We start from the raw sequence: 72,089 nt of genomic DNA, 5'->3' as shown, positions 1-72,089 counted from the left end.
AACTCGTACACATTCTATCCAACTGCTAGATGTTCTTCACTAACTACATACATGTTATCATACAACTACATGTAATCAAAATTAGAGCGGCCTCTACAGTTCAAAACAATAAACTTTTTACAATGGTCAAACTTCAAATAAATTAGCCTTCATCGCTCAGTAGAAAAAAAAGTACACTGTTGGTTAAGTCGAAACAATTGTATCCTGAAGTGATTGTTACTGGTTACTCTGAATGGTTATACTTTCTTTCCATATCCGATAATTGTTCGCAAATCACTGACATAAATCAATATTTTCATCGACGTGAAACACTCTACTCTTGGCGTTGGAAGTAGAAAGCAAGTTGTTAAGTGCACTAAATTTAACGCTGCAATAACGGAAATTGATTCAGAAAATCAATATATGGTTATCAATATATAAACATAAAATCGTACTTGTTTAAATCGCGTTTATGTATAAATGAATGTAAAGAATTTGTGGCGTTTGAAAGCTGTATTATGCCCAATCTACCATTGTGAACGAATCTTTAGTTTCTTGACTGTGTTGGAGTGGTCTAAATGTTGAGTTATTTTCATAATCATGTTGGTAAGATTAAATTACGTTGTCGGATGGCTTGTTGAATTTGTGGTATGTTGCTTGGCTTTGGGGTACCTTCTGGGAATCGCACATGTGATATTTTAACTGCTCAACAATATTTACACAAGTCACTGCATGTCGTTTTCACCACTTTATAATATAACACACATCAAGAGTTGCACGTTCCGAGGCCTAATTATACATCAACGTTGAGTGGTGAACCGTACTGAACCGATCCGTCGTCCACTCTCTCGTTGATCGTCTATTCTGTCCTGTTTCCACTGTACTCTTATTTAACTAACAGTCCCAACTCGTAAAGTTACATTGTGGGATGTATCGTATTACCTTGAGATCACTTCGCTCTCTTGTGTAATCAAGGAAATGGAGTGTGCCCGCAGCAACTGAGCTAAATATATTTTGGGCAGCAATCATCTCGGTGATTGCTCGTATATAGCCAACGAGAATACTTTCATATAATTTTAGGTGTATCCCAGACTGGGGACAGCCATGATGATTTTGGGTCTTAATTTGTGTTACGTGTGTACATCTTTCTTGACACATTGGAATTCAACAAATTATCATCTTGATACACCTCTGGGGATATATGTGACTAATAATCTGATGCTCAACATGACCGGGTAGATAAACTACACATTGTGATTCAGTCTATCCTTCGTCGTTCAAAATTTGTGTATAAGTTCGTATCAGTTGTGTACATAGCGGCCGACAACACTGCTCGGCTCAGATAATTAACAGCTGTGCTATTATGAGAACGATTTGAGTTATGCTGCTGTGGTAAATCACATTTACACATTAACCGTCTATGCTATGCTATGCAAATATGGAATTGCTTCGTGTAGCAACCAACGTTGAGCTATTACGCTTTTATTTTCATTGGAAATGGATCTACGAAAGTGTCTTGTTGAAAGAAGATTTTGTTATCGAATGTTGGTGATAGACGATGTTATTGTATCTGCACAATAACAGCAAAAGCTGCATTACAATAAAAAAGAACATCAGTGTTAATACGCGTTTTTTTATTACCATAATCAATCAACAAATTTGCCGACCTGCTAAGTTCAAAACACTTTCAGCTGTCGTACACACAATCCATTGGGAGACCATATTAAGCCACACAATCACAATCTACAGTAGAAAAAGAACATGTGCTTGATTAAAACATAGTAAATTCATATTTAAATTGGCATCCATAATAACGACTTCATAATTATTATTGTTTAAAAAAAACTCTAAATTGCATTGGACATTTCTGAAAATCTTCACAACGTTCTTGTATGAACACTGCTTTTTTATATTGTTACATACCAATAGCTAATTGGCAGACAAATCCCTTCTTTTCGGTACAGTACTCATCATCATAGGAACCCCTCATCTGTGGTCTGTACCTAAATTAAATGGTATATATAAATTTGAAAAGGACATTAGTATGTGGCTAGTAGCCATTCTATATAAATAGTATGAGTTATGGCTTTGTGACGAATAGTTCTGGTACGTCAGACATCATGTAGCATATACGCATGTTATATAGCGAGGCAAATTAAAATATAAGATATGCACTAAAAAAAATATTTGAATATCATAAGGAAAAGATGATGAAAAGTGAATTTTATGAAATAATTATCAAAATAATACATAGGATAACACAATAATGCAGCGTTATTTATCTTGAAATTTATTATGTGAGCATTAATATTTAGAACATCACTTATCTTACCACATCTGAACGCAGTTTTGTCCGTTCGGGTCTTGAGTGTCGTTATCATTAGGCTGGGCTTCTGCCCACTTCTCGAAATAAGAACACATTTCAAAGTGCCATGAAAAGAATTCTGGATGTGTTTTGTGCCTTGGATCATGCGGTAGTTCTCTCATATCTTTGAATCCAATCCAGAAACCCCAGTTGCACGTATCGCCTTTCCACTCAGTAGGGATAGACTGTTTTACGCCAATAAAAGTAGCTTCTTTGTCCATGGTAGCAAGTCCAACTCCACCAGGAAGTCCCTGGCAATAATTATTTGCATCACTCCAAGTCATACCTTCGTTGGTATCAGGATTTTTACAATAGACTTGGTACTCGTAACAGGTACATTGTTGGGAGGTATCTAAAAGTATGTAAACAATATACAACATTTGAAGCGGTATACAAACAGACATACATCAAAACAATGTCTTGCAAACTCTTCTGCTTGAAAAAATGCACATGATCACCGTGTGACGAAAGAAATATAAATATATGTATATTGTATTCACATGAATATTTCAATTAAATTCAGAAAACATTCAACTTACAATATTCGGCATATGACATGCCAAACAATACAAGGAGAGTCAGTACAAACAGCATTTTGGTACCAGTGAGACGTTCAATTGCCTGATGAATGAAACAAATGAACGTCAATCAGTTATGTGGGCGTTTTGTTTAAGATATCATCGTGCAAAATCACATCACAATACAGATTTTCCCATTACACACTCATTAGCTATTATTAGCAATGATAATCATAGTTTTACCAGTCTGTGAGTTACCGAGACATGAAGCTGATCATTCCAGATAGGCATATTATTTTGACAGAACTATACGTACGTATTATTGCAGCTTTAATATATTATTTAGTAAACAAGTACTTAATTGATTTGATTTCATTGCACTGAAGATATATTTATTTTGAAGTGTTGTATGATATACACGTTTATTGGTACTTACTCCGATTCAGTTCTCAGTTCAACAAGTGCACGTCTTCTATAAGCAATTCCAAAGCTGATGGAGAAATTAGATGGTACTTTATAGACCAAGAATAAGGCCGCAAAACAACTCAAAAAGGCAATGTTATATTATGACGTCATGCATGTGTACAATGTACATGTCTGTCAAATATGTCATTAGTCACAAGCTGAAAATACATGTGTATTTCATTTACAGTGTTCTTGGTTTAAATTACGATTTTCCGGAAGGAATCTCAAATTTTAATTGACTTAAAAACCTTTAGAATACTCTTTCGAACCAACAGCTTAGCTAGGTATCATACTGAACCTTGCCTACTGGAAGACATATTTCAATAAGGAAATTAGCTGAATTTGAAATTATCAACAATTTAACTTCAAGTAACATATCATAGAATTAATTAGTTTCATTTATTAACCGAGTAAACGATTGATATGAAAAAATAATCATCCCTCGCCATCAAGGGACACAATAATGCCGGGTAATCAACTTCATGTGTTAAATGATATCTGAGTTCAACGAAACTATTTAAATAAATATATCAAAATAACAACTCTTGCGATTATTGTAATTTTACACAAATATATACATATTGAGAAGTTGGTATATTTTATGATGGCCAATCATACCTGTTAGATAGCATTAAATAATAGAAATTAAGACTACATTGCGTTATCATGTAGAATTACTAAATATTCATATTTCAAATATTTGATTTTTGATTGCATGCAAGATTGCGAACAATAAAGAGCTGGGATTTTTTCCCCTGTAAAGCTGACCACATATTATGTGATTGTGTTTGAATGTGAGATGTCAAACCATTGTAATATAATGACATAAGAACCATTTTGAAAAGACACCGAAAAATTTGCAGGCTAACTCGAAGATGAGGTTTTTGACCGTCGCCATTCGTAAAACACTTTGGGTGTCAATCAAAACCTAAAATTACGTTCCATATCTGTTAACTTGCACTACAGCGTCCTCCTACAACATACTACAAAATTCTACATGTATAATATTTGATGTGACCAAGATTATACAGAACGTTCGGGCATATGAGTCAATCTTGTTCAAACTGGATTTTTACATTTTCTAAAAATGTTATTGTACATACAAGTTTCATTGAATTTTTTAACCAGTAATCTTGAATCCTTTATCGAGAGTCATAACCACGTCCATTATTTCTTTCAATCAATGCCATAGCTTGAAGGGTGCCATTCTTTTCGCTTTCCTAAAATTGTGCAGATTTCCAAACTATGTAATTACTTCAAATGATTGAAAGCCTATTAATAGTTTGAGTACTTGAAAAAAAACATGTACAAACGTATGATTTACTGACTTGTCAATCTATTTCTAAATAAGATATATTTTTCGGAAAATATTTATCATACACTTGATATTGACAGAATAATTGTACTTCCGTAGTCATAATTAAGAACGTGGACGTACACGATGCACGTCATCAACTGCCTTTCATGAAAGGTCAGCTTATATATTCTAGTGTGCAATGGTTAACAATAGTTAAATACAGAATTTAATAGAAAACTTGCTATTGATTATATCGAAACAATTGTATAAAGTTATTGTTACTGGTTACTCTGGATGGTTATAATTTGGTAACTGACTTTGATCGAAATCACTATTTCATTGTGTTTCATTTGCATTTGATTAAAAGAGCTTTAATAAATTAGCACTAACAGTTCAAAAGCCTGATGAATACATTTTTTATACGAAGCCATGCACAAAACACATTCTACCTATCCTGAATTGTAATTTAAATTGTATTTCATGTCATTTATTGTTGTGTATTTTTACTCATTCGGTAATGACAAAATAATTAGACTGTCATTAGAACAATTTATATTTGACAACGTGAATGTACACGGGACACGTCATCAACTGCAAAGCATGTCAACAGTGGTCTAAATGGCTTGGCACAAAAACATTATGGAAAAACCGTATTAAAATGGCTAATGGAAACCCTGATATTGAACATTAAATGGAGGTTCAAGCTCTGTTGGGACAGTATTGACTCAGTTTCGGTTACATAAAAAATAACCTGTGCACAGATGACATTATACATATTGACCTTTAATTGACGTAAAGCGTCCATAGTATAGATTACACATTGAATCATCCATTGCCTTGACGACTGTGAGTATTATACGATTGCAGTCTAACAAACAGGCATACACGCCTGTAACCCTTGAGTTGAAATGTAGGATTTCACCAAATTAAAAACTTCATCTTGACTTATTACTGAAATACTTTTTTGGGATGTATTTGATTAATGCCTTATACCCTGCATGATCGGATAAAATAAGCAAACATGGTAAATCACTGTGGCTTTGTTCTAATGTTATTTGTATATATAACTATATTCAACACTTAAAAGCGACTGCAATTTGATGCGTCTATATAACATTTGTATCTAGTGCCTACTTCCGCCTGTACAGGATGTAACCTGAAAGCCTGGGACATACTGATTCTTATGATTGACATCATTTCAACACACCTCATCAGTTGTCTAAAATGTATTGTGGCACTGAAGTAAATGGAAATGAAGGCTTTGAATCATAATGCAAAATATTGGTTGTTTGAAGAATACGCGTTAACATTACCCCCCCCCCCCACTGATTTCTGAGCAATTGGTTGTTGCGCTATGAATCCACTTTTGTCTATCATTGAGCCAGAACATGAACACTTGAGCTGGTATAGTATTTTTTATTCAGGAATGAATGTTATCAACTGTTTTCAGGATGAATTGATACATGCAGATATGCATCTTTGAGCTCGAGTAACGCCAGGTAATCCTTGAAATATATTCGGCGGTACCTCCCCGTCTTTCTTGTCTAGCACAAGCATGGTGGGGTAAAACAAAGGAGATTTGAACACCGCTGTGGTTCACATGCTCTTGTTCAGTGAACGTTCTTTCAATATAAATGGAATTCATTATACAAGAATCACACTCCACCCACAGGAAGGTAATGCGCAATATTGGCTGTCGAAACATGGAAGCCCGCAAAAAAGGGCACCTGACGATTGGCATATACTTTAACTACCCTGATGTGCGATTTATGAGCCACAAACAGGAACATTGTTCGATAAATCAGAGTAGGTATCACCCATTTCAGTCATCATATCCAGCGTGTAGGACAGCGCCATCAACGAGATACGTCAATAGATTTCCCGATTTGTGCATCTGACAATTTATGTAATCTCATGCTGACTTCTAAGGTCCAATAATCGCTCTTTTTTAGAAAAAGGTATCTCCGTCAACACACTGAATAACATGGTTTGGGTTTGTTCCCAAATATGTGCAGTATCCAACAATGTGGCAGCTTTGTTTGGGGTACTGATTGGTGCCATATCGCGGAATCCACTTCCCACTCTCTTTACCCAAGAAGGCCTTGACAACTGTCGTTGACCATGTAAGTGAACCCATTCTTTGCGCTACAACAGTGGTGGTAAAATAACGTACAGTGACATCAGGCTCTGTCTATGGGTCATGAACATTTTGAGAACCGCCTCAGTGGCCTCACAAATCTGCTCATCCAAAGAAAGCCAAATTGTAACAGCTTGATTTTCGCTGCAATCAATAAATTCCGATATATTGCTGCCCCAGCGTCCAGCTGTAACTAATGCAAAGGTGGAACCCAAAATATATTTGACTATTCTAATAACTTCACTCAATCCTGTGATTCCAGAAACCTCTCATGGCTCCCAAAATAGTTGCTGCATTCACATTTATCCACTTGCTCCCTGACGAGATCTACCTAAGGTCAATTCATTACCTGATTACTCTCGAAATTTCCGTTACAAATAGCATGGCTATCCATGCAGTGATCAATTTACTGGGGGCAATAAAATAACATGTAAAGTTCAAACAAACGTGTCACTCGAATCGTTAGCAATGTAGGTAGAACACTGGCGACATTCACACATATTACAGAGTCCTAATTTTACTTTAATCTAATTAAGAATGACGGACACTAAATACCATTAATAAATACACAAATCTGTGTTTACGATGGGGAAATTCAAAATGTTTGTGAAACAATATGATCCGAACATGCGAAGGAAATGTGAAAACTATTATTGTTTTCACAGTAGCTTGTTATACTTGTGACACAAGTACATCATGCCAATCACCAAACACTTGGACCTAGACAATTCACAAAACAGTTTCCATAACTATATAGAACATTTACATTAAGAGCACAATAATGAAGAAGGCACTGTCGAACCTTGACGCATATTTAGAGACGATCAGTTTTTATTCCGGATATTCCCCCAAAACAAACGGAATAAACTAATCAATGCCACTGTCAGAATATCGAGTACAAAAAACACCGTCTCAGAGGAAAATTACTTACAAATCGCGGCATGTGTTACTGAATGTGGACAAAAATTGTCAATAACATGAACACACACAAAAATTGAGAAAAGATAACTCCGGTAAAATGCCCAACTATGTGTAAAATCAACGCAACATTGAAAAGCATTCTGCTTCAGTATTAGAAAGGGTAGAAGCAGAGTGTTAATTTGCATAAGCAAAATACCTTAATGTGCAGGCAAAATGTTATAACAAATGGGCACGCAATCGAACAAGTGATAGCTAAGATAACTGAAAAAATAATGACACCAAAACCATCTTGGTACTATTGCTTAAAGGGTACAATCGAGTGTCAATTAATTTAAAACACCTATTGGACATTACAAACAGGCAAAATACAGTAACTATATCTACGGGTGACAATGTAAAGATGTGTTTTAGAACTCTAGTACATACAATACACCATAAACTCACCTGTTAAACTTCTTAGTATCAGCAAACTGAACAAACTTCACAATGTGTCGGTGTTTTATAATCAACTTTAATTACATGCAATCAAAATTCTAATTGAAGTGAGCATGTGTTTGGAACATTAGCTTAATTATCTTTAGTCAACTTTGACGTTGTTTCTGTTGTGCTCATGTGTCAAATTCAATAGTTTAATTACACATATAAATTACATTAATTTGTACACACACATTATATGACTTATCATAATTATATATCAGCAGTAACTCAGAATCCAGATGAATTCATTTTTTAAAACATACACCTAATTCAACTGTATACACTATTTTAATTTGTTCAGGTGGTCTCAAATGAATATGTACACAAAATATGACCATTGTACACAATTGACTTGTAGTATTCGATAGAAAGTTTAATTGGTTTTCTTCTTTTTTTGTTTAATTTGGCATCGAGCATACACATGTACACGCATTCCATATATCGAAGATACCAACATTGCCATCTGGTCAGTCATAATTTTTACGGGATCTTATTCCCCGTGATCAAAGTGAGTAAACCACAGTCAGTGGGTTTGGTTTCCCAGTTGTGTTCGTGACATAGTCTTCAAAGCAATGATTTTTCTGTTTTTCATTTTTGGCCTACCGATCATGGACTGGGACAACGATCACTATATTCACGATGAACGAGTATGTTTAGTACAATTAAATGACACCATATTTCGACCGAATTTCTACCAAAATAATAGTTTATATGGCTGACAAACGTCATCAGTTTAACGTGTTATTTATTTCTCATATTATAGGGGTTATATGTACTAACATCTATTACAAAAGTTGTGGTTTAAACCCGGCTTGTCCAACTATTTCTATACTTAATATTGTATCGCAAACTCGAATACAATAGATAAACAATTTTACACTCAAATATGGCATTAATGTGTAAGTTAAAATTCCGTTCAGTTTTATATCTTCCCGTTTCTTTGAGTGGCCCACTGCATTTACAGATATTGGTGATTACTCTAAAGTATTGGGGGTAATGGCCCTCGCTTTACGTCTTCTTACATGGGTTCTACGCCAGGTATGTGCAAATAATCAAAGTGGTCCGCACACTTACAAAAAACGCAGCGAGAATAAAGCAAGTCTGACACTTATACGACTTTTAGGCAAAATTTTGTCGTAGCAAGTTGTGCCATTTTGGGGCACGAACTGGGAGGCTTCAGCACTGTTAACAACTAGTTCACGTATAGTTCACGACGAGTTCACGACGAGTTCGCGAATGCTTTCCCATCAGTCTCCACATTGACACAAACTGGCACAACGAGTTCACGCATAGTTTGCGCATAGTTTTGTCGTGACCAACATTTTGAACTTCAAAAAATTCCCCTCCCGACATGGCGCGCTGTCACGACGTGTTTACGCACATTTCAGGCCAGTTTACGACTAGATTGCGCACTGGCTCGAGTCGAGTCGTGTCAATGCGTGCCACAGAATCGTGTCAGATTAGCTTTAGAGTGACTTGTTTGCTTGTTTACGACACGAACTGGTCTCGAATATACAATATATTGCTGCTTGACATCTGGTCCGCTTCAGTGTGATTATGCATTCCTCTCAGTTCCAGTACGCATAAGTTTGTGGAACCGCGTGTTTTGTTTTTTTTGTATACGCTAGGTGTTTCAATTTCAGTACAGTACATTTACTTGATCGATTGAAATGTTATTTGTAGAATTCGTTTCGAAAATACCGCCAAACAAAAAAAAATTACTTGCGCAACCATCTAAGCAGCATATGCAAAGTTGACGCACTTGCAAGTGTGTTGAATTGGCTGATCGCATCCTTACTCTGCCACGCCTTAGATACTTGACTTTTAATATAGAAAGTTTGTGACTTTTTGTAAGAGAGAGAGAGAGAAGGGTGAATAAGGCTGGACTATCTGTGATGAACTAATGTATATTCCTTTGGGTCGAGTCTGGTATCTCCACGTTTAAGTGTTAGCGAGACGAATTTCCCCGATCCCCGAAAATAAACTCCAGTTCATGACACTGATGTTACGAAGTTGACAAGATGAAAACACTAGAAAACCTCAAAAAGGATGAATATAGAATAGGATCATCAGTGCGAACTGAACAACATCGTAAACAGCACAGCAAAAGAAACTGAATCAAGTATATCCTTTATAAGCACAAGAAAAACACTTTCAACTGACGCATGGTAATGACCGAACCAACGCAGTTGAAAGAAGCTATGCTACGCAGAAACCATGAAAAGAACAATAATAATTTATTAGACTAGTATATTATACTGAAAAAAAACGCTCGCTTATTAAAGGTAGTGACCACCGTGAATCACACTTACATACGTCTAACGAATGCTCTCCATATGAAAACACATTTTTTTTGAAATCCTAGCACTTTAGAGCAAGAGCGATCGTGGAATGTTCACCAGCTGCATGTACACCGATTTCAGGTGTCCGCATGCAATTTGAGTTAACGACGCTTTGTTATGTTTTCTACACGTCAACGGCGTTCACACACTAACTGAGTCCGCCAATGTGGACTAAGTTATATTGTGTTAGTCGGAAATATCAGCTCGCGATAGCGAAATCCATACGGTTAAACTATTTACAAATATTTTTACACATGAAAAACATACATTAAACATAAATGGTGACAGAAAGAAAAATGTAAAACAACAACTCAACATAAATTTGCAAAGCTGAGTAATTTGAATCGATATTATATGTGATTGATATTTTTACAAATCGGTCAATTCAGAGGATAAATGTGAGCACGTTTGTTAATTTTTACTAGTGTTTTGTGTGCATAGTATTACAAATATAGAATACCTGGTTATGTATAATCTTACACAAACACACAAACAAAAATATTTTTTTTACAAAATCGACATAAGCGTCCATCTTACAAATACCAGAATGCAAAAAAAAACGGCAAAGTACTTTTAAACAAATTGTGCACGAATACGTTAATTGAAGCAATATCCACATTCATAATTATTCTTTAGTAGAACCCATGTGTTTGAAACATTAGCGTTACCTTCGTTAGTGATATTTGACGCAGTTTTAATTGTTCTCACACAAAAAATCAATACGTTATTCTAATTAATACATTGTAAGTTCAAATATACACGGCTAATACATTTCATACAATAATTATATGTCAGCTGCAAGGTAAAAGAAACTCCATATGTATCCATTTACCATAACACGCATTCTATTCAACTGAATATTAAATTGAAACCGTAATTAGAATAATAAAGTTGTAAAAAAAAAGATCCAATGGAAAGGCGAATGTTGGAAACAAGCGTCCCCATCATTCATTCTAATTTGCAATTTTACTATTATTTTCGCCACTTACTTATATTAATAAAGTGTCCTAGCACACTATATCGCAGCACTATTCGCAAATCATCTCTGTCGCACAGATCGCTAAAGGAAAGAAAAATAAAAACTTAATAAATACCGGAAAATATAGACTAAGCAAATCAAGTAACACGCTTAATTAATAACGAAGACTAACCTGTTGCTGTATATTTAATTATAAAGAAAATCGAACCACAGACGCACAATTGGGACATTTCTAACAACAGGTGTAGTAAACATTGCTTACTACCCACTTCTTATTCCTTTGTAAAAAAAATGACCGACTCGCACTGACGCCATTGTTAAATAATAAATTCAACAGAATTTACCAAACATTTGCTAAAAATATTAAATATTGATTGAAAAAATGTAGCATTATGGTCCAAATAAACTTATCAATGCCTGAATTACTTGGGCAAAGGAAACATACCGCAACGTATACTCCGATTATAGAATAACTGATAGTTTAAAGGACGAATACGAGAAAAGCTAACGCTAGTTGAAGGTCTTTCACGTTGTATCATCGCGGGTTAATAAGCTGTTGTGGTTAAAAACGAGATACGTAACACTCGTACAATGTTGACAACACAAACCCGTGATGGGGCTACAAAAAAATAGATTTTTCTAATGTCAATTATCTATCAAACTAAGGCTTCTTCATAGTTTATGTTCTGTGATACATTTATGTTATTTGTGGTCTGTCCATACTAAGGGACAAGTTGATCACGTTCGTGCTGCATATAATAATACACTCAGAATATTACTTGATTCATTTTTAAATAGTGTGTGTTGGCCTTCTAATTAAAGAATTATAATAATAACAGTAAGTCTTTTTTTTCCATTTCCAGAGGCGGCGACACGAAATTTTGCACGTGAGAGGGGGGGGGGTCTGCTCACCGACTTTGTGCCAAAAGCGCAATCTAACTAGGGGGTCCGGGGCATGCCCCCCCTTAAAAATATTGACCCTCCGAACCGCTATTTCCTGTATTTTGAGGAGAAAATTTTGCAGACACAAATGGGTTTAAACTTGACTTGATCATTTTTACATTTGTTTTCAGAATGGAGTTCTACATATTGGCAGCCTTTTTATATATACAACAAATATAACGAATGACGTAATTTATATTATAATAATTTTGAATAAAAATAAAAAAAAAACAGCAAAAATATGGAACTAAAATATATGTCAAAAATATTCAATGTATATTAAATGCTGTCGGTACACAATTTTGCAATCATGCAATATGAGCCTAAATGCAGGTTGAATTCAATGACAGTATAACAGCCTACAAGAACCTACTTAGAATGGAATTGATTTCTGACCACTTGGCAGATATATACAGTGCATGCAAAAATACAATAGACAACGCTACACGATAACACAACTTAATTAAACCTCTCATAGAAGCGCGTGTAAATTACAAGACATAAATAGCCAAATTCATGCATACCAAGTTTTTGACAATTGTCTCTCTTGGACTAACAATGAATACATCGCTTGTCTATCAACCAGAAAAAAATAGATCTGAAGTAGAATAAAGTCGATGAAGATTAGCAGCAGCCATTGAGGACATTGAGTTTATTATGAATCGCTAAATGACCCCTCATCACTGCCAGATTATTGAGAAAAAAAACGCTGAACAACCAAAACAATAAAGCATATCATCGGAGTACCTTCAACACAGAAAGGACAGATATACCTAGAAGATGCTGCAATATAAATACGGCATTTATGAGATGGCAATGCGCAACGCATTCATTAGTGTGGTGTTTTACTAACCAATGACCAGTTCTCCTTTCTGATTACGAGATGACGAAGCGCAAATGAAGGCGCCAAACATACACTATGTATTCGATGGAGCGGCATACAACAACGATGGCCCAACAAATAGTCGTGCACGCAGCTTATCGTCACATGTTGCGCAATGTAGCTCGACGACTGATATTCCATTCTCCAACCCGACAATATTATTCATTAGACTACTTTTACATACTCTACTGCAGCTGTATGTACCTTTTTTTTCATCTCGTACATATTCTACCCAACTGCTAGATGTTCTTCGTCAACTGCATGTCATAAAAATACTGATCATAATTAGAGCGGCCTCTACAGTTCAAAACAAAACACTTTTTACAATGGTCAAACGCCAAATAAATTAGCCTTCACCGCTCAGTACAAAAAGAGCACACAGTTATTCTTGCCCTTTTTAAATGTAATTTAAGGTAGAGTTGCAGGTTCGTGGGCACTTGGGGGTAATTTTTTTTTTTTTTTTGCTTTTTATTATTCAATCAGTCTTGGCTATAGACTGTTAAAAATGTGTTGAATTGTGAATAGTGGAACATACTCATCAGACGATTTTAAAATATAGATAACAAATGTAAACATGCTCTCTTTTGAATGCTTACCAAGATTTAGCAAGGCTGTACATAAATAATAAAAAAGAAACATGGTGAAAAAAGAAATGACGGGATCTCCATATTATGCACTATATTTAACTTTTTACAAAACGATAATACATTTAAAGTTAGAACTGTTACAGCCATTTTAATTATGAGCATTAGGACATTTCTTACTGAGTGAATGGTTATGCAAATTAGCAATTTATCTCAGCTTCTTTTTAGTGCACATCCTAGAACTTTAAAAAAAATAGCTCCTAGACGATTTGACCTTTTGTTTTGAAATTTTCACAAATGATTGACAATGTGTTTATCTTTAAAACGCCGTCGGGGCATTGTTTTGGGTTGAAAAGTGTTACAACAATCGTACAAACAATTAGTCTGGGTGTTAAATTATGCATAAACTTGAAGTAGTGAAATTTTGAGCTGCTGCCCTGCAAAACTTACAACTGGTAGACAGTTTTCAAGACGGCTCTTTATTCATAGTAAACAGATGTACCCGTAAACCAATTTTGACAGGAAACAGAAGCATGGTTTAGAAGCTATTTTTTTTTAAATCACTATTGACCAAAAAGCACATTTTTGTGCATATTTCAAACTACAGTGTCCATAAAAAAACACTAACAAAACATTAAAATTCATACAATAAGCTTTCCGAAAATATATAGTTTTGTGGACAAGGGAGGTCATCTTGGTTTCCTAAATAACTAATTAAAATACCTACCAGGTAAACTGCATCTCTACCTTAAAGAAATATAATGCTTTTATAGGTACATTTTTGTAACTCTTAACTATATATTGCATTACTTATTTTATTGTATATACTATTTTTATAATAATGCTGTATATGATTGTATGTTACAATAGCGGAGTTGGACCACCTTGTATTAAATGAATACAAAATAAAACATATAGTGTCTACATTCCATTTTCTAATGCCTTCCGCCTTATTTCACCTTTATCTTCGATTTTCGCAAATTTTCTTGTCATTTGGACGTGAAATACGGAATTATGTATGTAATATTTTCTTTGTCATAAATGCTGTCACAATTTGACCATGTTATTAAAATCATAATAATGATTTACTAGTAGTGGCAAGTTCGTCAGTATAATTCATGGGAGCGAGTTGGAATACACAAAACATTTACATAAATTATTGTGGGGTTAAAGGTAAGTATCGATTTATTTGTACGGCACACGATCTTTTTTTGCATGTTTTTATTTCTTTCACTGTATGGCTACTGTGACACTGTTGCAATGTGTCCGACTTTAAAGTGTGGTGGTCGTCGCGCAGCGCGTGTTCGAATTTTATGTAAATAAAAAATGTATTTTACACGCGTTGTATACGTCGCTATGAGTCCCATATCAAACAGGACGCGGCACGACGGCCACCACCCTTTAAAATAGCCGTTGAAGAAATTTGGCAATCGGAAAATTATCAGATATCTAAAAACCCTCGTAGATCCAAAGTATGCTCCGTGAAATATATACATAATAAACAAACAGAGATCCCTAAAATCAATTCCAATATTATTTAATATACCACATGTAAAGAATTAACATATGTAACTACTTTTATTGAAATCCCTGAAATAATTTTCATTATAATACATCTCGCCTGGAACGAGGTGAAATTATTTTGACCATATAACAGCGAATATAGATCAGAAATCAATTCGCATATTCAAACCAAAGAACAATAAAATTACAATTGTTTACACAGAACCTCATATTGGCCGTCCCACCAAAAATATGTGAGCCACACAGTAAGTTGCCTTTTAAAAACAAGTCATTGGACTATTGTGATGCTGCATAATACATCAGACAGCTGTCAATAGTCTTCATTTGAATACCGAACAGTAATAGCGTCACCTGCGTCAAAAACAAAACAGAAATAAAGAACGTATATCATCTATAGAGGGTTTAAATCACAGTCGGAATGTCCTATTTATTTGAGAAAAGTATGATTTGTTTACCCAGTGGATGAGCATATGGGCTTGCATGTTGACTCCTGCATACTTATAAGACGACTTTAAAATGAAACGTCTTTTGAAGAATGGAATAGATTCCAGGTGTGTTCACGTGATCGGGCCAAGTCTTGGTCTACTCGTTTACTTTTGCATGGGATTTTGCTGGCTCGATTCGATTGGCTGCGGTAACATGTTGTCATATGAACGAAATAAAAATTCAGAAAATTTACGAAGCCGTTTCAGCATACCTCCATCAAAAAAAAAATATGTGTGTTTACTACTCATTCAGTCAGTCGCAAATGCATTTCTGTGTGAAAGAAAACACGTATTCAACCTCATAAAGTTACTTTTTGGTATATTGACGATTATACTTATATTGTTTTGCTTAAACCATATGTCCATGTAGCAAGAAGCATTTCAACATAATTAGTTGAAAAAGAAAACCACCATTCAGTAAACATATCGACAATTTGGTGGACAAAACAGTTTCCCATACACCGTTCATAATACTTTTTAGTAAATTAAATATTCGATTGAATGAATTAATATGACTTGCCATTTAAAGTGAAAAGCTATTCTTGCCTCCATCCGTAATACTATTGGCATTCGGGAAGTAATTATTTGTTTTTAATTACTTACTTACTTTAATTAATTACTAACATGCATATTAACATCATTGTAATCACTGTACATTAAGTTTTTTAAATGCCGAAAGTAACTATTGTAATTGTATACGTTTCCGGCAAAATATGGTTCTTTGAAAACAAAAATCTACATAAAACCGATATACTGGTCAATTGAAACATCGTCACAAATGAGCATTATATTACATATATCGAGCCCTGCATTGCTATTATAAGGCCACTAGTCAAATAAATAAGCTGTGGTTCGGAGCGTGATCACAAGCCGTAGCAGGTATATTATTTATGTTCATTTTGTCGTGTTTTCACTTCATTTTTATCATCAGTTTTCACAGTTTATAATAAACGCGTCTCTTTTATTGACAATCTTGAATTAATCGTAGTATTGCGAATATTCTACGACATAGTATTAAAAGGAAACGTGAACACATTATATTGTTGTGTATTTTGTTCACAGCTATGGAGTTGTTTCGACTGACGTGGTCATTATGGCTGTGCTTGTGTGTCACCTTTGGTAAGTTGATCAAATATGTATGTTAGATAATTATTTCTGTTATATATTACCGTCAAACTCTTTTAATTTACCTCCATGAAAGAGGTTGGTTTTAGTGCTGCCTACTCTTTTTTTCTTGCCGTCTATCCCGCAAAGATCATGCGATTTTATCTGGGGTGGGGCGATAAAAAAAATGACACCAGTGTGACTGGTACACGAAAGTCTTTGCCGCGAAATAGTATCATATTTCCGCGTTATTTCCAAATTTATTACAACACCAAATAGCTGACTCACTGACCACTCCATATCTACAAAGCTCAAGCGCGTAGCGGATTTGAGGTTGCATTTGATGGGAAAAATGCTACAAAGTACTGACCGACCAGCCATTAAGTGGTAAACCTGCAGCCAATACACGTTTTAGAATTGTACAGTGCTGGAGTGTCAATTTCCCCCAAAAGAATCTGCACTAAGACAGCTTCGATCCTTCTTCATATTGCGTTTTTTTCTGGTATTTTTTATCTTACACGACAGAGGTGTTAATTTATAAAAACAAATCAAGGTTAAGTTTCGACTGAATAGTAACGGAATGAAATTTGTTCGACGTATATTGCTGTTCCGTAACACCGATATATCGTATACATATATCAATATCAACGTCTTGTCATAATTGTTATCAAATAATAAGTACAATTTCCCAATCAGTTACATGTTTTGAGAAGGATGACTGTGACGTATGGATGGCTGGCACCTGCTTTCTCATTTCTGACGATGAACGTGGATGGGAAGATGCTCGTGAGAACTGCGCTGTAATTGGCGGTGATCTTGCCGTATTGGAGAAGAGTAACGTAATAAAATCCGTCGATGTTCTTTCAAGAAGGTAAGACAATGATTCACAGTTTAGCATACATTTTGTTTTTTTCTTTTGTTGTGATTTTTTGCAATGGTCATTCGAACCCAACATTATCTACAAAGCACACATATATACAGTGTTGGACTAAACCTTGTACGGCAACAATTAATTCGTTTTGAAAGCAAGTTGATATCTATGTTATATACCGTTCGTCTTGAGAAGCTACACATATAGTTTGTTCATGTTTTACATTACCAGGCATCACTCGAATACTACTAGATTACGGATTCGCGCTTATTAACATGTGTGCGGGGAATATCACACACATTATTGAATTTACAAAACATAACCAAGCAAACATGTTGTTGTTGCTGTTGTTGTTTGTGGAAGCTCTGCATTGGGTGCCATTCTCTGGGGCGATAACGCGCGCCACTGTACCATGACTCTGTGCCAGCTGTTGTGAAACGTCGGTCGAATTCAACTATGAGGAAATCCTGAACAATCAAATATATATATATATATATATATGTTGCTCATATATGGTTAATCTTGTTATACTGTTTAGAAGAGTTACAATAACGAGCGTAAAGTACATTTTATCAGAGATTTTGACCGTTATTTTCAGCGCTTGTGGTTGCCAGGTGTTAGAAATGCCCGGATATTCGCCCTCCGGAATACTCGTGTTTACGTTTATTGCGTTGCGAGATCTGAATTTTGTTTTTAATAACATAATCACATTGATTAGTTTAAACACCAAACTGCAGCTATATAGAATGTTAGGTAATCTCCTCATATGCTGTATATTTAATTCTAGTGTAGATCGCATAGTTTCGTGTTACTTATAAAATATATATACACGTAGTTGAATTAATACATATATGGGCAATGAAAGTTTGATAAAATTGTTTTATAAAACTTGTTCTATTTGGGAGGAAACTGAAATAATCAGTTGTAGCATATGGAGACCAACACTTCCATTGAATGTCAACTGCAGTCACTCTAAATTATTGAAATTCGAGTCTTGTTTTTCTGACGTGAATTACCATAGTTTTTAAGCTTAAAATAAACAATGGTAGCACCGCTGTCCCTCCTACAACGACAACGATGAACAATTAATATTGTTGACCACAGCACCGATGTTATGCCTTTAAAACCCTACCTACCTATTTGATACATTTCCTTAAAGATGTTGCATAATTAATTGGCGAATGTTTATCAACACTAGATTATACTTCATTAAATGCGTAGCTATATCAAATTATACTTTGAACCTCTCAGACGCTATCATTAAATAGACCATAGGTACCACCTTCCAATCACATGACCACATGCAAATAGTTAGTAAAAATATTACTTCCTGAACCAATTACTGCATTTTAATTTCTATTCTCCGTAGTTAATTTTTTTGACCATAAGGTGCCGTATGTTTTTTCACATTGATTCAATAGAGTACAAAATTGAAAACTGAAACATTATTGAGTTAAACGCTGCAATGTAAATAGAACAATACTTCTGAATATTATATACAACTATTTTATTGAATTTCCAAAATTCCTTCACTCCGAATTTTTGTCGTGAGCGACAACACTTTTAAACAAAGTGTAATTTGTTCGTTTCTCATTTCTCGATAATAACAAACATTCATATTTATTTGAACACTTACTCAATGGACGCGAATATGCATATGACGTCACGCGTCACGTGACACTGTATTTTACGAATGACATGAAATAATATATTGATCAAATATATTCTTGCGACATTGCTATGGTCGCTACTCTTAACTTACTTCTGAAGTTCAATACTGCCAATTTATTTAACGGTTATATAAATATTTCATTGACAACACTTCAAAATATTATCATCAACTCTCGCTCATATCACGTATTGGGGAAAGCGGGAAAACTCCAAAAGTTCAGATACGCCCATATTTCAAGACAGTATAATCTCGAAACGTGATGGGCGTTAGGTACGTGGTCACACCGATAAAGTCACAATATGGTATGTAATATTGGGGGAAGGGGTAAATACAAATCACGCACTTATATTACATGGTATGTGAATCACTGGTGAATGGAATGTATTTTTTTTAATTTATTCCTGCTAGGCGACAGTACCAAAATGTTTATTCCTTGACTAAAACTTATATTGCAAGTACAATTAAAAGTATATATAGTAAATGTTGTCATAGCAACTATATTCAATCTTTAGCACTACATTATAGTACTAGTGCTTTGTGCCAAATCGCTGCCAAATACCGTTGCAAATATTCTATAATTGTTTCAACCAGACCTGAAAGAACGCAGACGTATACTGTACGATTTCCTCGAAAGTTACATTCATAAGTGAATGTATATCAGCCAATTGAGAACTCTATTGAGTACTTAGCCGACACTCCCAAGGTGCGAGACGACAGTGTTATGGTGTTCAATCCGAGGGTGCATTTGAAATCGTAATCAAAAACGCTGTGCGATATGTGTTTTCTGTGTGAATGTATTAGAGAATCTAATAGCAGGATGTCATTACTGTTTTTATAGAAGCCATTAGTTACATATGATGATACAAAAATATGCAATTACAACACAGCCATTTTAAAAATAAGTCACAATTTTGAACATGAATTCACAATGAGAGAACCAATTTAATAAATTGACTTTACCATAATTTAACACAATAGTTGGTCAAAAGAAACCAAAAGTTAAAAACGTGTCTTACCTTTTGAAAAGCAGTTCTATGCAGCAATAACATTATAATTATAATAAATTTATTCATAATACTGTAGGCCTCCGGCCTCAAGGTATACTCATTGTAATTACATAACATGTTACAGAGGATAATGTCATTTTACAGTGACTGAAAAAGAACAAGAAAATAAGAAAAGAACATGAACTGTCAGACCAAAATAATTGTATTACGTTTTTTGTGGCGAGAAAAATAAATTTAGAAATGTTACGCAAGATTACCGCATTTTGTAATTGTAATAGTGATATACATTTTTCGGGTAAGGGAAGTGTATAATAATAACTTGGGATGTATTTAGATCTCAACTCTTGGTAAAACGATAGATAATGCAAGCAATAACATGGCTTCACCGAGAATCCTCTTTCTAAGGTCAACAGTAAGGCCTCGACCAACTCTGTGGGCTTCTGTCTTATGAAAAAGGTTCAACAATTGTTCATAGAGTTGATCTTTTCGAGTTAGTTTTAACTAAAAGCGCAATGTGATATAACTCATAACGCCACGAGCTATATCGCATAAAATTGTACAATTTCGAGAAAAGTAATTTGTTTGTGTGTTTCTCTCTAGAGTATAACGTCGTTAAGTAATTTACATAAAACGGTCGATTACCTGATTACACATTATTATAATTTGTGTATTTCAGAGGAGAGACATTGTGGATTGGCTTACACGAGTTGGCAATTGAAGGCAGCCCTCATTGGATTGACCCAACCATTCGATATCGACGAAACAAAAAGTATCCTTGGTCGGATAGTGATGGAAATACAATTGATAAAGACTGTGTAGTAGCAGTTCCCACTGCAGATAACGCTTTTAAATGGGAATACATACAGTGTAATCAGACAAATAAGTACCTATGCGAAGTTATTGGTTCAGGTAAGCTTAGTATCATTGACTAGATAGATTTTTATTTGAAAAAAACTATCTATTTGCAATATTATAGTCATATCTACTGAGGATGTGTTATTTCTATTGATAATATTCAAGTGTTTTTCCCGCTTAGATTATAGGCGTTATGTATTTTATTTCATAATGCCGCGTATTCAAAATCCTTTCAGTATAGCTTATCGGTATTAATATTTCACTGCTTTGTTTTACTCCACTATGCCTTTATACTAATTTAGGATATAATGAAATTGTAAACAAGTATTTTGTGTAACATGAACTGTGTTGAGACAAGTCATTTTTTCTGTATAAATAATTGAATGTTAACAACGATCGCTCTTTTCATGTTTTGTCAGATGATTCATATGCAATGGAAAAGATCAAGGAGGAGAGAGTTACAGCCGACGCTAAGCGATTGGCCGAAATGAAAACAACATTCCAGGTTATCGAAGAAATAAACGAGGGCTCTGCAGGTTAGTGCACAATACTCTAACTACTATCGTGATACAACAGTAATAACTTTCATAAACACTGAAAACTTTATAATAGTTGGTTGCTACGAAAACAGAAGATGTTAATGTAGACTTGATTTGCAATTTATGTCTCGCGCGTACAGTAGTTTCCGTTCAAGTTTATTACACCGTCCTCAGCGGTAATTATTAGATATTGCGTGACACAGACTGGAGGAACTTGGCAGCCGTGGGTCGGACCAGTATTTAGTTAGTTATCTTTTGTCAAACAATTGCTGATGTTACAAACGCTGTTTCCTACATAAGTAACGTTCAATGTCTCGACTTTTCAGAACTTTCTTGCATTCAAAGCAAAAACACGTAGAATTATCAGAGGCGGCGGCATGCCATTTTGCATGTAGGGCGCGATCTGCTAACCAACCTTACGTCGAAGCGCGACCTTACTATAGGGTTCGGGGCATGCTCCGCTTGAAAAAATTGCTGAAACAGCTTGATTTTGGAGGGGCAATGAGAGGGCGACTCCCCCGCCCCTGTACTGTCGCCACTGCTAATATATCGATAGCCCAATGAAAGTATAGTTTTGCAGTCTGAAAACAATCGGTGTCATAGTGTTCCTAGAAAAAGCCGACTTGGCAATTGTTTTCAAGACAATAATCAAATGTTGCTTGGTGTAAAAAATAATATTTGTTGTGTTAGGAGTGGCCGGCTTGCTAGACGGTGTAGATAAAAGCATGAAGAAATGATGTGTTAGTCGTCGAGCCAGAAAGCTCTGACACAACTGAACAGTTGTATTAGGATAACACAAAGCGCTCCCCATCATCAGATACAACCACATTCACTGCGGGGTTAAAATCGGGGAATTGTGTATTACTTCTAAATCAAAGAAATCACAACAGTAATGACTTTCGGATCAATGCGATAACAAACCACATTGCATAACTAAAATAGACGTGAGTTCGTGTGTATACTTATTTGACATGTACTTATGAGGCGGCGGCACGAAGTTTTGCATGGGGAGAGATTTGCTCATCAACCAAAATTTTCAAATCTAGACACTCTGAAACTCTATTTCCTGCATTTTGAAGGTCAAATTTTACTGTCATAAAGGGTTTCAGCTTGATTTTGGAGAAACGACGCGCCTTAAACATTGTTTTCGACCCCATTTCCTTACTTTCCCCTCCCCGTGCCGCGGCCACTGACTCGTTATTTATCTTCTCGTCTCGGAATGGTTGACGGAAACATTACCATGACCAAGTTTTCCCAAGTCTTTCGCCGTAAGCGGCTCACCAGGCGCCCGATCTAAAGTTACAGCAAGGCAGTAGCAAGTGACGGGAACCAAATCTGTATGTTATGGTGTTGTTAAACAAAATCCGGACAAAATGTATTGTCACCAAACTAATTTTCACACAAAACAATTATACAATATATTATATTTAAAATGTTGTGTTATTTTCCATCAGTTACTGTGGTAAATAGAATTTGCTGTTTCTCTAGTTTGATTACATATGATGAAATGTAGTATAAAATTAGTAATTAAGAATGTTACAAATTTCTTGAGCCTTCAAAAGATATTTTATCATTACACTCGTAGGAAAATCGTTCAAATAATTAAATGATTTTACTTGATTTTAAACAAAAAATTAGATAAATTTTATTTGCCAGTCACGCGTTTATAATAATGTTGAATTCTTTTTTTTTTATTTTAGGAGAAGAAGAATTGTTTGAAGGAGATATCTTATTGAACAAAGAACAACAGCAAAGACGTGACCTTGGACTGCCAATAATGCCAGAGTAACTAAACCATTACTTCATATTATGGGACTCCCTTTATAATGTATCGATAATAACGTATTAGTGGGTGCTTTTAAGTATAAAATATCCGATGATGTTTCAAAACTGACAAAGCCTCGGCACCTCGCAATAATCTTTTATTAACGTTTTTGTTATTTTTCAGTAAACGAGGAGCAACTATATATGAATCTGCATACTGGCCTAATAACACGTTGTACTACTTTTTTGACGATGTTGACCCCTTAAGTAAGTGATTTGTCAACCTAGAACTATAAGAGTATGCTTTGTCTATGGTGCATGCTTTTGAGGTTTATGCAATGTTTATGCATATTTGCACATTTCATGGATGAATAAATTCAAGATAGAAGTCCAACCTTAAAGCGGGAGGGTCGTCACCTGCGCACGTGCGGGGATTGAGTCCCAAGCGACGATAACAACACACGCTAAGAACGCAAAGGCTCATGGGTACACGCTTGTTTGTAAACAATGACACGCTATGGCCATCTGACGCTTGCGCAGGTGACGACTCCCCCGCTTTAAAATAAGTGCATTAAACAAATATAACCGCATGTGGGAAGCTTTTAATATGTCATCGGTTTGTAAATCATTTTACATTAATATAATTTATTCTTAAACATCATAGGCGATGCTGATAAAACCGTTGTACGAGGCGCTCTGACGTCGCTAGAGAAGTTCACATGCGTGCGTTTTATTGAGAGTAACGACGTTGAAGACTACGTTAATGTCATCAAAGGAGATAGGTTAGTAATCTTATCAAAGCTTGTATGTTTTCATATTCTTTTGAGAAGTGTTTATTTCTTGGATATGTATTCATTATATATATATATATATATATAAATGTTTCAGTTAAACTCTCCGTATTGTTCATATTTTATGCAACTGTGTCGCAGCGTCTTGTATTATTCATATTACTCAACCCAACCGTGAGTCGTTGTGAAAAGCGTACGGAGTCTCTTCAATTTAAATTTAGGTTATGTGTCGAAATATATAAAAAATATAATAAAAATAATTTTGCATTAATGGTTTGTACATATAATGAGCAATAGTTTGCATCAATGGTAGATAATAATAATAATAATAATAATAATAATAATAATAGTGTATGCAAGGGAGTTTGGCACTATTCAGTGTGAATACACGTGTCAATATGACTTACGACGTCACAATGTCTTATATATTTTTAGTTGTAAATCTTGGGTCGGTAGACAGACTGGAATTCAAACACTGTATCTGGGACAAGGCTGCGTGTACACCGGAATTATCCAACATGAGTTCTTACATGCTCTGGGATTTTGGCACGAGCAGTCCAGATATGATCGCGATAATTACGTCGAAATAAATTGGGATAATATTATAGAAGGTAAGTTGGACAGGCAACTAATAAATATATAAATAACGAACACACGCAATTATGTCAATGGATTAATCCGTTAATTACAACACTACGAGGAATTCTTATACGCTTTCTCAAATTTCAGGGAAAGAGGGCAATTTCGAGAAAAAATTAGAAGAACACACAACCCACCAGGGCTTCGGTTATGACTACGGCTCAGTGATGCATTATGGCTTTTATTCTTTTGCCATTGATAACACTATTCCAACAATAATAGCGTTGCGGGAAACAGATGAGACTGTTGGACAGAGGGAATTTGCCAGCGATCTCGACATTGATGAATTGAACAGATTGTACGAATGTGACTGTGAGTATTTTCATGTAAATTTGATATATGTGGTTATATTTGTTATTCGTTAATATAAAAACGTTCCAGCTGTATTTTATTAATTCTAATATTGTACTGTGTTACTACAATATAATACATTATAGAAAAATACAGTACAATATGGTATAAAAACATATAAACTGTTACAAATTATCATTCCAATAACAGTGGCTTTTATCAATACCAGATCCCGTTGATGGACTGTGGTCACCATGGAGTCCTTGGACTCACTGTACCTCCTCTTGCGGTGGTGGTATACAGACTAGAACCAGAGCTTGTGATTCACCGCCTCCGTCAATCGAACCAGTCGGGCAACCTTGCGAACCTACTGGCGATGTTCAGCAACGTGTTTGCATGATGTTTGAATGTCCCCTCGATATAGGCGAGTATTTCGTATATATCTATGTTGTAACTAATTGTTTGAGTCACAGTCTGTCGCAGTCGTGGTGTCCGCGTGTTAAATGTGTAGCAATAACATCATTGTATTTACAATTATATATGCTCATTATTTCAGACTATGTATACAAAGGGTGTTGGTTTGATATAAACTTGCCCCAATTACTGGAGTCATTAGAAAACACTGGAAATGTTTATCTTGACGGTCACTACTCGATGAGGACTGAACCAGTCAGAGTAAGTGGAAGATGTTGTGTATTAACACTAACTACATGTTTTCACGTGTCAGTGTAACAATCAGCTAAAAAACGAATTTTTCCAATGTCTCGAAATCTTCTAATCCGCAAACGTAAGCCTAGGAATTGCATAACACGCGTTTTCACTATATCCCATTCAGAAATGCGCTTTCGCTGCCGTTTCACTGGGATATCCGTATTTCGCCATGCGGTTTGGTGGTGAGTGCTTGGTAGCAACGAGTGAGTCGTCGTATCAGGAAGAAGGTCCATCTGACAAATGCGTCGAGGGTCTTGGTACATCAGATTCATACGACGTCTACGAAGTATATGGTCAGTGATATAAATGTAAACATAATCGAAGAACGTTGAGTGACATATCCTTTTTAAAAATAACACTTTCGTCTGAAATTGAGTACATTACATATATTTTTTTTTCAATTCTGTTATAGACCCGTGCCCGCTCAACTGCGGTTCAACTGACAACTGTGTGATGAATGGTTTTGTTGACGGATTAGGATACAGGTGTTTAGGTAGAGTACTACTGTTTTGTTTTTTATTACACAAACTGATGCATATTCATTAATTGCATCTTCATATTAGTTTCAGCTAACGTTGTTATAAATGTTGTTCATGTAATGTTATACACAAAATATACCTTGATTTGTTTGATTATATACAGCATCCAAAACGCGTCTCGTATATACAGGTCGTGTATATATTTGCATCGATGATGTCGGTGAATCTGGCTAATGTTGATTTTTTCTCCAAACAGCACAATCATTTTTTTCAAGCATTTATCTCCTTCAAACGCATGGCCACTCGTTACACTGTGAATGATATATTAAGAAATGGCGGCGAGTGAAATTTCGATAGCGCAAACTAAAAACGGGTCCAGCAACTTGAATGTTTTAACTCGTTTTATAGATTCATTTCATGTTTTTGTACTTTTTCGTGTCGGATACAATTATTCAATGGAATTATAAACTAAGAATTTACTAGCGTCATTGATAATATTTAACCTTGGTACGCATTATGACGATTCACGAGTAATTCCCAAAGGATCTCTCAGTAAACATCTATTGGTCAGATTTGGATGGGACCAAAACAATCAGATCATTTTTATTCATGAAACTTGCTATTGCGTCCATTATTGTGTCATTGCTAGTAAAAAATGCACAACTAGGTGACCTATTATTTTCAAATCATACAGGTGGCACATTCACCAGCATACTACACTTCCCATCGGTCAGTTATTAAATCCCTTCGCATCATCATTAATCAGTGACAGTTACCTTTTTTTTTAAACTGCCATCAGTACTTCGCTAAACGAGTTCATGCAATGTGTATAAACATTTTTTTGAAAACGTTTGTTATAAATTGCCCAACCGTCTCCGTTCTTAACTGACGTTTTTTGTAAGCTGTGCTGACAAGGATATAAATTATATTAGGGTATATATTTTCGAGTCATTTTTTGTATGCTTGTCCTGACATTTTCTATATGGGCTGCATAGCATGACAATATGTACTATAATGACTAATTACACACATGCCTCTCTAGGCATGAATTAATCGCCTACCTAAGTGTTGCTCACTTACCTCTGAGTCACACTGGACCCTAAACACCTACCACCGTAATATCCGCGAAGTGAGTGCTCCAAAACGACGATGCTTATTAATGCAATACATAATTTTGTTTTGTATAAATGAACTTGAAATTAACCAAAGAACCAAAGACTAAAGAAAAGAGGGACATGCAACTCAGTGTTTTCTGTGATGTAGCGTCTGTTGGAATCCGTTTAATGGAACCAATTCATTAGAAGTCACAATTTGTTCAAGTAGAATTTTATAACACAAATATGAAATCAGCAAATTTTATGAACTATACTAACAGAAAAGTTTAATTAAACGTTTATTAAAAGGGAAATTTGCCTGAAAAAGGGTCCTCCCACAAACAACGTAGACAAAATCGATTCCTGCCTCGGCCACTCCCACGCCATTCATTCACGACGTCAAATATCTGTTTTCATAGAGAATCCCCAACGTTGCACGGAACTTCCGTTACTTTGCTTTCAGTTGCATGTGCCTTGTTTTCTAGTGTCTCTGATATAACACAGTTGCATTGTATTTGTAGACATTTACTGGCTGTGACATGTTAATAAACGTAGATGGTTGCAATTTGTCGTTATTGCATAAAATCTTTTATTGTGAATAGGTAACGGCACATGGGGAGAATGGTCAGATTGGTATGGATGTATACCGATAGAAAACAACTGTACAGATGGATACAGGTTGGGTGCAAACTACAGGAGTAGGATTTGTACTGGGGGACCTTGCTACGGCAGCACAATCGACATGAACGACTGTCTTATTAACTGCAGTGGTGAGATGTTTTACAGAACTTAGTACTACCCACTTATTAACAAATTCTTTTTCACCCCAACAGCAAATAAACTTTATCCGACACGAAGCAGCGTTTCCAGTGAAAATAAAAATAAAATAATAAAAAAATATCACCATAACGCAATTTGTCCTTAAATCATTGATGGAATATGAAGGTCCGTCATATTTTCGTCTCATTGCATGGTATGTAATGTTATGATGACAAATACAAATACAGGGTGTAGTGAGGTTACATTAGTCAGTCCATGTTTATGTACACCATAGGATACAATGACTCAAAAAAAGCATAATAGGTTTGGTTAATTATAGCAAGTCAAGTTAGTTTACTGTTGAAAAGTTTTGTTTAGCTAACACAGGTTATACACAGTGTTTGCTTGCCATTGTTTATATTCGCAGACAGACCACCATAGACAAACTTGACTTGTAAAAGGATCTGTTCATGTCTGTTGAAATGCACGTATAACATACATGTACCAAGTATTATGAATCGTGAGGTAAATACTAAATACTGTAAAAAATCATTTATTTAAAAAAAACGGTTTAGTAATAATATATGTTACTTTCTAATTTCAGATGTATGTGATGTAGACACCTATAAGCTTCGTAATTACACAGTAAGATATGACGACGAATGCAACGGGTGGTAAGTTTGAGATATACTCAGTAGAAGACCAAACTACTTTCATTTCCATGAAATGCTCGATGACTCTTAATATGGAACTGTGTTTATTTTTAGTGTTTGCATGGAAGGATTTTTGTATTGTCCTGGCGCCTATTGTGGACTGAATGATGATTGTGACAAAAATGAATGTAGTAAGTATCCATCTAATTATCCTAATATTACTTCAATTCTACGAATAGTAATCATGTTGAAAGTTGCAGTGCATTATGGGAACAAATTTCTAAATGAATAAACTGGGGAATTATTATGATACTGCAAACTGACTAAATGATGTCATTTTTTTAATTATTTTCATATTATTAAGATTCATATCAATTCTATTTTTCTCCCCATTTCACCAATACATCTTTATAGAAATTATTTTTTTTTCTTTACGGATTCAGATGGTATTATGACATATGACGAGCATGACATATAATTTTCAATTCAGCTCGAAATCCCTAACTTTACTGATCAACAGCACCGCGATTCGTGCATGTGACTGATATGTCATTGATACTGCCTCAATTGTTAATTACAATTGTTTTACGACTCATCCACACAGAAACAACGTGTCCAATAGGATCGCCGCTTTACAATGACCATGGTGAAACCCTATTCTGCAATCTGCCAGATTATATATCTGACTTCTTCCCATATATGGTAATCACAGATTGCCCCGCTAGCTACAGCTGTCATCTTTTTAACGACACTGTTTTACAAGTAGAATGGGGCGTATGTTGTCCGAATGGTAGGTAGCATATACAAATGTTTTTCATAATTGATGTATAATAGTATTAGAATTACTAGTTTACAATTGTACTCTGGATGAATTCACAGTCATTCCCAAAAGATGTGTACTTTACCTTTCATTGTTATTAGACAACAGCAAATGGGGAGAATGGACTGATTGGTATGGATGTTTTCCTAGTTTTGACTGTGTCGATGGATATATGACTGGTTATAATTATAGGTCCCGGGAATGCCTTGAACCACCGTGCGATTACCCGCCGTTTGACTACAAAGAATGTAGTGTAGAATGCAGTGGTGAGTAACCTGGACGGCAATGTACGATCCAATTGATATACATGTTAATTCTAAGTCTACAAATATTGAAATATATAATACTGAGCTTCTTTGGAGTGCTGATTACGAATTTGTCGGTTGAGGGGCTCCAGATTCCAAGGATAACACAATTATAATTTTTTCATTTGGGACGCCGCCATTGTGAATTACTTGAGACACGAGAAACTTCGTATTGCATCCTCATTTTCGACGAAAATATTTGAATCTTCCAACCATTGGAAAAAGCCCAATTTGAAAAAAATGTGCGATACACTGTCGTAGTCTAAAATCTATACGATACATACATAACAGTCCTACCGCCGTGAAAATGATCGACTCTGGGCGAGCGGTGAAGTTACAAAACACGTAAATTTGAAATACGAGAAAAGCATAATTTATCGTGAAATAACTAATTTATTCATGTGTAATGTATTACATTTAAGTTATCAATATTCCGTGCGTCATATCTAAAAAAATTGTTTAAATTATTGTGAGCTTTGGTATATTCTGATTTACCTTGTATCATGCCAACAAACATCTCGGATATGTCAAAGCGTGTCATACAATTTGACTTCTCGCAATTATGAGCGCATTGCGGCATAACCTTAGTCAAAACATCTGTAGCGAGGATTTTTATTGGGTAACTCCACCTAAACTCTCTTCAAATCGCGGCTGTATATGTTTACTTATTCTTCAGCCAAACGCATCATATTCGCAAAAGAGTTGCCACCATTTTGTAGACATTTTATTACTGGCTTTACAATTCCTACTACCAATTACATAGAGCGTCACCAAATTTATACATTCAGACTAACTTTTAACAAATCCCAAAAGGAAACAATTTTGTTTACTTTGTATGTGTATTTTGCATGAATACAACAATAGTTCAGCTTTGTATGAATGATAATGAGATCACTTGCATAAAACATGACGCAAGCGACATACTACATCATGTAATTAACAGAAATAAAAAAAACATACCACTTTCTAGACAAACAATCATATAAAATGTACACATATCCACGCTGAATAGCGTCAAATTTATATCTAATAATACTTGTATCAATTTATAACTGGCGAATGAGCGATGAATGGTACTCACGTACTACATCAAATATTATCTTCGAGTGAAGGGTACACGACTTTAATTACCTATTGTAATTCTAATCATTGCTTGCTAAAATTATAAACCCAATTTATAAATCGTTGCAAAAAGTGACAAAAGAACTTAGATGACAGATACTAGACAGGATATTACTAACAATTCTTGGACAAATATTGCCAAAAGTTAGTTCTTCGTTTGCTTTTTTTTGTTTTTTTTTTAAAGTTAAACTTGTGGTTTACTTAGTACCAGCTTATCCAACGACGAGCGCAGTTGTATAACTGGTCCAGGAGTATATAGGTGCAGGAAATTCTGTCTCTATCATTGACATTATTTATCGAGAGGTCCCATGTGGCCCTGTTTGTGATGGGTACAAAGAAGAACCCACAATCACGGGTACTGGGTGGTGTCCTTCACGGACAGGATTGTTCGTGCTGAATAACATTCAACCTAGTAGCTTCCATTATCGGCCTAGTAGAACTCTTTTGGTCAGTCTTCACGCAGCATGGCCCGAATCTCTTCACAACTTGCAGGGAGAGACCATGACCACAACCTGCTCACACCTCGGTCGCCAAGGGAAGACTGCCTCTACATGTGCTCCCAATTCCACTGGGGTTTCTCCAGGAGGAGTGCAGGAGTGGGGACAAAGGTTATTTCTATCCTTTGTTCCAGTAGTCAGGTCAGTGACCTCATGTCTCCAATCTGGCAGTAATTCAGTCAAGTTAGTTTCCTATACAATTCGCCAATGATTCACAATGTTACAATGATTCAGCCAAGTCAGTGATACTGTTCGGTAGTAATTCTCACGTTTTTGCAAATACGCTGTTTTCAATAAACACGCGTTTATAACTACAATGTTCTGACAGGAGCATGCCTAGGTGGCATCGTGACGTCCTGACCGCAAAGTCACAAACATCTTCCTACATGGCTGTATTAAACACACTGTTTAGAGGCTGGACATATATAGATAAACAGAATAGACCAATTGTGATAAATTTTCTGACGAACCCTGTGACACACCCCATGCTGAGCTGTGAACATCACATGATCACACCTAAACACAGTCATGAAAATATAACATCATTTGTACTTGTCTATACCCGAAACCCCAACAATTCATGTAACATCTTCTAATATAAATTTTACTAAATTTTATTCATATAACCCATCTATTTATTACCTTTAGTCTGACACAGTTCTACTTAGATAGTCTGCTCCTACGTTATGACTCCCTTTAATGGCTATTATTCGATAAGAAAAGGATTGAAGGTAGAGGGCCCATCTCATCTCATTCGTGTATTGTGCGCTTTTCATATAAGTTAAAGGTTTGTGGTCGGTTTTTATCCAAAATTGAGACGCATGCAAATATTGATGAAATTTTCGCAGTCCCCAAATTAAGGCAAGGCATTCTTTCTCAATTACTGAATAGTGTGTTTCCGTCTTTGTCAGTTTAATATTGAAGTAACACAGCCCCCAATCCAACGTTTGATGCATCAGATCTTAGCACGAATGTTCTTTTAAAATCTGGCAATTTCAAAATTGGAGGGCGGCTAAGCGCACTTTTTAGCTGGGTGAAGGCCATTTGGTGATTCTGTTCCCAACTATTTTTTTTGGCATACCCTTGCGCAATAGCTCATACAATGGTGCAGCAATTGCGGTAAAGTTGGGGACGAACCGTTGATAGTATCCTGCAAGCCCAAGAAATACACGCACCTGGCTAACAGTTCTTGGCTGTGGTGTTGCCTGTAATGCTTTAATTTTTGTGGGTATAGTGCGTATTTCGCCATTCCCAACTATGTGTCCAACAAATTCGAACTGGGTGAAACCGATGTAACACTTTGACGGTTTAGCTGTTAAACCGGCCCTTTTTAAACTACTTAGTACTTCAGTAAATGTACTCAAGTGGTCATCCCATCGGCCATTATAAATTAGAATGTCATCCACCTAGTTGATGACATGCCCATGCAACCCCTCAAGGACAATTCTTATTGTCCTTGAAAATGTACTCGGACTATTCGTAAGCCCAAATGGTAAGACACAATATTGATACTGACCTACTGGTGTCAAGAATGCAGTCTTTGGTTTGGCATCCTCTGCCAGTGGAATCTGCCATAAACCTTTAGTAAGATCTATTTTTGTCAGGTACTTCCCCTCCGCAAGATGCGAAAACAGTTCCTCCGGGTTTAGCATCGGTTCTGCGTCAAACACAGTAATACGATTCAACCGTCGGAAGTCCGTACAGAAACGTATTTTACCAGCCCTTTTTTTAACAAGAACAATAGGCGCAGCATAATTATGGTGAAGCAGAGTAATTCCCATACGAGACATCTTTTGAACCTCTTCAATTATGGTGTTTTGTAATGCATAGGGGTTAGCATATGCCTTGCACATCACCGGGTTGTCGGTAGTAAGTTTGATCTCATGAATACCTACGTTTGACCTACCAGACATGTCAGTTAGGGTGCCAGAATATTTCTTTCAGCTCTTTAATCTTGCACTCTGGCAACTCCGGACCCAATTGCACATCATCGATTGTCTCTTGCCCTTTTAAGGGAACAAACTCAATGAGATATGGCGACCGAGTTCCAGGTCCATCCTCTCCCTCATCCTCACATGCAACAAATTTTAAATTCTATACGGTATACCAGTGCTATTGTAGAAATGGATAATGGTGATAACCATGTTCAATCAATGGTTATACATTTGTACTGAAGATATAAATTTCACGCATGAAAATCAGCCGTTATTGTACCCGCAAAAATGACAACAGTTTTCCCAACTCAATACAACTATTTTCTGCACTGGTCAATCGGTTCCACACATAATATGTTAGGCTCCCAGAAACCACGACCTCAGTCATGTAGATGAAACATGATGAGTATTGTGCTTTGTAACATATTTTTTTATACCTCACATTTGTAGATACATGTGACTTGGGTTCCTACCAAATGCGCAATTACACAGTGCGATATAACGACCATTGTGAGGCGTGGTGAGTTATCTCTGAATTTGTATGTGTTGTATATTACGACAAAGCTGTAAAATAAATCGTATATCTACACATCATGTATTATTTTTATTCATTACTTTTAGATTAATTATAATTCTTAAAATACGATTGATTTTAGTTTTTGTATCCATGGATATATGTTATGTTACTACGACTGGTGTGATACCTTACTAGCGGGAAATGATTTTTGCCAAGAAAAAGAATGCGGCAAGTATTTAATACTGACAGTGATATTATTATTATTTGTTATTCTGTAACATGGATCTTTATACTTATATATACCTAATAAACCCTATTCAGGACGAGTTACATATCATAATATTAACTTGACAATGCTGTTAATGAACACATTGCAAGAGATTCGTGTTTATTTTATTCAATTATTACTCATGTGTTGACATACTATATCATTATATATTTTCAGAACACACGTGTCCAGTAGGCTCCCCGCTTCACAATGAACATGGTGAAACTTTATTTTGTTATTTTGATGAACAATCAGCGCCAGAAGGATTCCCACTATTTGAGGTCATCGAATGTCCGCCTGGGTATAGCTGTCATTTTGTTAACGACACATTGTTCGACGTTGATTGGTCTGTTTGCTGTCCAGATACTAGTAAGTAACGTTGTCATTAACATTCAAATGCTACTGTGCCTAGAATGGCAATGAATAATTCGTTTTTTTTTTAGAAGTGTGTTTATGGTCATTAGGTACTTGTGCTCGACTGGGCCAGAGAGGATACGCTCAGAGTGTATCTAGATATTATGATCGGATATTTGTTATGGTTCTGTCATGTAGTCCCGAGCATGGAATGTCGATACTGTGGCGCCGCGACCATACAAGTATTTTCACCAAAATTTTGTTCAAGTCATCAGTGAATCAGAAAATAATCTATTCATCTTTAATCGCCAGGTATTCCCGGACAATGTGAAGGCAAATGTGGTTCCACTGGGGGTGAAAATGGTTGTTGGTGTGATTCAGCATGTGCAACAAATGGGGACTGTTGCTCTGACTATATTGATTTTTGTTCAGGTTCGTATCGGTAACAATTTGGAATAATGCCGATTAAAAAAAACCACACTTGTAAATGCGCATATCTGAATAATGTTCATATTATGCATTATAACGAATTGGTGTTTCTAATTTAGGCAGTGACTACTGTTACGCTTCCGGTGATCCCCATTATCGAACGTTCGATCATAAATACTACGACTTTCAAGGAGACTGTGAGTACGTCCTTACCACTGATGGGTGCTTCGGACAGCAAGGACAGTTTTCCGTCATAGTTAATAACTACAAGACGTATCCATCATCCACTGTTTCCATGACCAGGAATGCAACAGTCTATATATATGGCATGGTACGTGACGTTAGCGTCATAATAACGGAGATGTGAAACAATATTGGCTTTGAAATTCGCACAACAGTACGTTCTCGTGAGCAATATATCTGTGATTATTGCATTCGCACCGCTGTACATTCCCGTGATCAACATATCTTTGATTTATCTTTCAGGTTATTGAGTTGTTGCCTGGAAAGTTGGTGAAGATCGATGGTTCTCTAGTCAGCCCACCGGTTATTCCACCGCCATCTCCATTCGTAACTGTTAATTTAGTTGGATATTACGTAGTATGTATTTTGATGGTTCATATGCAATTCATAAAGTTTTATAATATATAAATTGTTGCACTGTTTTGCGTAAATTATATAGATCATATGCACATGTATTATAATGTTTTTTTTTATTTTACAGGTAATCCATACTGGATTTGGATTAAAGATATCCTGGGATGGATATTCATATATACGTGTTGACTTGTCAGATGTCCATCAAGGCAGAGTTTGCGGACTATGCGCTAATTTCAACAATAATATTACAGATGAATACATGATGGCGGACGAGTCGCTGGTATGTGACACAATACCAAATATTTAACATTTGATGGAAAATGGCATGCAATATCGTAGAATGTGTAATCAGATCGCTGTAACTGAATAACCTGCGTATGTCGAGCGTAGCGATTATTGTTGTGAAATAAATAAAACAAATCATGTGATATCATGTTGTCACTATTGACTTTTCAGAGTAAGCTTTTTTGGCATGTCAGATATATCAGCACATTTAATGATTGCATGGCAATTACCGTATTACCACCCCCTGATATTAAATACCACTTATATTAATTAGTATAATGTATACTGTCATTATACCAGCTTGGCGTTTCACACAAAGTTCCTTCCTCATTTAGTAAGAGTTAATCATGCCTTATTCAGAAGAAACAAACTAACAAACAAGTTCGTAATCATGTTTCATTAAATAGACGACAAGTGTTGTTGAATTTGGAAATAGCTGGCAAGTGAATTCAGATTGTGAACCGGCTATGGAGGCGCCATCGCCATGTGAACAAAATCAGTTCGAATCCGAAGCTGAATCCACATGTTTTAGATTACTTAACATGGGTAAGTCATGGAATTGATCTGTGTTTATTCAAGACGAGAATGTCACACAATTACAAGGCGACCATAGCATCGTGTTATACGTTCATGTAGTACTGTTAACACGCACCCTGTATGTCATATGTTTCATACAGGAGAATTAGCGGAATGTATTAGTGTTATTGACCCAATGGTTCACTTTGAAATGTGTAAAATGGATCTGTGCGAATCTTTGCCTAACAACGACTTGGCAGGTGGATGTGACGTCATCGCTAGTTATGTAGCGGAATGTCAAAGTGCGGGTGTAGCTGTGGGTGACTGGCGAAGTGGCACGGAATGTGGTGAGCAAGAGCATTTAATATACTCATTCGTTCACGCGGCCCACAATATATTTTCATACATTCTGCAGTCTTTATTGCATTTTATAATACCACTGATTTCAACCATAAAAACAAATTGCAAAATAATAATCTTTAAAAAACATGGACGTTCAAACATGGCAACTTAATTAAAATTGAAATCTACGACTCCCATTGAATTATTAATAGGTAATTTGCGTCACACATCATTTGTTCCTTTTTTATATTTTGAAGAGCTGAAATGTCCAACCAATCAGACGTATACAGCATGTGGCTCAGCCTGTCCTCCGACGTGCGACCAACCAAATCCAGCTACCTTTTGTGGTGAACAGTGCGTCGAAGGTTGTTTTTGTGACGATGGTCTAGTCATGGATGAAGGAGGCATATGTAGACCCCTGTCGCATTGCGGATGTTACTATGAGAGTAATTTGTACAGGGTAAATAACACTTAAGACTATTAGGTATTTTCTCATCTCTGTGTGTATATATTACTATTACTTACTTATGAAAGAACAGTTATACTCTGTGTAGATACAGTTGTGTTTGATTTTTTTTATACGACTAAAGTAAAACAAATGGTTTAATAATTTCCACTTCTCCAAAATCACACAGCAGCATTTCATAACTAGACATAACTTTCCAAAAGAAATTAGATAAGGCTATTACGAGGATACCGAAAAGTATGCACGAAGACAGTACAGTGGTAGTATCGACCGACGGCTGTATCCGCGTAATAACCTTATTATTATACATCTTTCCCTCCCAATTATACATCATGGGATTGCCTGAATCCAAAAAAATTAGAACAGAATCAGCGAACTTCATTGTGTGGAGTCCGGTCAAACCCTGGTTGCAGACATGTTTGTTGTTATTATTAGAGGACACTCTAATCATTTCATATTTGGAATTCGCATTTCCTAATATGGTAGGATGAAAATAGCCCGTAAAATACCACACAACTACGGGACGCTGTAACTTATGGCGTTACGGCGACAGATGTATAATAATGTTAATTACTCGCATCGTTATTGCGACAATGACTTAGAATATAATCTTGTATGTTAAACAGGTTGGTGAGGTATTCATAAACTATAACTGCACCTCTTGCGAGTGCTTTACGGGAGGCGTTGTGGTATGCACTGACCCTATCTGTCATGAACATGCACACTGTAATCGCTACACAGACTACTATATTAACTATGACGACGAGCGGCATTGTGAGTGTGATCCAGGGTACTTTGGGGACGGAATTATATGTGAAAGTAAGTATCTATAGAACCATCATATATGCTATTTAAATGGATCAGATGATAAAAAGGATAATTACCCTCGTAGAGCGTACAATCATGTATAATATAAAGATAATCATAAAATATGCAAATAAATCTAATAATAGTATAAATACGATCAAGGATATCGATGTATTATGATTTGGGTGATACTTTTATGAAGATCTCACGCGAATTAAATAAGTCACACAAAGTGCGGGACTATCTTAAAATCGAAAGACAAGCCTCCACTTCTAAATATGCAAATGAAAATAAGAGAGTCCGAGAAACAAGAGAATCGTTGAGTGTGTGCACTCCCTATTTTATTTTTACACACTGCGTTATGTGGCGTTTGATTGACGCGCACGTAGAGTGAAATCTTGCAAACTGTGTGACTTCGCTTCTTGTGAGATCTTAATCGCACGTACATGGTTATTTGCAGTACATTTTTTTATAATCCTTATTATGATACAATAAATCTCATATGAATATATCTGTAAGTAAGTCATTCAAAACTAGAATTCACATTTATTTGTTTTATAATGTAATGTTTTTTTTTTGCAAGGAAATAATGGATATTGTGTGAATGGATGTTACAGATTTTATGAAATAGATTCTGTCTTCTGTCACTGTGATTCAGTGTGTGCTGAATATAACGACTGCTGTCCCGATTACATGACGAATTGTGTTGGTACGTAGAATGTGAAGCACGTGTAATGTATATGCAGTATTTACATTTTCATTATCGTCCATTCATTTATGAGTAAACATTAATAATCCGTAATAACATTATGCATACTGTGAGTCAGGATTATATAACTAGTACTCGTTGTGCTCATGTACGGATAATCGACGACCGTCCATAATACAACTTCATATAAATCGCGCCATCTAGTGGCGGAACACAAATGACGTTTATGAACATTCTATCTGAATTATGTTGGTTGTGCTGTCGTTTGTCCGTTAGAATGCTAATGGATGTCTACAGATCAAAACGATATATATGATTTCATCGGCCTGCATCACTAGATGGCGTGATTCACAGTAATGATCTTTTAAATTTGCATTTTAACAGATTCCGATTTCTGCTACGCATCCGGAGATCCTCATTATTATACATTCGATGACCGGGCGTATGATTTTCAAGGAGAGTGTCGTTACGTGCTGGTAACAAACGACTGTTTAGGCGGAGACTACCCGTCCTATGTCAGCAACTATGAAGGACCCTCACAGTACTCCTATTACGAAAGCTACAAAGATTCTACAAATCCCTCTGAATTTACCGTGCTCGTGAACAATCACAAACTATCTCCAACATCAACAAAAACGTGGACGAAAGATGTAACTATTATGATACATGGTTTGGTAAGTGACGAATGTTTTTCCAAGCCCATATATTGGGACATGGCGTATACGTTTATTACATGCATCGTGTACTTATGCATATTATTTCCTGTATCGTAGATCTATGCGTTGCGTAATTAGGTTACGGCTTGTGTTGAAGATGCAGCTGACCTAAACCTTGCTTATCGACAATCTTAAATTTTGAGAAGGATCTAATTTGCGATGTATATATGTATTGATCAATAAATACAAACCATGGTCAAGACGATGACGATAATAATATATTTTATCTTTGTTTATCTTGACAGGTAATTAACCTCCTCCAAAACCTAGAGGTAGAAGTCAATGGATTGACTATTACACCACCTTATTATAATCTGCACTCTTTTCTGTCGATAACGCTTGCAGGATCGTACATAGTAAGTACATACCTACTGCAATACATTACAATCGTATCAAAGAGAGAATCGCGTTCAATTGGGTACTAGCGAGTGTTATTAAGCGTTGATTATCGATTGCATTTTATTTTGTTGGTCTTTGCTTCCAGACTGTAATCACTGGGCATGGTTTGAAGGTGACGTGGAATGGAAATAGCTATGTTCGCGTGGATTTAGTCAGTAGCCATATGAACAAAGTATGCGGACTGTGTGCAAACTATAATGCAATAATACATGATGAATACATTGCACCCAATGGAATGATGGTAAGATCATATTTGTATCAATAACACTGGGTTGTGTGCGATTCATGATATGCTAGATAACAATATTAACCCGTGTATATATGAATAATGTTTGTTGAATGCACTGTGAACGAAGCTATTCATCAACGTGCATTTTTGTCTAATAATTTATTGTTTTTCTGCACTGCGATTGTGTGGTAAACAGGAAAATCGTGGTTATTTATTAATTTAAAACAAAAGAACGAGTTATCCCTGTCCCATGCCTCGTGATGATTAATAATAGTATCTGGCTGCAACTTATACATTAATCTGTAATATGACTTTATTTACCAACAACTTGAAGAATACATTTGTTCACATATTTTGTTCACATGTCACCATAATAGCTCGATGGGCCGATTCCCTTTGGAAACAGCTGGGCTGTCGATAGTGACTGCGATGACATCACTGGAGACGATCATCCTTGTGAGGTTAATCCAGACTTTGTGGCTCAGGCTGAACGTATTTGCAGTGTTCTACAAGATACTAATGGTATGAAAAAGCTACAGGTGTATACAATGTGATTAACTAACAATATTTACATTACAAGAATGTAAATTATGTGTGGAGTTGTATTTTCTGAAATTTCTATTCTTTAGCTCTCATGTAACTCTAGCATGCCTTATGTTTACAAAATACTTGTGCCACATTTCCAACTTTCGATTGTGGCAAAATGATTAAAAATATCCCAGCAAAGTACTGTCAAATATTTCGTTTTACTTAGCATGCTTTTTAGCTAATCTGTAATTTCGCTAATTCAAAATGTCACTAATTCAAAATAAAGTGTATTTTCACAATGGGATTGTTGGTACTTTAGCTAAATTAAGATTTTGTTAATTAATATCTGAAGTCAAATTCACTAAAATGGCATGTAGCTATTTAAACATGTTTTACAATATATGTTTCTAGAATCGTCTGACTCTAAGGCTTTTCATTGATGGAGGTATTTAGCCAGTAACTACATTCTGTGACACACTTAGATATAAAAGATATTTTTCCGTTTTTTTTTGTATACACAACTGCATTTTATTTGCATTTATTTGTTCACATTTTTCGAGAAGTTGAGTAGACCGGTAGACCGGATATGTCTTCCAGGGCTATGTGCATGCTGGGTTTGCAATCCTGAATTTGCCAACGACAATGTAAATAGCAGATTGATATGCAAATGTGTGTAATTGTGTGTTCCCCTTCCTCAGCTTTTATAGCATTCTAGGTCATTTCGAATCAGATTTTTTGTGTATATTATCCATGAACAATTAATTACAATTTTTAAAACTGATTTAGGCAACGGTTCTTTTACATCTTGTATGCTTATCTACCTATACACCTGAGTTTATACTTAAATTGTTCGACAGGTCCATTGAGCGAATGCTTACGCGCCCAAGTTGATTCATCCGCATCTTATGAGAACTGCCGCTACGATCTCTGTGAGACTTTACCCCTAGGTGATAACACAAGTGGATGCGATGACATAGCCGCATTTGTTGCCATGTGCCCACTTAATGTGACCATTGGTGACTGGCGAGCAGGAGGACCGTGTGGTGAGTAAGATGCTTTCTATGTGTGTGCGTTGAATTACACATGTAGAGGGAAATGTATGTATCAGTAACACATTAACAACATTTGTAGAAAAAATAGTTGATGACGTCTTGTAGAGTTAAAATACACGACATTCCAATTTATTCCCTCGTATTCCCATTGTATGTTGCATACACTGTTTCTGTTTCTGTCTATAAATTAAAACTTTATTTCACCAAAGAAGAATGTTCGACCATATTCATATTCCGTAATACACATAACCAACACGTATATATATATATACCTTAGCTATTGAATGTGGGGAAAACATGGAATATGAAGTTTGTGGTCCAGCTTGCCCTGCTAACTGTCTTCACCAAGGCCAAGTTTGCACACCGCAATGCGCTGAGGGTTGTTTCTGTCATGCCGGATTAGTGTTAGATGGGGAGGACTGTGTACCAATTGAACAATGTGGATGTCTATTTGATGGATTGTATCATTCGGTATGTTGATATGTTGAACAGTATTGGAGACTTCTGTTGTGCTGTAAGACACATATATGAGCAAGGTTCTGATTGATTTGACATGTATATTTGCAACTATATCCGGCAAAAAGCACCAATCGATTATGTGAAAAATGTGAATGCGTTCAAGAAAGAATGCAATACGTTATTATTTTGCAAAACAGCATAATCAATTCGTCAAAATGTTCGATAGAGACACGAAATGACGTGACACGTCTTGGAATTTCGATATTGACATGGTCAAAAATAGTAGTTTACATATATACGATTAACATTATTTCATTTGCAGGTGGGTGACGTATTCACTACGCACAATTGTTCACACATATGTACATGCACAGATTATATGGAAGTGGACTGTGTGGAACTCACATGTGGTTACCATGCTCAGTGCCAAGTTGTTGATGGTGTGCGTAATTGTCACTGCGACGGCGGTTACACTGGTGATGGCCAGGTCTGTGTCGGTAAGTGAATTATGAAATACTGCGCAGACTCCTAGAACATCAATAAATCTGTATTCTCTCCACAATGTGTGGGTACCGGGGATCAGACCACATGCATCTAAAATACGCCTACTCATAAATGAAACTACCCAGAATTTATTCATTTTACAATAAGGCAAGGCTCCAAGGCAATATAAGAATATTGACTGTAAAAAGGTTGGGGGTCACCAGCCTTTTTTTTTATAAATTGATGGTTGTATCCTAGTGGAAAGTCGCCATTTGGCACTATTTTAATGCCTTTACCGTAGGTTCCTATGGCAGAGATATTATGCAATATCTCAAAATCTAACCTGGTGACATAGGCTGAAAAAAATCATATATTATTATTAATGATGGAGTACTTTTTGTTGTCCTGAATTACTTCAAAAATCTGGCTTTCAAATAGTGAAAAAAAATGTAATTTCTCGTTAACATTGTGTTCTATGGAACATCTGCTGTCAAATACGTAGTTAAATTTATTGTTCTTTTTACATCATTCGGACATAAATATAATTTTATTTTTCTTTGTTATAAATCTACAGAGGCAAATTGCACCTACAATGGAAGAACATTTGAAGCAAATTCGTTCGTCTTCACAGATGACTGTGAGACATGGTATGTTGAAATATGTTTTTCATTTGGATACTGTTTTATTTATTTATTTATTTGTTTGTTTGTTTGTTTGTTTGTTTATTTAGTTAGTAATTTATTTGTTTAGTTAGTTATTTATTTATTTTTCATCCATTACAACTCATACGATTTATTAAGTGTCACACATGGTTACTACGAAGTTTTTGTTTGTGTTTGGCAAACATAGTATTAGGTCTAGTGGATTAAGTGCCTACAAAATTTCGTTTGCTGTATATTGAAATACTTTCCATTTTTATATATTTTTTATAAATTTTAAATTTATTCATATAATTATGGATTTGTTATTACTTCATGTAATAAGAATGTTTATTTATTTATTTCTACAGTCAGTGCTATGAAGGTGAACTGAACTGTTTTGGAAAGTTCTGCGGTATGTAACTTTGTTTACTTTATTTTATTATACGACAACTGAAATCGTATGTTCATAACCTGCTGGGTTGTTATTATTGTAATTCAAACAAAGATCAACATCTACAAGTAAATCATACCTATAATTTGATGCGAAATCAAAGGTTTGCGAAGTAATTATATGGTTATATAAACCAACACATGGTATATTTGATCTGCCGATAAGCGATCGTTGATTGTATGGTTACGTCGTACAATTAATTAAAAACAATATTGTTGTAATGCGTATTTGTTTAAATATATGATGCCTCGTCACCAGTTCCCTCAATAAAAATCGCCCTGTATATAAATACAATAGTACATATCAGAATTGACAATAATTATAGATACAATATAGTAATCTTCTGATTTATGCAGAGCGTGCATGCCCATCAGGAGGAAGTCCACTTCACTATGACACACTTGTATTATGTGAGTGGGAAGAGATAAACGGTAGTACGAACATACAGCTCGTGGATGAATGCCCGGATGGTTATGGGTGTCATTTCATCAACGCGACATCGGGTTATGCTGTATGCTGTCCTGAAGAAGGTACTTCATTTCACTTTTAAATCTGTCATAAATTATAACATTGCTATTAAAACATATGGCATACATACTTGATATTCCGACAACAGTAAATTTCATATTTTTAAAAGTAAGATGCCGATAAAAATATACTAATTGTATATAGTTAGCTATGCAAGGTAGAATGTTTGTTTTTTTAAATATACTGTTTTTTTTCAATCAAATGCAAGTTAAACCTCGATTATTTGATAACTATGTTGTATTATATCCCAAACCTTTTTTTACGATATGATACAATTTTGCATTCAATGTATATTAAAGACAATATAAAACTAAACCGATTTATTATAGTTATAGGTCACGCCACGTGTAGCGGTGACGGTGATGTTCATTACACATCATTTGACGGAAAGTACTATCACTTCCACGGAACATGCCAATATATTCTGGTGACCGATACGTGTTTTGGACATAATGGCACATTCCTAGTTACGGTAGATAACATCCCATGGGAGCGCGACACAACGACGTCTGTGACGAAATCTGTAACAATATACTATAGGGATTTTGTAAGTAGTCTATATAATAACCATTTGACAAATATTACTGTTTATTTTAAAATCGTGATAGCACATGATAATATATATTATAAAATAAAAAAACGCCAGTTATTATGACTATATTATTTTTTTATCAGGAAATAACAATACTGCCGATGAAGGTTGTCCATGTTAACGGCGTCATAGTAACGCTACCGTACTCACCAATTCCAGGAATCGCAATTTATTTCTCTGGGACATTCGTGGTAAGTTGATGATTAAATAGTTGGACACATTATTGGTAACTGTCTAAGCTGCACGTGCATTTATTTACACTTGTCATTACCTTATATGACCACAGGTCGTTCAGTTGGATAATGGAATAACAATACGATTCAATGGAGTCTACCTCGTGGAGGTCGATGCGGATAGCAGTTGGATGAGTTCCACGTGTGGATTATGTGGCAACTATGATCTAGATATGACGGATGACTTCACTAAACCTGATGGCGTGCTGGTAAGATATTATGCACATCAATGTCATTCATTTTCTATTATAAGCTCATAATTGTGGGCCCATTTAAAAATACCTCCAGCATACAGATTCACATATACTAAGCCGTTTCATTTGTGCAGGTAACGAGCACTAATGAGTTTGGCAACTCGTGGGTGATTGGCAATATGACAGAATGTGAACCTGTGACAGTTACCGTAGATCCGTGTGAAGAGCATCCTGAATTTTATCCTGCAGCAGTAGATGTTTGTTCAATATTAACCGACATTACAGGTAGGCAATTATTCGGCTGTGCCATGTCTGCATGTAGTATACATGTAGTGTGTGTATGATGATATATACCACAATATTAGTACACACAACAATCATTAATATTACTAATTTTAATTTTTTTCAGGGCCGTTTTCAGAATGCTTTGCTGTTATGGATCCAGCAACATTTTTTGAATCATGTACCTATGACATATGTGCATCATGGCCTGAGATAGATATCGCCTGTGATGATATTGCTGGATATGCGAGCGTATGTCATGAAATGGGCGTTGTCATAGGAGTCTGGAGATCAGAAGACTTTTGTCGTGCGTATTCTATGTGTATTTGTATTTCACATTCTTTACTACTTTACTAGCACCGGCAGAACATAACAATGCACCTCATTTTTGTTTTGAATTCACAGCTTTACAATGTCCTTTGGGCAAAGTGTACGATCCATGTGGACCAGCATGTCCACCAACTTGTCATGGACTGGTGGGAGATTGTATGGATACACCATGTGTAGAAGGATGTTTCTGTCCTATGGGGTACTTGTTGAGTGGGAATGAATGTGTGAAACCCGACGACTGTGGATGTTTTTATAATGGTCGCTATTACCATGTAAGTTTCGTTTGTATATTATCATCGTTAGTAGAATTACTAAAATCGTGAATATTTTTTTTAATTATATAGATATTCAAATCATATAATTATACTCAATAACACGTTCTTTGACATAGGTTGGAGAAGTTATGGTAAATCAGGATTGTAGCGTTTACTGTGTATGTAAAGGCAGGGATGTGATGGAGTGCTGGAGTCTGATATGCCATATCAATGCATTCTGTGGGAATGTACATGGAATTCATGGATGCCATTGTGAACATGGATATATTGGAGACGGTGAAAACTGTTTCAGTACGTAAATATTGATGTTAATATTTCTACATTTTGTATATACTGATATATATTTTTCGGCATTCGGGCGAAATTATATAATAATTCTATCATAGCCATAGAGGCACTGGAAAGAGACAAATGTGTCACGGCCTCCGTTATGTTATTTATTGTTTATATCATATCTGTTATATAACGCAATTATTCTTATCATTAACAATTTTGTATTTTGCTTTGATTAGGCTAACCTAACGCTATCGTCTCTTGTATTTCGTTTTAAGTGGATGATTACGAAACGTGTATTGGCTGGGGTGATGTGCACCATGAGACATTTGACGATATGAAGTATGACTTTCAAGGTTTATGTGAATACATGGCACTTCGCCCTCAGTGTTCAAACGACACAAAGCCATTCTATGTCACCGTAGATTATGAGTATTATTCGCCGGGATTGTCTGTAACCAGATCCGTGACGTTTGTTAGCATATTAGGGGTATGTTTTACTCATTTTAAATAATTACCTCATCACAGATTCCCTATAAAGTATTGCAATTCTCTTTATATTTCATTAATTATTACTTAGAAAGCAGTTATTGTGTTATTTCACTTTCAACAATGATCGTGTTCATTTATTATTAGACTGTGACACTTGGACGCAACCACGATGTATATGTCCATGACAATGGTTTATTATCGGTAAACGTACCATACTTGGCACTACCAGGAATCACAATAACATATGATGGCACCAATGTGGTAAGTGGATACTTTTTAGGTTGCCGCTAAGGCGATATATTTTGCAATATAATTTGTTGGGCATTTGTTGACAAATGTGACACGAGCTAATTACGAACACTTTAGTTTGCTGCCACACATTTCAGTAGGTCTTGAAATATGTAATGAAAAATATGTGTCCGTTTTACGCAATTGCTATATAATGAATAATTGGAAATCTGTTTTGATAGGTTATTACTACGATACTGGGAGTGACTGTTCGATTCGATGGTATGTATCGATGGGAAATCGACTTGAGTACATCGTGGGCGGATGATACATGTGGGCTGTGTGGGAACTTCAATGGAGACCTTTCCGATGATACAACAACTAAGTGGGACGGTACTCCGGTACGTTATATTGAAATAACATTTCCAAGGATCGACATCGATACTCAATATAAAGTCTGTTCAAACAGTAGATTGCATTTTTCCTGATTATATGATTCTATATTATATGTAGATGTGTCGTTACAGTAGTGATGACATTTCCCTAAATGTCTCCTATTTTGAGTAGTTACTCATGACAACGATTGCCAAGTATTGCCTAATATATATCATTATATATTCAAAGGCGTTGAACATAGATGATTTCGGAGACAGTTACGCTATCGGTACCGATTGCCAACTGACAGATGGAGGTGATCCCACATTGGACTGTCAAGACCTAACACTTGCAGAAGGTCTTTGTGGCATTATATGGTCCGGTAAGATGCGTCTATTAATACAACTTGCAAATTCAACAAATATAATTTGATATAATCAGTCTTATTAGCCTATTAACTTTGTTTCGATGTACATGTTTCCATCTAGTAACGTACCCTTTTCGCACTACTTACCAGTCGCATTAACTAATTTTTAATATCTTTTCAGCATTATTTGAACAATGTCATGACGTCATAGACCCAAAAATATATTTCGAAGCCTGTGTTTTTGACGTATGCGGAAGTCAACCTGATACTTCTATCGTGTGCCAAGATGTGGCAGCATATGCTATGTCTTGCTCAGGCGTCGGAATCAGCATCAACTGGAGAACTGACGCATTCTGCCGTAAGTGTGTTTTAATCACTGACATATGTTCGGGACTATGACGGATAATATGATGGACACACCCTCACCCCTTCTTGTGTGGTGGCCATCAACATTCTGTGTACCGTTGTTTCTCAGAATATAACTAACTGTTTTGTTTTTCCTTTATCAGCTTTGGAGTGCCCTGCGGGTATGACGTATAGCACCTGTGGTTGTGACAAGACATGCGCAGATCCATTCACTGAGTGCGACGCGACACATTGTGTCGAAGGGTGTTTCTGTATGGATGGATTGCTAAGAAGTGGTCATGAGTGTGTTCCATTAGAAAGATGTGGCTGCTGGTACAAAAGTCAATATTTTAAGGTAATATTCCAACATTATGACATGATATTTCGTATGTTCCATAAAAAAATGTATTCATGTATTCATGAAACTGAAAAACAAACTGTTTCTTGCAGCCAGGGGAAGTGTATGTAGATGGGAATTGTGATGAATACTGTGTGTGCCAGACTAATCATTTGATGCTCTGTGAAACATTGAATTGTGATGCCAATGCACACTGTGGAGTGGTAGAAGGACAACATCACTGCATCTGTAATGACGGCTTTAAAGGAGACGGAACCACGTGCATTCATAGAAGTTAGTCTAATTTATAAGTAGATTAAATGTATATCTAAATGCGCTAGCTGATTGTTTGACAGCATTTCTTCCTTCTTCTTTTTAACGACTTTGGTAAATATGTTGAAATTATTTTTTTTTGTTAAATTTCGTAAAGCAGCATCTGCGTAAAACAAGTTAAAATTGATCTGTGAATCAGACATTCTCTGAAAGTTACTAAGCATGCATTATCTGAAAGCTTTAGATATAGGCGAACACAGTAGTGTATATGCTGTATCAATGTTTCTATCTAAACTGTCCAACAAATAGTCGGTAGAATATCTGTAATTATTTGGTGGTAGCTGAAAGAAATGCAGATAAAAAAACGTACGAGACGCAGTTGTCCAGTATACTGCATTAAATACGCTCGTGCATTTCCTATATCAATCGTGTGACTGACAATTTTATAAAAGCGATAGTCAAAATGACGAAATTAGCCGGTACATTCACTTTCACCGTCTGTAACTAAGTTTTCAGACTGTGTATTATGCTTGGCAACTTTTAGAGAATGTCTGATCACAGACAAATGTTTAACTTGTTTATTTCCTGTTGCTACGATAAATCGTTATAAGATATGTTATGTATACATACTTCTCTCTTCAATTATTGGGAACGTGGAATGGATGATCAAATACAGTAATCCATTACAAATAAAATCAAGTTCGAAAGTTCAGATTGATTAATAAACAATGTTGCTGCATATTGGCTGGTCTCTGAAGATGAAATCGCACATCCAGTGAATGCGAAGTTTACGAATGCTGAAGCACATTTTAAATTTTAAAAAATATATATTTTTTTTTTCTAGGTCACGCCAGATGTAGTGGTGACGGTGATGTTCATTACACATCATTTGACGGAAAGTACTATCACTTCCACGGAACATGCCAATATATTCTAGTGACCGACACGTGTTTTGGACATAATGGCACATTCCTAGTTACGGTAGATAACATCCCATGGAAGCACGACACGTCTGTGACAAAATCTGTAACAATATACTATATGGGTTTTGTAAGTAGCTTATATCGTCTTGTTGTAGAAAGTAACAATCTGACAAATATTATTATTGTGTTCACATTTTCAGCATATGATTGTATCTAATAATGTAAAAACACGTCAGTTATTCTAACTATATTATTTTTTTATCAGGAAATCACAATATTGCCGATGAAGGTTGTCCATGTTAACGGCGTCATAGTAACGCTACCGTACTCACCAATTCCAGGAATCACAATTTATTTCTCTGGCATATTCGTGGTAAGTTGATGATTAAATAGTTGGTGTTTATACGCTGGACACACCATTGAAAACTGTCTAAGCTGCACGTGTATCTATTTACACTATGCATTATGTTTTATGACCACAGGTCGTTCGGTTGGACAATGGAATAACAATACGATTTAATGGAGTCGACCTCGTGGAGGTCGATGCGGATAGCATTTGGATGAGTTCCACGTGTGGATTATGTGGCAACTATGATCTAGATATGACGGATGACTTCACTAAACCTGATGGCGTGCTGGTAAGATATTATATACATCAATATAATTATAAGCTCATAATGTTGGATTCATTGATAAATACCACAGATTTACGGATTTACAGATAATACAGATTTACAAATACTAAGCCGTTTCACCTGTTCAGGTAACTGGTACTAATGAGTTTGGCAACTCGTGGGTGATTGGCAATATGACAGAATGTGAACCTGTGACGGATACCGTAGATCCGTGTGAAGAGCATCCTAATATTTATCCTGCAGCAGTAGAGTTTTGTTCAATATTAACCGACATTACAGGTAGGCAATTATTCGGCTGTGCCATGTCTGCATGTAGTATACATATAGTGTGTGTATGATGATATATACCACAATATTAGTAGACACGACAATCATTAATATTACTAATTTTAATTTTGTTCAGGGCCGTTTTCAGAATGCTTTGCTGTTATGGATCCAGCAACATTTGTTGAATCATGTACTTATGACATATGTGCATCATGGCCTGAGATAAATATCGCCTGTGATGATATTGCTGGATATGCGAGCGTATGTCATGAGATGGGCATTGTCATTGGAGTCTGGAGATCAGAAGACTTTTGTCGTGCGTATTCTATGTGTATTTGTATTTCACATTCTTTACTATTTCCCTAAGAACAATTGATTTTATTCATTCGTAAACGTATGTTGCATTCTTATTTAGCAAATTAAACCTTTAAATGTAATGTAGCACAGGCAGAACATAACAATGCACCTCATTTTTGTTTTGAATTCACAGTTTTACAATGTCCTTTGGGCAAAGTGTACGATCCATGTGGACCAGCATGTCCACCAACTTGTCATGAACTGGTGGAAGATTGTATGGATACACCATGTGTAGAAGGATGCTTCTGTCCTATGAGGTACTTGTTGAGTGGGAATGAATGTGTGAAACCCGACGACTGTGGATGTTTTTATAATGGTCGCTATTACCATGTAAGTTTCGTTTGTTTATTATCATCGTTAGTGGAATTACTAAAATCGTGAATATTTTTTTTTAAATATAAAGATATTCAAATCATATAATTATACTCAATAACACGTTCTTTGACATAGGTTGGAGAAGTTATAGTAAATCGGGATTGTAGCGAGTACTGTGTATGTAAAGGCAGGGACGTGATGGAGTGCTGGGGTCTGATATGCCATATCAATGCATTCTGTGGGAATGTACATGGAATTCATGGATGCCATTGTGAACATGGATATACTGGAGACGGTGAAAACTGTTTCAGTACGTAAATGTTGATGTTAATATATTTTCCGACATTCGGGCGAAATTATATAGTAATATTATAATATCCATGCAGGATCTGGAAAGAGACAAATGTGTTGTGGCATCCGTTAGTACTCATTATTCATATCATATATGTTAAATCAAGCAATTGTTCTTATTATTAACAATTCTTGTTTTACTTTGATTGGGCTAACCAAACGCTATCGTCTCTTGTATTTCGTTTTAAGTGGATGATTACGAAACATGTATTGGCTGGGGTGATGTGCACCATGAGACATTTGACGATATGAAGTATGACTTTCAAGGTTTATGTGAATACATGGCACTTCGCCCTCAGTGTTCAAACGACACAAAGCCATTCTATGTCACCGTAGATTATGAGTATTATTCGCCGGGATTGTCTGTAACCAGATCCGTGACATTTGTTAGCATATTAGGGGTATGTTTTACTCATTTTAAATAATTACTCCAGTGCAGATTCCCTATAAAGTATTGTAATTTTCTTTATTTTATTTATTTTATTGTGTAATTTCACTTTCACTTGATTTGTATTTATTATTGTTAGACTGTGACCCTTGAAGGCAACCACGATGTATATGTTCATGACAATGGTTTATTATCGGTAAACGTACCATACTTGGCACTACCAGGAATAACAGTAACATTTGATGGCACCAATGTAGTAAGTTGACACTTTTAGGTTGCCGCTAAGGCACTAATACATTTTGTTACTAATATATTTTGTTTGGCTTTTGTTGGCAATTGTAACACGAGGTTATCACGAACACTTTAGTTTGCAGCCACACATAGACATTGTTATTTCAGTGGGTCTTGAAATATGTAATAAAAAAATATGTGTTGTTTTTACACAATTGCTGTATAGTGGATAATTGGGAATCTGTTTTGATAGGTTATTAATACGATACTTGGAGTGACTGTTCGATTCGACGGTGAGTATCGATGGGAAATCGACTTGAGTACGTCATGGGCGAATGATACATGTGGGCTGTGTGGAAACTTCAATGGAGACCTTTCCGATGATACAACAACCAAGTGGGACGGTACTCCGGTAAGTTACATTGAAATAACCGTTCCAATGATCGTCATCGATACACAATATGACAAGATTGCATTGTTCATGTTTCCTGATTATATGATTCTATGTTATATGTGAATGTATCGTTACCGTGGTGATGACATTTCCCTAAATATCTCTTATTTTGAGTAGTTACTTACGAAAACGATTGCCAAGTATTGCCTAATATATATCATGTTATATTCAAAGGCGTTGAACATAGATGATTTCGGAGACAGTTACGCTATCGGTACCGATTGCCAACTGACAATTGGAGTTGATCCCACATTGGATTGTCCAGACCCAACACTTGCAGGAGATCTATGTGGTGTTATATCGTTGGGTAAGATGCGTCCACTAAAAATACTTGCGAATTCAACAAACATGATATAATTAGCATTATACTATTAATTTTGCTTCGATGTTCCCATCTAGTAACGAACCCTTTTCGTACTATTTACCAGTCTCATCACATCATATTAGCCGATTTGAATATCTTTTCAGGATTATTATTTGAAAAATGTCATGACGTCATAGACCCAAAAATATATTTCGAAGCTTGTGTCTTTGATGTATGTGGAAGTCTACCTGATACTTATATCGTGTGTCAAGATGTGGCAGCTTATGCTATGGCTTGCTCAAACGTCGGAATCAACATCAACTGGAGGACTGACACATTGTGTCGTAAGTTTGTTTGAATCACTCACATATTTGTTCTGGACTATGACGGATAATATGATAGATACGCCTTCATTCCTCTTGTTTGGTGGCCATCAATATTCTGTGTAGCGTTTTTCTCAGAATATAACTAACTGTTTTGTTTTTTCTTTATCAGCTTTGAAGTGCCCTGCGGGTATGACGTATAGCACCTGTAGTTGTGACAAGACATGCGCAGATCCATTCACTGAGTGCGACGCGCCACATTGTGTCGAAGGGTGTTTCTGTATGGATGGATTGCTAAGAAGTGGTCATGAGTGTGTTCCATTAGAAAGATGTGGCTGCTGGTACAAAAATCAATATTTTAAGGTAATATTCAAACATCATGACTCGATATGTCGTATGTTCCATAAAGTAATGTATTCATGAAACTGAAAAAAAAACTGTTTCTTGCAGCCAGGGGAAGTGTATGTAGATGGGAATTGTGATGAATACTGTGTGTGCCAGACTAATCATTTGATGCACTGTGAAACATTGAATTGTGATGTCAATGCACACTGTGGAGTGGTAGAAGGACAACGTCACTGCATCTGTAATGACGGGTTTACAGGAGACGGAATCACGTGTCATCATGAAAGTTAGTCTATTTATATTAATAAATCTAATCGTATATCTAAATATGCGAAGTGATGTTCCTACAGGCCATCGTTCAATATTTTGAAATTAATTCTATCCAAATTATAGCTATGAATATCATTGTTTTTGTTGTTGTTATGACGCACGTGTCTTTTAATCTTCAGATTTATTCAATATCACTTGCGCTAACGAGGTTATGGGAATTTATTTGGAAGAACAGTGGATTTTGACAGCCCTAAGTCTGCAAACAGCAAATGCGAACGATTTTCATTTGACGGACCCTACCTGCACCGGGACGACAAGTATCGCTATTTCCGGAGCTGTGAGCTATTATTTTGAGACAGCTATTGACGAATGTGACACCGAATCTACAGTAAGTCGTAGTTTATTCGAACATTAATTCGTTCATTTGTGTTAGTTTGCTCAATTTGTATTAATTAATTAAAAATTCTGAACCTGCACCACAATCTTAACAAAGGTTAAACGTATCTCGCTGTTGATGCGACAACAAATGATGAACGTGGGTGATAAATATTGCCCACTGTACACCATCGGGATTCAAGAAAATGCTTATTTCTGATCAAAATGTTTCTCTTTCCGACTGTCCTCGTAAAGAAGTTTATTAAATATGCGAAGTGTGATCTACAGCCAGATCTGAAGGCCTTTGCCGCATTCTGGCCATGCTGTGTGGCGCGTATCGCGTGGACGGGTTTCACGTTCTCTGCACGTAATAAGCTCGGTTATTAAGCATCCTTTTTTGGGGATGCCCGGTGGCCGAGGGGAAGACGTGTAGTGGCGTGTAGCTAGGCGATTAGGTGCCGTACGCGAGCGCCGGTTCGAGTCACGCACGCAGTACGTATTTACTATAATTAGACATAGTCCTTACCTTGCCGTTTATTCGGTGTTATTTGCTTACTTTACTTCCTATGTCGACAGCAACTATGAGTTTAAAAATTATTTCTCAGTACTTATTCACTGTTAAAATGCTGTACCATTACTTTCACCATCCTTCTACAGCCAGATCTGAAGGCCTTTGCCGCATTCTGGCCATGCTGTGTGGCGCGTATCGCGTGGACGGGTTTCACGTTCTCTGCACGTAATAAGCTCGGTTATTAAGCATCCTTTTTTGGGGATGCCCGGTGGCCGAGGGGAAGACGTGTAGTGGCGTGTAGCTAGGCGATTAGGTGCCGTACGCGAGCGCCGGTTCGAGTCACGCACGCAGTACGTATTTACTATAATTAGACATAGTCCTTACCTTGCCGTTTATTCGGTGTTATTTGCTTACTCGTAAAGAAGTGGTTAGCCTATATGGACCATGTCTTGCTAGGGTGTTATTAGATGCATTCCAAAAACCGCTTAGTGTATCGTAATTAGCTTGCCACAAAATATTCATGTCGACCACTTATTAATTTGAGGGCGGCTTCCGTATATGTCCTTATGCCCATGTATAGCCGATGAAGTTGAATGTAATATAGAGATTTAGGCCAGCATTGAATGAATGTTAAGTCTTGTAGTTTCATTTTTTTAATTTGATTACTGCAACTAGCCACACTATTATAGCTAACAGAATGTTTTACAACACAGTAGATCGAACGTTGCACAGCTACACATTGACAGTCACGAGTACTATATGTCTCATACTTTTTCAGGGTGTATGTAATATGGCTGCCACGTTTTTATCGGATTTGTAAAAAACAAATAAGCAAAAAACATCGTCAACAATTATTTTTGCCTAAAATTTGGATTGTAGTATATTTGTGTCAATTGTTTTAAAATACAATAAGCTCAATATAATTAACCACAGAATTTACCCGCCATTTTGGATTACGAAAATGGCCTAATAAGTTTGACAATTACTAGAGAACAACTGGATCAACGTACATTTGATTTATATCATCGATGTCCTACGTAACATCAACTGCCATAAATTTGCATCCTGTTTGTCGTCATATTGGATTCATAAGTAGGGTCTAGCATATTTCTGTATATACATTGGTTTCTATATAAAATTATGTGGTCTCCTGGTATAAACTGTCGGATTTACACAAAATTGGTATAACATGCTTGACATTGAATTTCTATCGAATCACTAACTGCATCGATGTGACATTTGACTTATAGGACCTACATTTCCATTCATTCAAATATACCCACTCTTTGTGACATGGTTTGGGCGCCATGTTTGTACCGACATGATAAGAAATATTCAAGATTTTAAATTACAAACAGCTTTAAATTGATATAAAATTTAGTTTGTTGTATATATATGGCTAGTGCATTACCATACAAAATTCACACCTGAATTTCTCACATTGTGCTTTTTTTGTTTTGGATTAAATGGAAAAAAGAAGTCCACCATTGCTCATTCCATCGTTTTACAGACCGGAAATGTGTGCACATGATGTAAAACAGAAATTGTATTATTAGCAACCATGATCAAAGGTTTAACTATTTAAATGTAATTTTTTTCTAGGAAGTAGAGATTGATGGAATGCAAAGAATTCTGTACACGAATTATGTATACAGTAAACGTGGTACGCTGATGGCAAAGATGCAATGCTGCTTTGACACTGAATACACAATTGCGCCTATTCATATTGTTGCCAATCCTTGGTATGTTTTCTGTATCGTTCAGTATCGCAACAAGTAATACTTTATTACTTAGAATCGTTCGCGCAATTCCATCAAATAAATGAGAGCAGCAAATATATAATATACGATTATAATATTTTTTGGTTTCAAAAGTGTTATAATTATTAATTCAGAGAGAAGCCGTGAACATTTAGTTTTTTTTTTTTTTTACCCTGTACAAAATAACTTTTGTTTCATAGGAAACCATGATAAGCATTATTTCATGACAAACAAATATTCGTCAGAGTTTTCCAATAATTCGAATAAACATGAATAGCATATATAACAAAATAGTTTCACCATAGTAACCAATGATAAATTTTCATGGGTGTTTGACACATGTTTTTGAAAAAAAAGTAGTTCGGTTACCATACGTGTTACCAGAACATATGGCGATAAGTTTTATTGGTGGCAAACTACTTTAATATATCACATTGCCACACTGAGTATTAACGACAAACGCCGACTATTCGATGACGTCATAAACACATATGTTTATGCATTTATGATTATGTAGTACAGTTTTCGTCCTGCAGTGCATTGGTGTATATTGTAACTTTCTAATTATTTTTCTACAGCCAAGTGGACGTCGTACTGAAAGGATTTGGAACGTTCACCTTCGAGAATGCTCTGTATACAAATGATACATTCACAACATTGTTTGACCCGCGTGCATTTCCTATTGAAATATGCGATGGTGTTCTGATTTACTTTGAGATAAGCGTAGTTACAACTGACCCTGGGTTACAGCTTTTTGTCGAACACTGTGTTGCTACTGAAAGTATTGATCCATCTGAAGGCGGCGAATACGATGAAGAAATTATTACCAACGGGTATGTTGCGAATACGTTGTTTATTTCACACCATAAAAGTTAATACAATGCAATGTAATAAATGTGGAGATTCTAACCGATTAAATCGTTTCTGCACATTAAGTTTTTGAAAGGCATTACACATGTATACGCAACATTCATCATATCTCACGCGAAACTGTACTACATTACAAGTCGCGTATAGCGGATAAAATAACATTAACATTATCTTGTTTTTTTCAGCTGCCCTGACGACAATATACTATTTGAGCACACATCGCCAAACCCCAACTGGCAGAAACAGTACGAATGGGACGCTTACAATATGGTGAATGACCGTCCAGACGATGGGGAGAATATCGACATATATATACACTGCTCTGTAGTTGTCTGTAAAGTAGGAGAAGTGGGCACCAGATGTTCCGAGGTACGTTATTTGTCTTCTATACAGTAAACTTATGTCTAGGTTTATGCCACCTACCAATACACGTCTTCACATAGTATTGTTTTCGCGATATGTTAGAACTTACGGTGAATATAGCTAATGGCCTATTGTTGATGTTTGCTCAATCTAGGGTTGTATTGATTCCAACAAGAGATCTGTATACGATCCCGATTCTACATCAGAGAGTACTATCATCAGCCACGGACCACTGAAGAAATCTTCAAAGTAAGACTATCATACAATTGATTTATAGAACAAATCATTCGCTGTCTATCTACGCATGTGTGCAAGTTTAAGAATCACGTGTATGGGTTGTGAAATCCCTCTTTATATTTCGTGTTTTTCTTTCAGGCAAAGTCTAATAATTAGTGAACAAAAGCATAATTTCATAAGAAACTATGCATTATAATTACATTTTGGCGAGGAAAAATTTTAAATACCAATTTTGTTAACACGGACACGTTTATGTCGACCATATGATGTATTGTATTTGTTTGTTTATTTCCAGTTGTGAAATCTAGTGTAGAAGACGACACGGCTATATTGTACCCAATTGACACGGAAGCGAACCGAACGTATTTATTAAATAATTTAAATTAATTCATCATAATTATCGTATTCATTTCTCATGTGATAGATATAGTTCCAGGTAATTAGACAATTTGTTTATGTATTCATATTTATGAATATTACTAAATGCATTCAGTACATTTTTGTCACATAACATAATAATTTATATTGATAGAAAATATTTGCTCCCACATTTACAGATTTCTGTAACTGGATTATATACATCGATATTTATTTAGCATTCTTGTTACTTTTTTTCTTCACTTATCAATAAATTCATCACTTGCAACTTTGTTTGATGTTATTATTGAGGAATTGATTGACATGTGCATCATATGAGACTAACAAACATATATGGCTGAGCCATGCATTTTGTGTATTACTAAAATTAACAATTCGCCAAAACATTTTGTTGTAGAATAAAAATTCCAATAAACGCAGGGGGGAACCAACAGTGGTCCTAGGTATTGAACCAAATATTCATGTCACCCTAATACTACCGTATCAATACACATTATTTCCTAATCAAGTATATCAAATACATTATACTATGGTATTTCCTTATCTGGTGGGAATGTGGAATGATTTGACAGTATACCACAAATCAAGTATTACAACTTTCACAGGTCTTACAGACCCAGTGGTAGCATTCTGAAAAAAAATAGTTCCTTTTGGTTACCCCATCCAAGCTGTGAACTTTATTTACTGGCAGTACTCGGACTCAGACAACGGTTGGGGGCAAAGGTGGTATACAAGATGACATAATAAAAGGAGTTACTGTTTTGAATACTGTTAATGAATAGTCATAAGATTGTGTCTGAAGAATACATTAAGCTTCAATATGGATGGTAATCCGAGATGAAGGAGTTACTCGTAGTCCCACACTTACCAGAATTACCAAACTAGTATCTCAAAAAACTCTTTAGTTGATTCAATTCACTTAATATAAAAGAGACCTTCCTACGAATCATCTTTTGTACAATTTTGGGGAAATAGAAAATCGCGTCTAGTTTAAAGACACTAATAGTGTCTGAATGCATTATATAGCCACAAAAGGGAAATGTATAATTAACAAGCCCTGTATGGCACAGTCCCCGTTAGTTATCAAATTTAAGATATATCGTTTTGTTTATAGTAATATAGCTGGAACACAAACATGTCAGAAGTATGGATCCAGAAGATGATGTTTGATTATGATGACTTTTTAACATTAAAATGATATCTTGTATCTGATCTTCAAACGAGTACTTGTCCATATTGAGAAATATTGCTCTGAAACAGCATTAATTAAAACAAAATGGTCACCAGTAGTCGGCCATTTTAAATACATCTATATAACTATAACATGATGTAAAACGAGTATATACAATTTGAACAGAATCAGTCAAAGTATATCAGAAATATGGCTCTAAAAGTGTAATCATTTAAACAAAATGGCCGCAGGTCAGCCATATTAAATCCGATCTGAAAAATACAATGATGTGATAATGAATGATTCCATAATGATCTACGTATGTACCAAGTACAAAATCCAGAAATGCTTGATTTTGATGATTTTTTAGCACAAAAATCGCTGCCATTTGGCCATTTTGAATCAGATCAAACTAATTTATCTATGTCATGATAATCAATATATAAAATTTGAACATATCGGTCAAAGCATGGCAGAGATATAGCACTAGAACTGCATTCATTAAAACAAAATAGCTGCCAGTCGGCCATTTTAAATCGGATCTGAAAAATTAAATCACGTGCATCAAGGTCCCATAATGTCCGATGTATGTACCTAGTTGTGTGTACAAAATCCATCCATAAATGCTTGATTTTGATGATTTTTTAGCACAAAAATGGCCACCATTCGGCCATCTTTAATCAGATCGTGAAACAAATTGATGTGTATATGTATAATATTATGTATGATGTATCTGTGAAGTTTGATTGTGATTGGTCCAGGCATGTTTAAGATAAAGGTCTGGGCGCACGCATGCACGGACGCACAAGGGTAAAACCACAAGTCCCCGTTTTCGCACTGCATCCGGGACTAATTAAACTAGTTTCCAAGGGGTTTCAGACGTTTGTCTTCCATACACTTATCTACTGCTGAGTTCACGTGAGTAAAACAGTTCTGACTTATTTTCCGTAGACTAGCACCACCATTATGCAGGCAATCAAGAAAAATATTTGTTTTGAATTCAACAGGCACTACAAAAAATTAAGTCTTACTTGACAATGCTCGTGACGACAATCCATTTTGGTAGTGCACTATTCTACTTACTGGTACACCAGGTCACCTGCCACTTCATGATTAATGATTAGTTGCCTAGTTACCTTGTTGCTAATAGCCCTTTTTTAGCGTGTCATATCAAGAGCGCTAGTTATTTTTACCTTACAGATCCCAGGTCAAGTAGATTTTCAATTAAACACATTCGAACGAGTCGCTTCTTTTACTTTTCTAATTACAATAACTGATACAATGAAAGATATATTTGTCAAAACCTTCACAGTTCAAAAATACCAAACTGTGTTTTAAAATAGAAATTACCTCATAACACGAAGGAAAACGAAAACAAAATTTGTTGTTATGTATCTACAAACCAATTAAAGTCCTCGTATAAACACGGTATACCATAAAGTCATACGAGATAAACAATAGAAGCTAAACAAATAATAGTGCAAACAGTTTAAATTTTAAAAAAATAACTAACTATAATAATTTGCAATTCACTAAATGAAAGGGTTCGTACTATAGATGAACTTTCACATTTTCAGTTTAACGACTTGTGTACAAATAATGAATCAAAAACATGTCTACAAGTTTCCAATAATGGCGATTTTACAAGGGTATTTAGGGATGAATAGTCATGTGATGAATATAACATTTTATTTTTAGTGCATAAATGCCTTAATAAATAAATAAATTTCTGCTAACTATGTTTTTGTAATTAACCAAAATGATAACTATATTAAAAGTGCCTCGTTACTAGTAGGATGTACAATATTGTTAGTACAAATACACTTCGTACAAAAAACTCAGCATTATATAAGCTTTGCTTAGTTATATGAGTCCGTAATGAATCTTATTAGTCAATAACGCCAGGATTTCTATTCACATATATATAGGAGTCATTAAATTAAATTTCTGAATTAAAATTTAAAATAAAATAAATAAATAAATTTTGTAAAAATTAACTTTGAGGTACGAATAATCACAATTATAATGTGCCTCGTAAATATAATTTGTTACATGGGAAAATACAATACAAATAATAGTAAGTAAGTACGGAAATTCGGGTATTTTTTGTTATACACAAAAAAGAAAATAACACCGTGGTTTTAAAAATCACTGACTTTTGATTTCATAATGGTTCCTCATTTCCATTAATATTTTAAGGTTTGAGCGCGTGAGGGCGAACTGCGAAGTCGTACTGTGGTAAACAACCGCAACTTTGATTGATTCATTCATTTGATATAAATAACTGTACAGACGATCTCTATTCCATGCCATCTTTTGATACCAATTTACAACTTTCATTTTCATAGCGAACGCCGTTTTGGCTTCACCGCTTGTATGTCAATACAAACATTTTACTGAATATTATATGAGGACATTTCGACAGTGGTTGTCAACGAATTCCGTCAAGGTGGCAGTATTCCGGCTTCTGATCTTCAATTTAGATCACATCTCCCAGTCACTACTACACGCAATGAAACGTTATTAAGATATTCGTTAAGATGTCCAAACAAATACATGTGTCAGACAGTCTTTTTATCTTGTAGGATACTACAGGAGAGCAATTTATGCCAAATTTATGTACGGAACACTAAAATGTATTAATCTCATAGACAAAATTTTGTATTAGCGAATTATAATCTCTGCATATCAAATAACATTATTTTAATAGCTGCCTTCGAAATTTCTTCAATATACAATTCTACTGGATTACAAATAAATGTATATGTAATGTACACACTTAGTGAACTAGGTTTTTTTTTTTGTTAAGGAACAACACAGAATAACTCATTGTTGATATGTTAACAATACTTTCTAGTTTTACCACCAATCACTCATGTTTGTTAATGAAGACATCTGATGAAGTACATTAGACACAATAAATTATCAAATACACTCGTCATCTAAGCCTCTCCAAGGACAAATATTATGCAATAACATAGCAGTACTCGTTATGATTCATACAATCAATTGAAAGTATTTTCGATTACAAAAACAAATATTTGCAAAAATAATCCCTTTCACGCTACCTTAATATCCATGATGTATTTTGTGTTTTAATTAAGTGGTCCTATCTGTTGTTCAAATTTAATATAACCAATAATGTTATTATTACATTGTCTGTAAACTAACATGCCCTGGCGCTTTTTCAGTAGCATTGTCGCCACCATTACGTCATAATCATGGTTAACAGTGTGGTGACTAGCTAATCTTTGAAGACACGTGGTTCACATGTTTGTACAGAGTACACATGCACGTTTGATTTTGGCTCTGAAACCTATGTCCAACCCATTCCTTATTCGATTGGTAATATATCAGTTAATAATAACTGATTATAAAAACTAGAAAATTGTGCTTTCGATATAAAATTATCAACATAGTACTGTATACACGTATTTCACACTTTAATAAAGAACATTTATAATTTTTATCTCAATATTATTTACGCAGAAATAACGTGACGTTTTGCATTACTCCGTAAATTGTCTGCGTTTATCAAACTAGCGCCGTCACTAGTTAAAAACACGGTTGACTATTTATAGACGTTTTGCACACGACCCATTACTTGAGGGCTGACTTTACGGGTAATGGACAAGTCATAGAATCCATTCAAACGAGACGAAGCAAAACGTCGCCCATGGTATTTGCCACTATTTTGGTACCCGCGAAAATTAAAACCAACGTTCTCTTGCTGTTTGTTATTATTTTTCTTCACAAGTCAATAAATCTCATAATTCTGAATATATCTGGACAGTTTGTGTATAATTTGGAGTAATTTGTTATGTTTAATTTAAGTTTTCTTTACTTGCGCATCTTTTCAGACCGAATTGTCATCTTTTTGACGCAGACACAGTGACGCTAACTTAGGGGGTATTACAATCGGCTGTCCTAACAGCCATATCGCGGAGCTCAATTCAACTGTCGTACTTTTAAAAATCAATTGCATAGCATATCCGTCGCCGATTGAAATGGTGTTAGTGCATCGAAACTGTTCAGCGAAGCTGCTAGGTAAGTGTATGATGACTCAATACTAATATTGATATTTACTAGCTAGCTATCGCACTATGACTTGTTTAGTGTGCCTGCTCAGACTGCTGCGGCGTCTCGAGTCGTCCAATTGATTCTATCATCATCATCATGTTGTGTTCAATTCCAATTTCGAATGTGCATCGATTTCTCAAAACAGTAATTTATAGACATGTATATAGTTCATCTGATCCAGAAAGTGATAGTTTAAACTTCATGTACATGTCCAGCTTGAATTTAAATAATCTATATGCGGACGTTGAGCAGGCGGACAACAACAGAGCCACCGAGCGATATGCCATTTTTCTGTTTTGTGTTTCTTCCATTTGAGATGCATTTCTGTAAAATATTCCGTATATGATGACAGAATTCGCTGGTGTTGTCAAGTTGTAGCATCCATTCTGGAAATTTTTATATTTTAGCAGCTATTTATTTTCTTGAAATTAAAATGTTTTAATACGCAAGATTTAAGTAATTAATGAGGTCTTGATATTAGTAATTTATACCCATAACCTGAATGATATTCTTGTATAAAACATGTCAGTCACTTTCTTATTTTATCATATTTTTTCTCTATAACATGACGAGATAGAACAATTTGTATAATATATTATACACTTGCGTAAATGACAAAGGTGTGTCAATAGTCAATAAAACAGCTAGCTGCGGTTCCGTAGCTCTTTGGTGCGACCTACAATCGAATTTCGCCCTAACAATTTCATTTGGACGTCTTTTTTTTTATTTTGTAGTTGTACGTCGAACATAGAGCTACGGGATCTATCACAGTTTAATAACAGAAATCTGGCATACGTAAATTAAATCGCTTTTGCTTTCGATTACTATGGTGTGACGTACCTTTATTGTGAATTGATTGCTGGATGAATAACATACAAACTTTTGTTTGCAATTTGTGTTTATAAATAAGCAATAATTTGTGATATTTTACAAATACCGCGGAAACCAAGCAAATTACGAGAAAACGGCAGCCATTGACATCCCACACTCCCTAGCACAGAATAAATGTAATCTCGTTTGGCGGTCATGTGATACAGTGGTGGAAGAATAAAACTCACTCTTCCCGTTATTCTAATTGTTCCAAGAAAGCAATCACATACAGTATTTATAATTGTATGATTTTTGTTTAATAATAGAAACTAGTTGCATAAACGCAATTTATCTACTGATTTCGGTCACGTGGTAAAAAATTATATGTCTCGCGTAATTTGCTATAAACTCTGGAATACAAAATGGCGTCTTTCGTCTTGTTATTTTTCTGCGACTCGGTGTAAGGTAAATAAAGTCAATTTTTTATGACCACCGTCATCATTTCACACCGCAAATAGGTTCTGGTCATTGTTTGGAAGTAAATAAACATAGTGAGTACTTTCGAAGGTCTTAAAATGTGACGACGACCAAATTTGGCATGTGGATTTTAACCGGTATTCAGTCGCACAAGGCCCCATAGCCCTATGGGCCAGCCAGAGTCAGTCACGTAAATAATGCGGTCGGCAACATAGGGCTATGATTCCACAGCTATAAAACAGCCTAGGCAATACTATAGTCATTTTGAAAAGACATACAATTTTGTTATTAATCTCATTATACACTTGTTATTAATCTCACTAATGACAACCATTCATGGTTATTTCAATCTTTGTATTACATTTTAATTTGTTTAGTAAGTTTTACAATACAAAAACCATCTTTATTATTGCTGCATTGTGGATATAAATGTAGCTCCAGAATGTGAGTAACCACTTGGAATTCCTACTGAAATTTGGGACGCCATGAATTCACAGAAATGCTTTCTTAATTTCATTTCCAAATACTTGCTGTGATAGATGAATGTTTAAACAATCATTTATACATGTTCCATAAGTGAATAAATAATATTACTAAAAAAATCCTTTGAAAATCAAAAGTTTACCATTCAATCTATTTGTAAACAACGTTGTCCTGACTCACTGTACTAATGATCAATGGGATAATGGCTTCCTATAGAGAAGAAATGTGTTAACTCAATATTGGATTTTGCAAAGAATTGTGGGATTGAAAATTGAACTGAACAATATAACCATAAAATTTTTAAAAATAACTTGCACGTTGCTTGAAAACAGGAGAGGTAAAAAGCTTATTTTAACGGAGGGCTCCATGGAAAAGATGTGAGCCCCCCAAATGCCATCTACAGTTCAATTTTCTATCTCACAACTTTTTGCAAAATCAAATATGGAGTTAACACAGTTCTTCCCTATACATGTATATAACACATTTCTTCCCTATACATGTACATGTATAACTAAAACTGGATATTATGAATCACTGTCTTAACTATGAAACAAATAATAAGGTATAATTATTCCCTCAGAACCTAACCTGACTCACTGCACTAACAACCAATAAGACATTTGTTACTCATAATTAGGACTAGGTATTATTATTATTTTTAATAATTTTTTTGTGCCAGGCAACAGTTCCGGACATTAAATTTCACTGTTGACTCTCCTGACTTTTTTTATGTGCAAATTGCAAGTGCTGACACATAGTGCATTTTTGCCACAGAAGTCATATTCAAGTTTGGGACTACATGACAGGGCTGTGCGGCCATTTTCCTATCAAATGGCAATTTAATGCACTATCCGACCTTAATCAAAGTTCCCCCAAAGTCGCATTCGTTAGTGAATAAATCTTGGCCAGTGGAATTGGGCTTTCCGTGTTCAGCCTTAGTAGGATTTGAACTTGGGTCTACAAATCATGAGTCTGATGCGACAACCACTACGGTATACTACCAGTGACCGGTAGGACTAGGTATTATTACCTGGTAATCGAAGACGACCTGACCCGACTCACTGCACTAATTATAAAACTAATAATAAGGTATTATTATTCCCCTAGAACCTAACCTGACTCACTGCACTAACAACAAATTGGACATTTTTACCTACATGTATAACAACAGTGTTCTCTCCACACCTCTAAAGCGTAATGGTACAGTGATGTGACCCTGTGAGATGTTCTTTCAAGGGTGTGGCCCCTCTAAATCCAAATCAAATACTAGAATATTAATCATTTGCCCATAGCACGTAACAGCAACAATGTGACAAAACAAGTCTCACAAATCACAAATGCTGCATATGTCCGGAAAATATACTGATTTGGTACACTGCTATTATTTGCAGTTTGTACTTTAATTCAAAAAAAAAACAAGTGAAATTAGGTCCCATTGAAAATAAAACTGTACATAAATCGAAGCAAAAATTATTCAACTGCAGGCGTCGCCAAAGAAAAAAAACTGACTGGCAACACTGTTGTTTGGAGGTGTCAATCTGCCCAACGATTGTGTGTCTCGGCTACGCTGGTGGCTCATGCTTTGCCAAATTTTGCCGAATGGCGAGTTGAGTTTTAAGTTGATTTGCCAAATAATATATTTTATAGCCAAAATTGACCATATTTTAGGAAAGTAATGATTATTTGAATGTATAAACCATCTTTATAGTAATGTTCTTGAATGTATAATAAAGAAAAATGAACGACTTTTACCATAATATTTTTTCTGATAGTTAGTCGATTTTTCTAGGATAGTTGACGTCGCCATGTCTACAACAGAGCTGGTATTATGTTACTGTATTTTGCCGATCATGTATTAAAAAACTCTTGAAAATATGGCAAAATGTAAGATAAAATATGAAACTTTGGTCTGACCTTTTGCATCATTCCTGTTGAAACACCATAGTTCCTCACAAAGTCGTATGTTATCGCATGACTTTGTGGACATTTTTTTTTATCATCCCCAGTTCTTTCTAAGATTAAAACATTAACTCGAGACACACGTTAGATCAAAAGAAATACCTGGATTGCCAGTCTGTTTATTAGTGGTTCTAAGATAATCGCCAATGAATCATTTTCAGGAATTTTTTTAAACAAGAAACTGGGGTGCATCGCCCTCATGCCATGGCCATGTGCCCCTTACCCTAGGTGGCAGATTTTCTGGCAACCACAAAATTCTGAATGACAAGGGATCACAAGTGGCTTCAGTCTTCAACTTTGACCTGTCTGACAGAAATTTTGGCCCAAAGGAAGCCAGAGAATGCTCCACACCCTGATAGGGAAAACCCCATCTCCCCTACTTGGTGGTGCCGCTGAATTGCAGTGCTCCCTCTTGCAGTTTTTTTCAAGAAAAAACCCTGATTTTAATTAACAAAACATTTTAAATTTGTTCAATGCAAGAATGTTACGGTTTAGCGGACAAAGTTAGGCTAATCATAGCATTACACATAAGGTATAGATCAATGAAAAATCGTTGACTTTAGTTTGAAATTTTGTCATTATTGATTTATTATTTTCATCCTATTTTGATAACTCGCAATCTCACAACAAAAAAATGTTTGCCCTAATGTCTCATGAACCGACAGTGACATGGGCACTAAAACTGACTGTACTTGTTGACACGAAATAATGATAAACAGTTATCTCCATGGATAACAATATATTTACTGACTGGCTATAACATATTAACTATTTCTATTGCTTTTTAGCTCCGCTGTCGACAAAGTCGACACAGCTAGGCATTAGTGGAATGGTGCATAGCAGACTGTCAAAACCTCAAATTCTCTAATTTTGGTGAATATTTTTGTCATTTTTGGTAAAAAGTGATATTTTCGACTTCTTGTTAAAAACCGCTATTCTGATTGCTTTGATATTACATATATAGGTACTATATGTGGATCTCTCTCAGATTTGTTCATTTCATAATGATCTCTTAAATTCTCTAATTTTGGTGAATATTTTTGGTAAAAAGTGATATTTTTGACTTCTTGTTAAAAACCGCAAGTCTGATTGCTTTGATACTATACATATTTTAGTAGGTCAAAAAAATCACAGGACAAACTAAAATTCTATGTTGATGGAAAGGAACTTGAAAATACAAAAACCTACACATACCTCGGCATTAAACTACACAAATCAGGTAAATTCATCGGAGCACAAGAAGACCTCAGAGCTAGAGCAATGAAGGCATGTTTCAAAATGAAACAAATGCTATTCTCAGAAAAACTAACTCCAATCAAAACATACTTAAAAATGTTCGATGCAATTGTAAAACCAATTATGCTTTACTGCAGTGAAATTTGGACGAGCGAGAACATCAATAAATCGCATCTAATGGCAAATCTGTCAACACCAATGGAAAAAGTACAAATACATTTCTGCAAATACCTTCTAAAAGTAAATAGCAAAGCAAGTAATTTGGCAAGCCTACTAGAGTTGGGAAGATATCCTCTCCTAGCATCAAGCTTAAAATATATGATCAAATATTGGATCAAAATTAATAATTCTAACCCAAATTCGCTAGTACATGAAGCTTACAATCTTGGGATACATCTTGATAAAAAAGGAAAAGACAACTGGGTAACAGACATAAAACAAATTTTAGAAAATTTAAATATGGGAAATATTTGGGAAAACCATAAATCTCTTGATGAAAAACAAATCACTGAAACAGTAACGCGCAAACTAGAACAATCCTTTGAAATACATAGTACAGAAACATTACACGATGACAATAAAGGTAAAAACCATAAAAACAAGTTACGAACCTATAGGAAAATTAAAACAGAATTTGCATATGAAAAATATCTCACCACAATCAAAAATCCAAATCATAGAGCAGCTATGACAAAACTCAGAATAAGTGCTCATACCCTTCAAATCGAAAGGGGCAGATATAATAACATTTTAGCGGAGGACCGAATTTGCCCAGTTTGTGACAAACAGGAAATTGAAAACGAAAAACATTTTCTTCTCAATTGTGATTTATACAAGAAGGAACGAGAAATCATGATCAAGAATATTAAATACAATATAAGCAACTTGGGGACGGATGACGAAAAACTTACAAATATACTAAAAATTAAAAATGACAAAACAATCATTGAACTAGGAAAATTCATCCACACTTGTTTCAAATTACGACAAGAAAAAATCTTAAAATGCCAGTTGCCTCAACCAACCGCCAAATAATTTAATTTTATTTTTTATTTTCTATTGTCTTTGAATGTCTTGTGTTATTTTTTATCTTTTTTGTATTACTTTATTGTATTTTCAACTAAGATCCCACTCCGGGATACGGTTTCAATAAAGATTATTATTATTATTATTATTATGTACCTCAGGTAAACCTCCCTCAGATTTGTTAATTTCATGATGATATCTTCAATTATCTAATTTTGATGAATATTTTTGTCATTTTTAGTAAAAAGTGATATTTTTGAATTCTTGTTGAAAGAGCAAGTCCGATTGCTATACATACCATACATATTGTTCATTTTCTTATATGATATCCTCAGTTTTTTAATTGAAATGTGCCTTGCTAACAGCGGAGCTATCTCAGCCGATAGGCTGCTTGTTTTGCTGTTCTATTTCAAACTTTATTTGACTTGATAAATACATAAAAGACAATGGAGTAAAATGATATAAAATATCAGACTGTCTCATCTTTAATTAATTGTAGATAGATTGTTAACTAATTTTATACTAACACAGTTATTGTATCACAATATTCAATGGGAAATTTCAAAATTATGCAAATTAGATACAGTGTTTGACTTGGGGTCTGGGGAGAACACTGAACTTGGATTGGATTTTTTTAATCCTGAGGCCCTGACCTGAATCACTACACTAACAAGCAATGAGACATTTGTTATCTATAACTAGAACTGGGTTTTACATGTATTAATCCTGAGACCCTGGCCATAATCATTGCACTGATGACCAATGGGACACATACATGTAACTAGAACTGGGTATATTAGTTTCAGAGGACCTGACTTGACTCAGTGCACTAACTACCAATGAGTCATTTGTTATCTATAACCAGGACTGGGTATTATTATTCCCAGAGAACCTGACCTAACTCACTGCACTAACTAGCAATGGAACTTTTGTTACTTATAACTAATACTGGGTATTATTAATCCCAGAGGACCTGACCTAACTCACTGCATTAACTAGCATTGGGACTTTTGTTACATATATCTAGGATCAGGCATTATTATACACAGGGAACCTGACCTAACTCACTGCACTAACTAGCAATGGGACTTTTGTTACCTATATCTAGGACTAGGCATTATTATACCCAGGGAATCTGACCTAACTCACTGCATTAACTAGCATTGGGACTTTTGTTACCTATATCTAGGATCAGGCATTATTATACACAGGGAACCTGACCTAACTCACTGCACTAACTAGCAATGGGACTTTTGTTACCTATATCTAGGACTAGGCATTATTATACCCAGGGAACCTGACCTAACTCACTGCATTAACTAGCAATGGGACTTTCATTACCTATATCTAGGACTAGGCATTATTATACCCAGGGAACCTGACCTAACTCACTGCACTAACTAGCAATGGGACCTTTGTTACCTATATCTAGGACCAGGCATTATTATACCCAGGGAACCTAACCTGACTCACTGCACTAACTTCATGTACAAATCAGACTTTTGTTACTTATACTAATACTGGGTATTATTAATCCCTGGGGCTCTGTTCTGGCATTTGTTAATGAGGACTGGGTTTTATTAATCCCAGAGAACCTGACCTAACTCACTGCACTAATGACCAATGAGTCATTTGTTACCTATAATTAGGACTGGGTACTACCGGTATTAATATTAATTCCCTGACCTGACTCACTACACTAACTACTAATGGAAGACTTGTTACCAATAACCCTTAGGCCCTGTACTGGGATAAATTAGCATAACATACAAGCTTTGTATTTTGATAGATATTTTAACAATTTTTTTTTTTATTATTGTAGGAAACTTGGAAATACTATACAGAGAAATGAAAGAATATGGTATCAATGGCTTCAGTACCTGTAACAATGATTTATGACTTTTTAATAATTGTATTTGTGTACCACTTTTTCAGTTTTCTGATTATTTCATGACTGTATGGTGTATTTTGTTATAACATGATGATAATAACAAAAATATTATAAAACTG

General features: G+C 35.5%; 3 protein-coding genes and 1 long non-coding RNA gene across 4 annotated transcripts in view; 3 read left to right on the top strand and 1 right to left on the bottom strand.

Moving 5' to 3' along the window:
- Window positions 1–1,598: 1,598 nt before the first annotated feature.
- Window positions 1,599–8,154, bottom strand: LOC144349953 (C-type lectin lectoxin-Thr1-like). Its single transcript, XM_078008297.2, has 6 exons — window positions 8,127–8,154; window positions 3,299–3,352; window positions 2,884–2,965; window positions 2,312–2,696; window positions 1,903–1,982; window positions 1,599–1,722 (listed from the first exon to the last, which is right to left on the bottom strand). The coding sequence occupies exons 3-6, from the start codon at window positions 2,936–2,938 to the stop codon at window positions 1,703–1,705; spliced, it is 540 nt and encodes a 179-aa protein (XP_077864423.1). The 5' UTR covers window positions 2,939–2,965; window positions 3,299–3,352; window positions 8,127–8,154; the 3' UTR covers window positions 1,599–1,702.
- Window positions 8,155–16,703: 8,549 nt separating this feature from the next.
- Window positions 16,704–36,280, top strand: LOC144341593 (uncharacterized). The gene is made up of 26 exons (XM_085505224.1): window positions 16,704–16,777; window positions 16,961–17,017; window positions 17,699–17,873; window positions 21,229–21,461; window positions 21,827–21,943; window positions 23,647–23,731; window positions 23,895–23,977; window positions 24,375–24,492; window positions 24,937–25,112; window positions 25,231–25,452; window positions 25,661–25,855; window positions 25,988–26,106; window positions 26,267–26,435; window positions 26,555–26,635; window positions 28,318–28,485; window positions 29,079–29,148; window positions 29,242–29,318; window positions 29,732–29,917; window positions 30,049–30,213; window positions 34,256–34,325; window positions 34,462–34,550; window positions 34,768–34,959; window positions 35,257–35,376; window positions 35,493–35,704; window positions 35,860–35,973; window positions 36,098–36,280. Exons 2-26 carry the CDS (start codon window positions 16,963–16,965, stop codon window positions 36,278–36,280), a joined length of 3,474 nt encoding a protein of 1,157 aa, XP_085361350.1. The 5' UTR covers window positions 16,704–16,777; window positions 16,961–16,962.
- A 699-nt stretch (window positions 36,281–36,979) lies between these two features.
- Window positions 36,980–59,105, top strand: LOC102809906 (IgGFc-binding protein-like). The gene is made up of 48 exons (XM_085504922.1): window positions 36,980–37,121; window positions 37,374–37,576; window positions 38,209–38,401; window positions 38,973–39,098; window positions 39,483–39,772; window positions 40,060–40,170; window positions 40,299–40,454; window positions 40,820–40,964; window positions 41,828–42,013; window positions 42,300–42,493; window positions 42,804–42,978; window positions 43,539–43,611; window positions 43,974–44,017; window positions 44,413–44,586; window positions 44,914–45,131; window positions 45,260–45,367; window positions 45,463–45,618; window positions 45,738–45,888; window positions 46,013–46,192; window positions 46,291–46,487; window positions 46,607–46,781; window positions 47,042–47,253; window positions 47,400–47,516; window positions 47,726–47,884; window positions 48,108–48,240; window positions 48,407–48,583; window positions 48,735–48,925; window positions 49,021–49,201; window positions 50,025–50,230; window positions 50,369–50,476; window positions 50,586–50,741; window positions 50,867–51,017; window positions 51,142–51,321; window positions 51,496–51,692; window positions 51,813–51,987; window positions 52,218–52,429; window positions 52,556–52,672; window positions 52,901–53,059; window positions 53,276–53,408; window positions 53,570–53,749; window positions 53,901–54,091; window positions 54,179–54,359; window positions 54,523–54,731; window positions 56,832–56,971; window positions 57,568–57,822; window positions 58,045–58,228; window positions 58,377–58,471; window positions 58,755–59,105. Exons 1-48 carry the CDS (start codon window positions 36,986–36,988, stop codon window positions 58,765–58,767), a joined length of 7,803 nt encoding a protein of 2,600 aa, XP_085361048.1. The 5' UTR covers window positions 36,980–36,985; the 3' UTR covers window positions 58,768–59,105.
- A 4,797-nt stretch (window positions 59,106–63,902) lies between these two features.
- The window catches only part of LOC146736234 (uncharacterized), an 8,560-nt gene continuing 373 nt past the window's right edge, over window positions 63,903–72,089 (top strand). The window contains exons 1-2 of the long non-coding RNA XR_014930916.1: window positions 63,903–64,055; window positions 71,902–72,089. The exon at window positions 71,902–72,089 is cut by the window's right edge and continues 373 nt beyond it. This is a non-coding gene — a long non-coding RNA (uncharacterized LOC146736234). The remainder of the gene's footprint in view (window positions 64,056–71,901) is intronic.

This window comes from Saccoglossus kowalevskii, chromosome 11 (genome assembly GCF_978046115.1).
Source record: "Saccoglossus kowalevskii chromosome 11, keSacKowa6.1, whole genome shotgun sequence".
In the NCBI taxonomy this organism is placed as follows: Eukaryota; Metazoa; Hemichordata; class Enteropneusta; family Harrimaniidae; genus Saccoglossus; species Saccoglossus kowalevskii.
The sequence above is the reverse complement of the archived record's forward strand: the minus strand, read 5'-3'. Positions and strand labels throughout refer to the sequence as shown.

Excerpts from the sequence above, each read along its gene's own strand:
- LOC102809906 (XM_085504922.1), top strand. The coding sequence starts at position 36,986 with ATGTGTAAAATGGATCTGTGCGAATCTTTGCCTAACAACGACTTGGCA. Across the intron at positions 37,577-38,208 it reads ATGAGAGTAATTTGTACAGG|GTTGGTGAGGTATTCATAAA; the intron begins GTAAATAACACT and ends TATGTTAAACAG. Across the intron at positions 39,099-39,482 it reads TTACATGACGAATTGTGTTG|ATTCCGATTTCTGCTACGCA; the intron begins GTACGTAGAATG and ends GCATTTTAACAG.
- LOC144349953 (XM_078008297.2), bottom strand. The coding sequence starts at position 2,938 with ATGCTGTTTGTACTGACTCTCCTTGTATTGTTTGGCATGTCATATGCC. Across the intron at positions 1,983-2,311 it reads CAAAACTGCGTTCAGATGTG|GTACAGACCACAGATGAGGG; the intron begins GTAAGATAAGTG and ends CATTTAATTTAG. Across the intron at positions 1,723-1,902 it reads TGTCTGCCAATTAGCTATTG|ATTGTGATTGTGTGGCTTAA; the intron begins GTATGTAACAAT and ends TTTCTACTGTAG.
- LOC144341593 (XM_085505224.1), top strand. The coding sequence starts at position 16,963 with ATGGAGTTGTTTCGACTGACGTGGTCATTATGGCTGTGCTTGTGTGTC. Across the intron at positions 28,486-29,078 it reads CTGTCTTATTAACTGCAGTG|ATGTATGTGATGTAGACACC; the intron begins GTGAGATGTTTT and ends TTCTAATTTCAG. Across the intron at positions 29,319-29,731 it reads TTGTGACAAAAATGAATGTA|AAACAACGTGTCCAATAGGA; the intron begins GTAAGTATCCAT and ends TCATCCACACAG.